The 70,344-nt window shown below is 53.6% G+C and overlaps 1 protein-coding gene across 1 annotated transcript; it reads left to right on the top strand.

Annotated features, from left to right (window-relative positions):
• Positions 1-24,671: 24,671 nt before the first annotated feature.
• Positions 24,672-53,314, top strand: AJAP1 (adherens junctions associated protein 1; the record flags this gene model as incomplete). Its single annotated transcript, XM_084220148.1, has 5 exons — positions 24,672-24,700; positions 40,734-41,413; positions 48,657-48,744; positions 51,460-51,702; positions 53,242-53,314. The coding sequence occupies 5 exons, from the start codon at positions 24,672-24,674 to the stop codon at positions 53,312-53,314; spliced, it is 1,113 nt and encodes a 370-aa protein (XP_084076274.1).
• Positions 53,315-70,344: the final 17,030 nt, after the last annotated feature.

Genomic DNA, 70,344 nt, shown 5'->3' with positions numbered 1-70,344 from the left:
AACGTCATCTCGCTCCCTCGGCCTCCCGTTGTGCCCCGGGAGTGACAATGACATGGCAATCAATGGCAATGATCTCCCAAGTAGCCTGGCTGATAAACATGCTCTCGAAGCCGCTACAAGCATGTCTGAGCTGCTCATTCTGAATAAATTGGGGTTGATGTACACACTGTGAGTCGTCTGTACTTCAAATTTATCCGCGCAGGTCCTGGTGCTTCCAAACCCCGGCTGCTGCGGGGATAATGGGGACACTGATGAGCTCCCTAAAGAGTGGCTGGTGGGATGAGAGGGAGCCAGCCAAGCACCCACCTCTGCAGCCACTCACCACTGGGGCTGCTGGGGTCGTGCCTCTGCTCCCTGCAGAGCAGGGTCAAAGACCTGGTACCTGTTAGCTGGGCTGCCAGGCTGCTTGCCCAGACAGCAAAGCTCTGATCCCAGGTGATCCACAGGCTGGGAACAGCTGCCACTGTCCCAGAGTGAGAGAGGGGCTCTGGAAGAGGAGCTGGGGTTGGGTTGTGACCAGTGGGTGACACTATGGATGTTTTGCAGTTTGCTTTATGTGTCTGTGGTTGGTGTGCAGCCTCCAGGTCCCCTCTGTCCTCGTCCTGTGCCTACTGCTGGCAGCTTTACACAAAAACATGGTGTTTGCACAAGCAGAACCCAGACTCCCTGCCCCCCGTCCCCCAGGGCCTCCCAGGCAGGTATCCATCATTGCCTTTGTTTGGTTGCCTTAATTGAGCTGGCTATTTATAGCTGATTATTGGAACCAGGTCGAACTCATCTCGGTGTGGTTTCCAGAAGGAGACAGCAGTGAGGAACTCTGAGTCCCTCTGTCCATCCTGGGCATTGTGTTTGTGCTTGGAGATGGAAAATGGGGGGGATGGACCAGGGGGGATGCACACAGGGGGATGGATCAGGGGGATGCACACAGGGGGATGGACCAGGGGGATGGACCAGGGGTGATGCACACAGGGGGATGGACCAGGGGGGATGGACCAGGGGAATGGACCAGGGGGATGGACCAGGGGGATGGACCAGGGGGGTGGACCAGGAGGGATGCACACAGGGGGATGGACCAGGGGAGATGCACACAGGGGGATGAACCAGGGGGATGGACCAGGGGAATGGACCAGGGGGATGGACCAGGGGGGATGCCCACAGGGGGATGCACACAGGACAAGATGGGATGCACAAGGAGGCATGCATGAGTGGGGTTGAACACAGGGGGATGCACAAGGGGGGATGCACACCTGCACACCTGCAGGACCACACTGCTCCTCTGCTCAGCACCACCACTGCCTTGCACCTGCCAAGGCCTCACAAGCCTCAGGTCAGCCTGGGATGTGCAGTGTCATTCTGCAGGAAATACCCACTTTGATCCCCAAAGTGGCTGCTGAGAGGGATTGCTGTGGAGTCCTCGGGATGCAAATCCCAAGCTGCATAACTGTGCTCCCAGTGAGATAACAAATGGCCACAGACAGCAGCTCTGGCTGGGCCTCCATGTACTTCAGCTGCCGTTTAACACAATCGTTTTCTTTACTGGCTATAAATATGTTGGAATACTCTGACCTCGTGAGCCAGCATTATTCTTGGAGGCAGAATTATTTCTTGCTCTGTGGCTCATCAGTTAGTGTTGGCCTTGAAGCTGCCTGGCCCTGTCAAGCACGTGAAGTCTGATTTTACACAGCAAATGAGACACTCACAGCAGGCCTTGGGGGAGGCAGAGCAGCAGGGCGCAGCACCCTTCCCATGCCAGCCCTCACCACTGCTCTCCAGGTGATTATCCAGGTGCCCACAGCGCTGCAGCCACAATGTCCAAGTCCCAAAACCCTTGGAGCTCATCCTCCCACGTGCAGCAGCCCTGACACCACGTGGACATTGCACATCCCCGTGTCCCCAGGGAGGCTGGAGCATCTCTTCCCATGGGTGCTGCTCATCCAGGGCAGGTGACAGCCTCACGTCCTCTGCCTGCTCCTGCCCACATCAGCACTGTGCTCTCCCTCCATCTGCAGCAATTTGTTTGCATGAATAATTTAAGGCTATAGTCTCCCATGACTTGCTCCTTGTGTTCACTGCTAATCCCAGCATTTTGTAAAAAACCTGTTTCTTATTAATAGCCAGTTTTACAGTCCCTCTCAACTGGTCACTTATTGGCAAACCCATTCCTGCTCTGCTGTTCTGGCGGTGACCTTGGCCCTTCACTCCTCTCTGCTGCTCTTCTCCATGAAATCCCACTGCTGGAGCAGTGCTAGAGCAGAAGGAATTTACTGGTTAAATAATTTATCTAGATTCAGTACAGAAAGTCTTTTGAGGAGATTCATCAGCTAATAAAGAAAATTGATCCTGGAAGCCAAAGTCAATATGGGGTTAGAGAAATGCTGCCACTTGCCATGGGCTCCCTTCCAGAAGCCTCTGCTGCCACATCTGGCTCACTCTCCACACACCTCCCCAGCACTGCCACCTCTCCCAGCTTGGATCAGATCTGCCTGCCCACCCACCAACCCTCAAGAAGCCTTTTCTGAAACCCTGTGCAAGCTGGCAAGCAAACACAACGAAATTAAGGAATGGAAGCATCCAGAAAACGCTCAGATTAGAGCACAGAAAGTGAGGTGGGAGTCGGTGCTGGGCCTGGGATGTGCAGGATGGAGACCCAGCACTTTTGGAGCAGCCCATGGAAGATGAAAAATAACCAAAGGAAAGCATGGGAGAAATGAACTTGGCAGCAGCGTGTGCCCATATGGCTGCTTTGTACTTCGTGTGTGCCTGCCCATATGTTGCACAAACGTGTGTTTGCTCGCCCCCGAGCACTTTGCACGCCAGCAGCAGCCTCAGCCCCAGCAAAATCCTCTTGTAGCAGACTGAGGAGCTTTAGGAATGCTCTCCTTCCCTCGGCTGCTCCTCAAAGCCATTTATCCAAATGCCTGTGACCGCCAGGGACAATCCCAGCCGTCTTTTCCCTGCCATGGCCTTTGCCCTCTGTGAGCTCTCCCCACAAAGCCTGGGCTGTGCAGGGCAGGCAGCACTGGGGGGCCTTGGTCAGTGGATTTGCCACGAGCTGGGTGAGGTTTGCTGGGAAGGAGCTGCTCTCACTGCCTTCAGTGCCTCGGCTGGAGCCGTGTTCCGATCAATAATTCAGGTGCCCTCGCAGTGGCCACCAGCAGATCCCTCCCTGTCTGCTTAATGGGAAATCATATTCTGGTGCTGAGCAGGCAGCTGTAACCCAGGGACATTCCTGGCATCCTGCCACAGCTGGGAAAGCCTGTGCTGCTCTGCTCCTGCAGCTGGGTGGGCAGCCAGGGGGCTCAGGGTGTGCCACCCTCTGATATCGACGAGACCAGACCCAAGGGTGAAGCTGACTGTGGAACTGGGAATGTCCAGGGAAAACCCCCATGGCATTGCAATCATTACAGCCAAACGGGCCCCTCCAGGTTCCAAGCCCACCCTCCAAGCATGATTTGAGCTGAAAATTCAGGCCCATTTCCTGGTACACATCATTCAAGAGAGGTGGAACAATCAATGGGAGATATTATCTGTGGCTCGCCTCTGCAGCCAAAAACGTCTCTTCTGTGAACACAAAGTCATTAGGAGTGTGATTAATGGGGTCTGAAGGCAGGAGCTGGAGTAGGGAGGCTGTCTGTGAGCTCTGCCCAGAGTGAGGGGTGCCCAGTGGCACAGCCACCTCTCCCAAATCCCAACGTGGAGCTCGCTCCAGGGGCCAGTGGAGGGCTGATGAATCTGCACCTCATCAGCTGCCCCAGAGGGATGGAATGCCTTGGTTTCCCAGCAGCTTTTCCTTTGCTTCAGAGAGGGAAAGAATTCCCAGTCACTGAAGGGGAGGGGAATACCCAGACCCCTCCATCAGCAGGATAAGTGACTCCAGACTTAGAGATAGAAACAATGACCAAAACCAATCTGGAGGAGCAGGAGCACTTGTGGGAGGACACAAAGAGGGGAGAGCTGACCACAGTGACCAGCAGGCAGATGCAGGGCTCTGCCCAAGGTCAGGGCAGGAGCCAGAGGTTTGCCTGTGCAGGGAGGTCCATCCTCCACCTACTGCCCTGAGGCTTGGTGGGACACAGCAGTGCTGAGCCACAAGAGCAGCCAGCAAGGGTGGGCAAGGTCAGGCAGGATTAGGGAAGCAAAAAGCCGTGAAGATTTTAGGAAGATGGTTCAAAGAGTGAGGGAATTAATTCTGGAGGTGCCATGGAATTGATGGCCCATAAAGTTAATGAGATATTGCCAAAGAAAGGGTAAACAATTAGGACTATTAGCTCCAAAGATAAACTAAGACCTATTGCCCTCAGAAACACTGAAACTAATTAAATTGAAAATTACAACATGGGAGTACAAAAACAAAAGCAAATAAATTGAGAGAAAGAATTAACTGGCTTAATATCATGATGATAATATTATTAGCAATAGGAAGTGGGGATTGTATGATTAAAGCTGTTTATTCTCAGGCTCTTTCTCTGGAAGCAGGCAGCCAGGGACACGGGGCAGGCAGGAGGGTCACACTGCTCTGGGGGTGCCTGGGGGTCCCGGCCCAGCACTCTGGACCCTTGTGGAGGGGATTTGCTCATCCTGGTGCCCTCCCCAGTGCCGTGCCCATGCTGTCCCTGCTGTGCCAGGCAGGAGGTCAGGCTCATCTGCCCACAGACCTTCCCGTGCCCTGGTGAGCAGAGCCCTCCAGGAGTGTCATTATCACTCCAATTACTGGTTCTGTTTAAAGGGATTAGAGCCAAATTAACTTTGCAGTTTGCCACCCAGAAATAATCCTGTTTTAAGTGGACAGATTCTCTTGCAACGTCCAAGGAGATGATGAATGGGCAAAGTGCTGCTCCAGTGGATTCTCAGCAGCAAAGGGGCTGCTGACCCTTCCTCGAGGGCGCCTCCAGAGTGAACAAAACTCATTTGGCACCTCCAGAGTGAATAAAACTTATTTCCTCAGAGCTGGTGAGGTGGGGGCTGATGCACTGGCCATGGTTACAGCAGCATCCCAGCAGGAGTGACAGGCTGAGGAAGAAAATTGCAGGCTGGGAGGAACAGGAGGAGGCTTTGGGCGGGATTTTGTGCACCTTGGAGAAAAAGGGGAAAAGAGGAAGCCACAGCCAGCCCTGTCCCAGTTCAGATTGCTACAAGGCTCCAGCTGATAAAACAGCCTTCATACATCTTTAGTGCTTTTGCCCATTTTGGTAAAGTGATCTGTCCTGCTGCATGCAAAACCAAGGCTTGGGTATGTGGGTCTCCTCTAGAAAAGGGTGTCTCCTGTAGAAAAGGGTGTCCTCTCTAGAAAAGGGTGTCTCCTCTAGAAAAGGGTGTCTCCTCTAGAAAAGGGTGTTCCCTCTGGAAATTATGCCTCCTCCCTTCCCAGGTTTGGGAGCCTCAGAGCAGGCTTTAAAGCCACACACAGGGCTGCTGAACCCCTCCCATGCTTTCGAAGCATGGAAATAAAGCCAAGAAAAGGCAGCCAAGACACTGGAAACTAGGAGAAAGCTGAGCAGCTTGTGAAGGCAGAAAGGGGCAAGTTTATGGTGTGGCTCTATCCAAACCCTCCACGGGTGCCCTGGGGCCACAGCAGTGTTGGCTGGGTCCCTTGTGCCCTGCTGGGCTGGGTGCAGCATCTCTGATATTTGTGATCCAGGGAGTGAGTGAGGGGCCTCTTTTTATGGTCTAATTTCTTCTGCTGAAGCAATTTCCACTTTCAGGCTGTTATTGCCATCCCCCCAGCCCTGCCACTGGTGGAATAGCAGTCGGGATGGGATGTGGGAGCCAGAGGCTCAGGCTGCACTGGGATAGACAAGAGACTTGCAAAGGGGAAGACAACCAAATATTTACCTGAGAGGGGTTGTGTATCACACCAGGACAGCCTACAAGGGTTGGTCAAACACTCAGTGACCTCCAGGAAAAAAACAAAAGTGATAGCATGTACCTGGGCTGGCGAGTTCATGGTCTGTTTATAACACCAGCTTCTCTACTTGTTGAGGAATCTGCAGCATCCTGCACTGTTTGACTTCTGTTTATTATTTCTTACACCATCTTTAATAAATGGAAGGAATTAGCAGCAATACATGTAATTTTCTATTTTACAGGCTAAAAAAAAGTTACTTCTTCATCCAATTAAATCAATATGGGAGGAATTCCAGGATTTTTTCTGCACAGGTGTTGGAGGGGTCTGACTACAAACCATCTGGCCCAATTCATTGTGATACAGCCATCAAAAAGGAGTTTGTTGGGAAGATCACCTGACTTAACAACACTTCCCCTCTAATTAAAAGCAGAGTATCAAGGGTTCTGGAGCTGGGATAGAAACTGTGAAGGCAAAGGAAGAGATTGCCTGGTTCTATATCAGAATACCACATGGGAAGGAGCTGGAAAGGTGCTAAGCAGGACCAGGACCATGCAGCATCCATGGGAACACAGCCCAGTGAGGGCTGTGCAGCTGGCTGTGGCTCCACAGTGAGAGCACCTCAGGGGAACCTGATGCCTTGTGAGGGCTGTCCTAGAACTAGACAGAGCTTAAAAATAAAGTTGGGATTTATTTATCAATAGATCTGCCTTGGGCAGCATGACCCAAAATGGCCACAGAAATGGAGAACTGGTCATGGGGGTCTCTCATTTTTATAAGTTCTGGTCCATTTGCATATTGGAGTTTATTGTCCAATTCCAGCTTTAGCCCATGAAATCCCATTTTTCTTGTTTCTCACTCTTGTGCTCTTGGGCCTGAGATTTGGATCATTTGTCCTTGGTCCCCAGCTAGAGAAGGAATTGTTTTGTCTCCCTGCTCTGCGAAGAGAGAGCTCACCATCCCCGAATATGAAGCCCAGAATTACACACTAAAGCAGCACAGAATCTGAAAAATAGAAAAAGTTTCCCTGTACAGGGAGGTCCATCCTCCACCTGCTGCCCTGAGGCTTGGTGGGACACAGCAGTGCTGAGGCATCAAGGTGACAGGGAAGTGATGGCCACAGTGGGGATGGCATTGGGCAGGGTTTGTTCTGGCACTGTCTGCTGAGGGATGAAGGGAATGAAGTGTGGCTGGGACAGTGATGACTCCCCTGGGCACCACCCAGGGCATGGGCTGGGCTCACAAACAGCCAGTGGGATGGCCTCAAAGCTGGCATGTCACAGCAGCTCTCCAGGGAGCTGTGACATTGGCAGAGCCCAGCAGCAGCGTGGAGGAGATCTCTGAGGACAGGAGGTGTGATGGATGCTGCCCATCAAGAGGCAGCCAGAGCTGAGCCCTGCTTGCCATCCAGTTGTCTGCTTTTAATGGATATAAATGGTTACCTTTAGCACTGAAAAAGCTGAATAGATACAAATATTACTGATAGCATGTGGGTGCACTGGGCCTCATTATCCTTGGGTAATCGAGGTTATGTGGAGCTCTTCTCCTGTATCTGTCACTGTCTCTCTCGGCAATGTGCTGAAGCAGGGAAACCTTGAGGACAAATTGCCCAGGGAGCTGGGGAAGGGCTGGGACCCAGATCCTCACTGGCCTCCCACTGTCATGCCACACAGCCCCAGCAGGCAGCCTCTGCTGGTACATGGCTTCAATTAAACCCCTGCAGCAGTCATGTATTTGGTGAGTTTTGTTTCTCTTGGTCTTCGTGGGTCGCTGGTGAGAAGCCAGCGATGTTACCCAGAGTAATTCCCAAATTTCTGCAGCAAGCACTGTGAACCACACTGTGTGTTCAGGGTTGGTGGCCCACAGGAGAGTTCCTTTTCCTCCCCCAGAACCCACGAGCTCCCCTTTGCTCCGTGCAAGTGCCGCTCTGCAGAGCTACAGCAACATCCCTTCTGCAAACAAACCCAGCTCTGAGGCTGCCCTTGGCGGGGAGTTTTGAGGGGTTTCTCAGCCTGGTGAAGCTGGGGAATCCCAGAAGCCACATGCAGCTCTTCCCACTCTTGATGGGAGTTATCTCCCAGCACACGTTGTGTGTTTTACAGCAGAATGTGTAATTCAACATTTGCAAGCGCTGAGCACTGAGCGCTCACGCTGAGAGGTGCCTTCCTGCAGGTACTGCTGCTAATGAAGCTGAGGCCGTAAAATATTCCTGGAAAGTGCTTACAAAAGGCTTTCAGATATGTCAAATTATGTTTTTCATGTTATCTCAAATTTGCCTTCTGTTTCTAAGGAATACTCAGACTCTCAGCTCCTCCCTGCTTTTCCCCCTGGTTCGGAGGAGGAGGAGGGAGGTGTGCTGTGTGCATAATCACAGAGCTCCTTGCCCAAACCTCTCAGAAAATATTCACAGAATCAATGGGTTGGAAGAGATCTTCAAGATCATTGAGTCCAACCCAGCTCCAACACCTCAGCTAAACCCTGGCACCCAGAGCCACATCCAGGCTTTGTCAAACATACCCAGGGATGGGGACTCCACCACCTCCCCGGGCAGAACATTCCAGAACTTTATCACCATTTCTGTAAAAACTTTTTCCTGATATCCAGCCTGTATTTCCCTTGGTGCAGCTTGAGGCTGTGTGCTCTGGTTCTGTCAGTTCCTGCAGACAGAGCCCAGCCCCAGCTGAGCACAGGCACCTTTCAGGAGCTGTGAGAGTGATGAGGGCACCCCTGAGTCTCCTTTTCTCCAGGCTGAGCACCCCCAGCTCCCTCAGTGGTTCCCACAGGGTTTGTGTTTCAAGCTCCTCACCAGCCTTGTTGCCCCCTCTGGACGTGATCAAACATCTCAACATCCTTCCCAAACTGAGGGGCCACAACTGGCCATGCTGAGCTGCATCTTGGCACTGAAACACTCAGACTCGTAAAGCTCTGACTCTGTTTACTTCTTGATTATGAGGAGGGGAAAAAGACAAGTGTCAAATACTTCTCCTCCCATTGGCTCCTTGGCAGAGGACAGGAGCAGCCCACAGAGGCCACATCATGCCCCCACCCAGCTGTGCCATCCCTGGCAGGACCCAGACATGCTGTGCGTGCCCAGACCATCACTGACTCTTCTCCCACCACTCCCAGGCTGTTGCAATGAACACCAAAACCAGCCTCCCAATAGAAAAGCAATGCCATTGTGGAGCTGATCCAAGCCCATCTCCTTGACTCCCTTTCTTCCATAGGCAGGAAACCCATTAATATGATGAAAACGACCTCAAATTGCTATTGCTGGTTTATTTAATCTGGCCGGGCTCCTTTCAATGCTCAGCCACCATCAGCAAAGACAAATTGCCTGTCTGATGTTTAAAGGTTTTGGGATGTAGGACAGCATTGATTTTGTGTGTCTGAAAAGGTGACGCTCCCTGGGCTTGCAGGGAGCGAGGGTTTGGTGACAGAGATCTGCTGTGCTGATCCTCCCACTTGTCCCATGTGTGTCACTGCCACACAGAGCCAGTGGCCACTGGGCACTGCAGAAAATTCAGGGAACAGAGTGGGAAGAGGAGGTGAAGTGATGGGGAAGAAGAAAAGCATCACATCCCTGAGCTCTGTGCTGTTGTCCACCCCGCTGCCTGCTGCCACATTTCTCCTCACAGAGAAAAGCAAGGCACAATTCTCCCCAAGAATATTTCTGGGTTTCACATTCTCTGAAGCTCAGAGAAAGGAAAAACAATTCTCATCATTGGCTGTGTCTGTGTTGTGCCAAAGTAGAATGCAAGATGGAGATTGTTTGCCCACAGTGATGGTGTTTCCTATCAGGACTAGGGGTGTGTGTGTGTGTTGGGACTGTTGGGTGACAGTCACGAGATTCAGAGCATTTGGAGCGCAGTGGAGTGCTTGGCAGACTCAGTTTAGATGTAATGTAATATAGTGTAATATAATATGGAATAATATAGTATAATAAAGTAATTAATTAGCCTTCTGATAAGATGGAATCAGATGCATCATTCTCTCCCCTCGTCAGGGGCAAAAATATCGCCATAGCTGCCCACCCTGCAGCTCTGCCAGGGGGTGGCTGGGACCCAGCATGGCACTGTGGGACCTCTCTGTGCCCGCTGCTCCTCCAGGCAGCCAAAAAGTCACCACTAAAAAGTCACCAGTGACTCCTCCAGGATGCACTGAGCAGATGGAGCACTTTGCCTCTCGCTGGGAAGCGTTAGTGACGGTCCTTGACTTCCAGGGACAAGCATTCCCAGTTCCAGGCAGTCACTGAGCCTGGCATTCCTGTTCTGGGCAGTCACTGAGCCTGGCATTCCCGTTCCGGGCAGTCACTGAGCCTGGCATTCCCAGTTCCAGGCAGTCACTGAGCCTGGCATTCCCGTTCCAGGCAGTCACTGAGCCTGGCATTCCTGTTCCAGGCAGTCACTGAGCCTGGCATTCCCGTTCCAGGCAGTCACTGAGCCTGGAGGGCAGCTGGGTTGCTGGGCTGGCACAGCAGCCACCTCCTGCTCTCCCACTGCTGGGGCATTCTTGACTTGGACCCTGCCAGGTGGGAAAGTCTCCATCCCTGCCAGGGAGTCACTGGGCCACCAGCCCCCAGGAGAGCCAAAACTGCCCTCCAGGACTGCCTGTCCCCTCTGAGAGCCCCCAGGCAGGGGCTTGTCACATTTACATTTTCTGAAAATTCCCTTTGCACAGGATTTTTCTCCTGGGAAGCTGAGAAGCCTCAGAGAAAAAGGAAAACAATACAATCTCATTTGCTTCTCCTGTGTTTTGCTCATGTGGAATGTGTGTGGAGATTGTTCACCCACAGGTGATTGTTCCATTGCACTCTGCTGGGAGTTGTTTTCACTCTTTGGACAATCAGTGCCAAGCTGTGTCGGGGCTCTGGAGAGAGTCACGAGTTTTCATTATTATCTTTTTAGCCTTCTGTAAGTATCCTTTCTGTATTCTTTAGAATAGTTTAACATTCTTTAATATGATACAATGTTATAAAATAACAAATTGGCCTTCTGGGAAGATGGAGTCAGATCCATCATTCCTCCCTGCCATGGGACACCCCACAGGGGCTGAGCACCCCGGCTGCCCCTCTGCAATCCTGTGCCTGTAAACCAGGGCAGTTCCACACCTCATACATCCTACATGCAAAATAAAACTGACTCCTTGCTCCTGCTTCCTCCCACAAATTCCTAGGAACAGCCCTCCAAGGGGAAGCTCCAAAGAAAGGAGTGATTAATTCTCGGTGGCACATTTAAACACCGTTTTTATTACAATTCAGCCTTTCACGCTCTTTGCCCTTTTCCGATTCATTCTTGCTCTTTTGAGGTGGAACGAGGCTGATGTTTTGCAGCTTCTGTTTTCAAGGGGAGTTTTTTAACTCCTGGTTTGCTGTTGTGGCTGTGCCAGGGATGAGAGCCTTTCCCAGAGGCTGCACCTGGGGTGCTCCTGAGGTGCAGTGGGTGCTCTGCTCTCCCAGCAGAGATGTGGGTGCAGTGGGACTCAGTGGGGCACTCTGGGGGGCAGTGGGGTGCAGAGGGGCTCAGTGGGGTGCAGTGGGGCACAGCCCAGCCTCCAGTCCCGCGATTCCACCACACAGTGCTCTGCGCCGTGGTGTTTTACAACACACAGCAACAAAACCTGAAATGTACTGGAAATAATTCTGCTATCAAATGCATTCAGCTCTGTTTGTTTGCTTTTAAATTAACATTGGGGATGAAATGATTCACTGAACTACAAAGAGATCCCTCGACTTGACAAGAGTCGCAGGCAGGATTCCTTCCACTTTCAGTTATCACAGGAAAAAACATTTCAACATCTTGTCTGCTCAGTGCAAGAAAAATAGTTCTGTGCTCTGTGCCTGGGAAACAAGGAGCTTATCAAAACAATCTCCAGCATCAGAGGGACGAGATGGCAGAGCCTCCAGTGAGGCACCTTTTCGCTCGCTGTGCACAGCCCTGGAGCTGCTGAAAGGAAGGACAGGGCTCTGAACAGCCCAGGGCCACTTTCATGGACTGCTGGTGACAAAGGGATGGATCCCACAGGAACCAGAGCAGGAGGAGCAGCCACTCTAAAAGGATGCTACAGCCTGGACCCAAAGAAATGGGGAAAAGGGAATGTTTCTCAGTGATTTTCCTGCAGAGGGAAGGAGGAAAGTATCCCAGAGATACAGGGAGAGGATAAGCAGCAGGCTCTGTGCCCCCTCACCCCAGATCCTTTGGAGGTCACTCATCCCTCTGCACTGTGCCCATCCTCTCAGCCAGAGCAAAACCGGATGGATTCAATGATCCTAAGAGGTCTTTTCCAACTTCAATGTTTCTCTGGTTCCAAGAAAAGCTCCTCCCTGATCCCTGCCTGGATGAGGACCCTGCCTGCAACCACAGCAGGGCATTCCAGGCTCCTCCAGGAGCCACTTGAGGTAGAGATTAGGAGCCATGGCAGAGCAAGCATGGATGGATAAGCCGGACTAGTCAAAGAGCACTTAAGCTTGGAGTCATAATTAGACAGGTCTGGTGGGGCCAGAGGGACAGGAGCCACGACCTTGAAGGTATCAGGGAAGAGGACTGGCAACAAGGAGGCAAAAGGGCTGCTTTACCTGCTCTGAAAAGTGATTTAAACTGCCTTGAACAACTTCATCGCCAAGAAGTTTTGGAGGATGTGCTGACCAACACCAGCAGTGGGCTGGCAGCAAGGCCAGGCTCTGCTGCACCCACCCCCAGCACCCACTACCAGGGATGGACACTCGGATCCCAAACAGCTCCTCAGAAGTCCCCATCAGCCTGCCAAGGAGCAGGAGCACCCAACAGCTCCCTTGGCAAGGCTGGCATCTGTGCAGCAAACATTTCTGGGTGGTTTAGGGCTGGGGAAAGATGGGTGACTCCAGGAAGGGACTGGGAAGGGTCTGCTTCTGGGAAAGGTAGATGGAACGATGGATGTCGAGGAAATGCTGCAGGAAAGCATCATAGAAAAAGTCATAAATATCCAAATCATTTTAGTGAGCAAATTCCTTTAATTTTGGTGCCATGAGAATAAACACAAAGCAAAGAAGCCTAAGAAATTAATCATTTCCCTCCTTGGGTTGCCCTTTATGAAGGAAATTCCAGTATCCAGGTCTCCAGCTGTGCAAGGACTTCCAAAAGTTCCCTGGTTTGCCAAGGCCTTTTTCCCACAAGACCAACACTTCTTCTGTGGGTGGGCTTTGGGGGAAAGCCAGAGTTTGGACAGATGCTGAGGCATGTGGAAGTATAGACTTAGGTTAGGTTTTATTTCTTTTTTTTAAAAAAGAATTTTTTTATTCCTTTTCAAGCTGGTTTGCTAATTCCAGTCTGAAAGCTTCCGACTTTTCCAGAGCCAACAAGGTCACCTGACAATCAAACTCCCGGATTCCATCAAGGCCCTTCCACCCAGCTAATGAAAACAAATGCTGCTGGGACAAGGGCCATCCTTCTTTCTGTCCTCTGGGGCCCTGAGAACGGGCTGGCTTGAGGCTTCTCTTTATAGATGTTGTGTTAACAAATGAGCCAAGTGATGTTCTGGCTGCTCCCAGGTACATCCAATGCCCAAAGCAAAATGGAGCTGGTCCTGCTCCTGGGTCACCAATGCTGACAGTGTCAGCCTCTGTGTCTGGTCCCTGGCACACAAAATTCATGTTCCTCTAAGAAGGTGCAAAGTAAAACCCATCAGAAGCTGTTTCCCACAGCAGGGGCAGGAGAGGGGCTCAGCAGCCAATTAATGATGGCTAATTGCCTCTTGCCTCCTGGCCCAGGCCCTCAGAGAGAGGGAGCTGACACTGCCTGGGGATGGCTGAGCTGCTGAGGGAAGGGGGGACTTAACCCCCTTTTATGAAGTCTGAGCCCCCAGCTTTGTTGTAAACCCAGTGTTTCAGGTGGTGAAATGCCTTTTAAAAGCAGCATTAAACCTCCCCAGATGTGACAGTGATCACAGGGGTCCCAGGATGAGGGAAGGGATGAGAAAGTTGATTTCATGTTCAGACGGCTTGATTTATTATTTTATTATATATATTATATTAAAAACTGTATTAAAAGAATAGAAGGAAGGATTTCATCAGAAGGCTGGCTAAGAATAGAAAAGGAATGAATGACAAAGGTTCAGACTGACTGAGACAGTCTGGACAGCTGGACTGTGCTTGGCCATTAATTAGAAACAACCACGTGAGACCAATCCCAGCTCCACCTGTTGCATCCCACAGCAGCAAAAAAATCACTGTTTGCATTTTGTTCCTGTTCTCAGCTTCTCAGGAGGAAAAATCCTAAGGAAAGGATTTTTCAGAAAATACCATGGCTACACCCAGACAGGTCCTGACTTGGGGAGAAGCCCAGAGAAGGCAGGCAGCAGGACAGGACAGCATGTTTGTGCCATAAGCCAGCCCTGAGGGAAGGCAAACATGACCTCATGGGGATCAGTTGGTTTGCAGCAGGACCTTGGCTGCAGCAGCTTCTATTTCCAGCAGCACTGAGCTCCCCTCACTTCTAAGGGCCTCCAGCCTGGAGGATGTCTTTTTTTCCCCTCAGTATTCAAGTGCTGGCACAGTCTCTGGCTGCTGGCCCTGCGGGTACCAGGGGATGAATGAGGGCAGTTGGAGCACAGGGGAAATAACAGCTTACTTTTATTGGGAGATAAAGAAATGGAGACAAGGCGGGAGTGGAGGAGGGCTTAAATAAAACTGTGCAGCTCAGGCTGGAGGCTGTGGAAAGCAGCAGGGAAGAGGCAGGAGATGCCATGGGCATCTCCAGGCTGGTGAGCAGATCCTGCCCATCTGTCTGTCTGCCTGTCTGTCTGTCTGCAGCCTCAGCCCATGCTGGCCAGCACCTCATAGCCTCTGGCACTGACTCCAGGAGCAAGTGGGCGTCCCTTTGGAGGCAAACCCAGGGAACCTGAGACCCCTGTAGTCCCTACTGCTTCCCTCCCCTCACTGCTGCTCACCCAGAAAAAAGCTGCAGCTGTGACACAAAAAAAATCCAAAACCAAAATAATTTTTTTAAAAATTAAACAAACAAACAAACAAACAAACAAACAAAACAACAAAAAAGTGTTAAGTGCTTTGTTTGTAGAATTGCCCTAATATTTAGGCTTTTCTCCCAAACTCATTTCATTTGTTATTCCATTTGTTATTCTTTCCTCCCTGCCTTGAAGCCAGAAGCAGGACCTGGGTGTGTGAGGGGCAGGAGGACAGGCAGAGGCTTTCCCTGGCAGCTCTGGGGACAGCGAGCCAGGCTCCCCAGAGCTGTCTCCTCTTCTCCATCCCCCCTGCCCCGTGGCTGTAGGGGCAAAGGAGCCCAGGATGGTCAGGGTGCTGCTGGAACACCTGGTGCCTTGGTGTTTTACACCTCTCTCTCTGGGGAGGGGGACTGAGGAGAAGCCGTGTCCCTTTGCCAGAGGACAGTGACCTGCCAAGGGACATCCCACAGTGAGAGCCAGGCAGGGCCACCCTCACCTCTGCTGGGAGCTGCAGCACCAGGGGTTTACCCTTGAGCTCTTGTTTTGCCGTTGTTCTCTGGAGCAAGACACCTTCTCTTCCCACAAACAAAGCCATAAATCCTGGAGCAAGCAGGCTTCACGGGGAGAAAAAGTGAAGCTGGGATGACAGCGCCAGGGAGTTGTGTGAGGAGGTAAATTACTTGAAATATTGCTGAAAACTTCCATGCCGTAAATATAGTTCTGATCCCAGCTAATCAATCACCACAATTATTCTATAAATAAGGGAAAGGTTGGCTGTGTGGTACGGGACTTTTTTCCACAGGCCTCTGGAGCAAATTTGTTAGCATCTTAAAATAAACTATTTGCTCCAGGTAGTTTGTTTGTTCTCTCCAGGCTGCATCATCCTCTCATTCATTTTTCATCACCTTTGGATTGGTCATTGGGAATCTTTTAGTGCCTTTTTTTCCCTGCCTAGCTCTCACAAAGGGATGCTGCAGGGAGGAGGTTTAAAAACCAGCCAGACAAAACACGTCCAGGTGGGTCTCAGCCCAGAGTTCTCCCCCCCAGCTCCTCCCAGTGCTCATGCTTAGGAAGCCTCTGTTTAATGTCTTTTCCACAGGGCTATAAACTCACAACAGGCCATTTTTTCCCTTTTATAGATCAGCATTACTAATTTATTGGCAGTTTACTATTTGGAAATGTTCTCATATAAATTAATGGGAAGGTGATATTACACCTGAGTCCCTGGGGGAGGAGGAAGCCAAACAAACACACAGTCCCGGTGCTCAAGGAATGGCAGCATGTTAAATCAGCCCTTTGCTCTGCAGAACCTGTTGTTCCAAGGGCAGAGCTTGGGCTCTGGCTGTGCCAGGGCTCCCACAGAGCCCATCCTGAGGAGCCAGCCCAGCTCCAGGGCACACAGGTTGGCATCCTGTGCTCTCCCCATAATCTGCTTCTCCCCAGCTCCCAGCACTGCCTGATCTCCCTTCCTAACTGTGCTTTCCACGGTGCTTTCCAGGTGTGCAGGCACTCCCAGCCTCTCCACCAGGGATTTAATTACACGCCAGAGGAAGAAGTACCCGGCTCAGCCAGCTCCAGCCACTGCTGTGAAACAGCAGCATCCAGGGCAATTGTGTCGGTGAAATGGGATAAAACCAGCTAAACCCAGACAAATCAGCACTGGGGAGGGGATGGGGAGCCAGCATACATGGTGGGGGGGGGATGAGGAGGGGTTTTTATTATCCATTTCATGCGCTTCAGGAGCAAAAATTGAACTTTTCTGCCCCAATAATACATCTCCTGCTTGATAGAAGGTTTCCCAGCCCCAGGTGCATCCCACTGCAAGCTTGGAGCTGGAGAAGAGCTGAGTTCTGTGGCTCTGGGGTGTCCTGCAGTGTCCCACACAGAGGGCAGGACGCAAAGCCACTCAGCTGGAGGGGAACACTGTGTTCATTGACACGCTCCTTTTATTTTATCAAACCATTGCTATTTATGAGGGAAGCTTATTGAGTTAAATCACTTCTCCTGCAGTAATATAAAAATGCTGTGGCTCAGGAATGCTGACAGACAGGAGAGCCAGGCTCACTTTTCTTGCTGAGCAGATGAGGAACAGGAATGATTATTTTGTATCGCTTTACGAAAGAGACCTTCTTGTAATATACCTGCTGTGCATTGATAAATAGCACCAGCAGATAATAAGGGCCTTGGGCAAGGAGCAAGGAAGAAAAAAGGCTTTCCAGCATGTGAACACAAATGCTTTAAATGTGAACTAAATTGGCCTGATCATTCCTCAGATTTGCAGAATTAAACCGTGCCCAATTGTCAACATCAGTGAGATTGATGAGACAAATACAGCCAAAGCAAAGGGAATCTGTAACAGCCCTGGCAGAGAGGCTCGCAGGGTTTGGGAGCCACACACTGTTCATGAAACCCAGTGCCATAATTTCATCCCACTCTGAGCCACCTCCCAGCAATGGGGAGCTGGGAAAGTTCACCAAACAGGAATGCAGGATGAGGACACTGCTGCTGGAGTTGGAGATAAGCCAAGCTCAGTGTCAGACCTCTGCTCTTACAAAATCCTCTTTGCATTTTGCAGGGCTCAGCCTGTGAGTGCTGTGCACCCCATCGAGGTGAAAACCCCAAAATTCAGCGCAGATAAAGGTCCTAGGAAGCAGAATAGGTTTCTTTATTTCACCCTCTGCAGCACCCAGGATGGGATTAGCTTTCCTTCCCCGTGAGGAGCCTGTGAGGGCTCCTCTCCTTCACAGGGCAAGGAGACCTTTGCTTCAGCTTCACTTCTCTGGTTGTTAATGTCTCCCAGCTGACAGCCACCGTGAAGGAGAGAAGCCTCACTTCAGCTTGCAGCAGCTCAGTGCAAAACCTGGGGAAACCATGGCAATGCTGAGGCCAGTGTCACCCTTCTAAAGCTGCCAAGGATTTCTCAGCAGAGGTAACAAAGGCAGGTACCTCTCCTGCTGGTGAAAGCACCGTTCCCAGGCTCCTGCAAGCGCTGTTTCTTAGGCTTCTGCTCATGACCCCAGCCAGTGCTCCTGGTCTCTCCATCCCCTGTCTCATCCACCTGGGCTCTCCAGGCTCTGCTTGGCCTCTCAGCTCCCTGCCTGACAGCCCACGGGCCAGAGATGAATCCAGCACTGCCTGTGCCTCCATCAAACCAAAGGCACAGTGCTCAGGGTGGGCAGCTGGATTCCTGCTGCCTGTGCTGAAGGTGATTAAGATGCTCACTCATCTGTCCTCAGGGTCCTGCTTCAGTCAGGGCTTTGTAGCCTGGCCAGGGAAGCCAGTGAGTGACAAATGATTGATTTGAGCTCATTCCTATCAGCCCTCACTCCTATCAGCCCTCACTCCTATCATCCATGCTGGAAGAGTGGCAGAGCTAGAGCAGATTCATCAACACAGTCCTGGACCTGCCCTCAGGATTCTTGTAGCTGTAGATATCTCACATGAGGATTGTGTCCTGGACTTGTGTTCAGCATTCTTGTACCTGGAAATATCTCACATGAGGAGTGTGTCCTGGACCTGTGTTCAGGATTCTTGTACCTGGAAATATCTCACATGAGGAGTGTCCTGGACTTGTGTTCAGGATTCTTGTGCCTGGAAATATCTCACATGAGGAGTGTCCTGGACTTGTGTTCAGGATTCTTGTACCTGGAGATATCTCACATGAGGAGTGTGTCCTGGACTTGTGTTCAGGATTCTTGTGCCTGGAGATATCTCACATGAGGATTGTGTCCCCATCCCACCCCACACACAGGCATGCTGAGCATCGTGGCGTCCCACACCACCCTCAGCTCAGCAAGGGGCTCATGAATTTGTTAAGCCAGAGCTAGAAATAAGAGGTGTAGGAGAACCTCAGGGCTGCTCCTGAATACCAAGAAGAAGAGGAAGCACTGAGCTCCCTGCTCAGCTCCAAGGACAAAGCATTCCCCAGCTCCATCCCCATCCAGTCCGCAGCATCCTGCAGGTGGCTCCTAAGGGACCTGCAGGCACTTTAGGGTGAGGACCAGCACCTGGGCAAGCTGTGGGGCTGTCAGGGATGGAGATTTGGGGGCTTTGGCTCGCTCTGGGGGTGGAGGAGGGGTATGGAGGGGGCAGGCATGTTCCTTGCCTTCATTAAGATCCGAGGCTTTAGCGCAGTTCTGCTGCCGGGCTGCTAAGTCAGGGCTTCACGCTTTCTAATTTTTTCTTTTGTCTTGCATACACACACGAGACAGATTTTGCTTCCACAAGGGATATTTATAGGACATATGTTGGAGCTTGAAGAAGCTGATTAGCCATGTTTAGCTTGAAAAAGGAAGAAACTGGATGAGAGCAGCCTGGCCAGACAAATACTACAGAAGATGTGAGCTTTGGGGAGCAGCTCTGCCAGAGACTGAGATGTGGAAGGTTATGGACTCAAACAATGCACCATTTCCAAAGCATCAGGTGCCAGGTGTGCAGCCCACAGCCAAAGGCAAGAAGGGAAAGTTTTGGGGGTGTGGCAGCTAAACTTCTGATTTGTGATGTTTTTGGGGTCCCCTGTCGTGGGGAGGAAAGATGAATTTGACTCCATGTTCATAGAAGATTAATTTATTATTTTATGATATTATATTAAAGACTACTATGCTAAAACTGCACTAAAGAATAGAGAAAGGATGCAGACAGAAGGCTTAACCAGATATTCCTTAAAAACTCTGACTCTTTCTTCAGAGTCCTACACAGCCTGACTGTGATTGGGCATTAAGTCAAAACAATTCACATGTTGGATAAACAATCTCCAACCACATTCCAAAGCAGCAAAACGCAGGAGAAGCAAATGAGATCATATTGTTTTCCTTTTTCTCTGAGGCTTCGCATCTTCCCAGAAGAAATCCTGGCAAAGGGATTTTTCCAGAAAATATGACAGTTACACTGATTTGCATCAGAGCAGCCCAGGTTCAGAGGGGGTGAGCACCCACCACTGGACAGTGACCACACCAAACCAATTTTGTTTGGCAACAAGCTGGGTTTGGAGCCAGATAAAGGAAAAGGCTGTTAAGAAGCAGATGCTATGAGGTGGGATAATGCTTTTTTATCAGGGCAGTTTCCTCCCTTTCCCAACCAGCTCAGGTGTAGCACTCTCCCTCCCTGGGGAAGGAAATCAGGACATTCACACATAGGCCTGAGGGGTTTCATCCCTGCTGAGGGGCCTTGAGAAGCAGCTGTCATGTCTTAAAAAGGGAAATAAATCATCAAAGACCCCTAAGGTCCCTGCAGAATTATTCCTGGGGCCTTCCACTGGAGGACCCACAACTTCCATCAGGGGAGGTACCTGGGCATTCCCACCTGAACCTAAGCCTGTATCAACACACTGAACTCTGGTGTTTGTGGGCTTTTCCCACCCCCAACAGATCAAGACTGACACCATCACTTGGAACAACAGACATCTAAATTGCAGCAATTCAGTCCTGCCTCTGGATCCCCAGGTGCTGAGATCTTCCTGCTATCTACTTTTATCCCTTCTTTCTCTCTCTTTCTTTTCCTTATGTATTCTCTTAAGTGATATCTCTATATTGCTATATTTTTATTAATAACAACCAAACCAGCTTCATATTCCCTTTCCACTGCAACCAAATTGTTTTAAAATAAACCTCTCATACATATAAACACATAAAACCACTGGTCATTTAGTGTCATTTCACTCCTATTTGCCCCAAGGGGCCTGTTAACAAGAACCTCAGCTCATTTTCAGCTCCCTCACTGGGAGTGTCTGAGACCACTGGGCTCCTGGAGCTGGGGATGTGAGGTGGGCTCTGCCTCCCCTCCTCGGGGAAGGACTGGAGGGACAGAGGCAGCACACCCCCCTGGAAAAATGAGCTGTGGCTGCAAAGCTGGCTGACCCCTCCAGGCAGGCAGTCTCCACAGCTGGGATGCTCTGGGGGTTTGGGTGACTCTTCTGGGCTTGCAGAATGGACCCACAAAATCCCATCCAGCTTTTCCCCACCTCAGCCCTCCCCTCCTGCTCTCCTGCCTCGTGATTCTCTTTCTGTGGGTCCAGCCTGCCAGGCTGGAGCTGTGCCTTGCTAGACAATCTTGTTTAGACCATTAGAGGAGTTTGGGGCTGTGGGGGATGCTTTCTGAAGGGAGTGCAAGTCTCAAGAGAGCTGCTCAGTGTATAAAATCCCCGGGGTGTTTTCCAGAATCCTATTCCCTGTCAGCACTGGTCTGAAAAACGAAAGGACGACGCTACAAGTAGACAGAAATTGCATTATCCTCCTCTGTGCTTCACAAGCTCCAAGTAACACTTCTGCTTCTCCCGTATGAAAAGGAAAATGGGTAATGACAACCTACTTCTACTGAAGAGACAATTTTCACTCCTCCTTGGCAAGTGTAGCTGGGACAGTGTCTTTCTCTCCACTCAGAGGCAAATTAACAGATTTTGCCTCAGAACACGGCGGATGAAGAACAGCTGGCAGCATTTCCCTGCTGTGGTTCACAGCACCCTTGGGGTGCCCACACCCGGCCCAGCTCACAGCAGGTGGGTGGGTGAACACACAGGGGCTGTAATGAACAAACTGGGAAGTGCAGACCCCATCGAAGGGAAAAAACCCTCTCTTCTCCCCAAACACAGCCTCTGTGCACCACAGCCCAGCAGCCAGCCCCAGCCAGCGCCTGCAGCTTGGCACCAGCATCAGGAACTTTGCTCTCTCTGCGCGCTGACTCTGAGAAGAACAAGTTAGACAAATGAATTCGCTAATGACTTCCTTCCCTCCTCCTTAAATGGGGGGATAATTCACGGTTCCTGCTCCCGCAGCGGGGCTGCTCCATCGCCTGCCCGCGGCAGGCTGAGAGGATGAGTGAGACAAAGGGGGCCAAGATTGCCGGGTGGCACCGCCCGCCTTTTCAACCACCGCAGAAACGCTGTGCTGGCGGCTTTAGGGAGGCACGGAGTGAGTGCTGCACGTGTGGCTGGGCTGGTGACAGGCAGGGCTCTCCAGAGGGCAGCAAGGATGCACACACTCTGCCCAGGTATCGCCTTCCCTGTGAGGTTTCTGCTCCGAGCATCCCAAACTAGCCCTGAACCCAAATAATTGCCTGTACAGAAAAGCTCTGCCTGCACACCTGCTTTGGTGCTGTCGAAAACCTCAGCTCTCCTTCGATCTCTTTTGTTTCTGGAAGCTTCTGGCTGGTGATGATGCAATGTGGAGTTGAGGCCAGAAGCTTAAGAAGAGGTTCAGGGCTGGAGGAAGGCTGGTGATGAGGGCATGGGGCCTTTCCATGGTTGCAGTCACTTGGCTGATCAAGGTGTATAGACTATGACAGATATTTATAGCAAAAAATTCAGAACCCCAACCCTGGCACTGCCAGGCCCCCCATGGTCCTCCCTGCAATTGTCCCTTAGCTCCACACACTTGGCACAAATGGGGAAATAATATTTTTTTAAGTGAGGCTCAGTTAAGAGGATTTGTTTGAGATACAAGATAGCTCCCATTAACGTTTGCTTGTTTGGGTTTATTTAAGCCTTAATTGAGTGTCTTTTACTTAACTGCGTTCCAGTATCTCTCTCAGCCTCTTAAGAAACAATCACATGCTCTTTCCTTCTTCTCTCTCAAGAATTTTCGTGTTAGTGAGCTGGGTTTAAAGGCTGATAAAGTCCATGGGCTTGCAATAAAGCTGAGCTTTCTTTCAAGTCCCTGCACATGCAGCCCCAGGAAGGTGTGCCCAGGTCAGCCCTGGGTTTCGTCACCTCTCTGTGCCAAAGCTGCCTTAATCAGCAGCTGTGAGCATTGTGATCATGGGAATTTTTTTGTCATGAACACTCTGAGGCTTGAGGCTCCTTCCCTCCCAGAGGCAGATTTGACAGAGGCACAGCCAGTTTGTAACTGGCCTCACTCCAGGAGGTGAGGAGGGGACAGTGGCACCACCGAGGGCGGGATTGACTGGTGGCTGTGAAGGAACTAAGCCCTGACCACCCAAAAAGACAAGGACGGTGCTCAGTGAAAACCAAAGACAGCCTGGGCGGTATTTAGGTACTTTTGTAGCCTTGGTTCTGTCTGGGCTGGGACGGGAGATCTCTTTTCTCCAGGCAGCTGCCACCTCCCAGCACAAGCTGGTCCACAGTTCAGCCCCTGACATTTCATCCTTCCCACATGAGGTTCCATCTGACCTGGAGCCCAGCTCCAAGGAAGGAACGTGAGGGTTTGGATCCTGGACTACAGCACCTCCAGCAGCAGCTGGAGCCCATCCAGCGGGAGCACACGTGAGCAGCAGGGGCTGGCAAGGTGTCCAAGGGACAGTGCTGACCTTCCATCCAGCTGTCCTGCTCGCAGGAAGATTTTCTCTCTGAGGAATAAGTTTCTCTGGAGGCAAAAAAGAAAGCCAGTGAGTCAGAAAGGCAGCAGAGATTCATCTTTACACAAGCCTTGCTTTCTGCTGTGACTGCTCAGAGCCAAGCAAGCCGTGGTCACTGGCGTGCCCCTTCCTTGCAGGTGGTTTGTCCCTGTGAAGGGACACCCCGGCAGCGCTGGCTATGTGCACAATGCTTCTGCTCCTCTCTCATAGCCAGGAGCAGCTTTGAAGAATCCATCCCCAAATGCATACAAAAACTTATTTTATTGCAGCAGCTGAACAGAAAAGCAGCTCTGCTTTTGAGAGACACACTTTTCTTACAGTACAGCAGGAATAATGTCGCTCCTTACTGGCAGCACCCCCGGAAAGAGAGAAAACGCATCAGGCTCTGATGAAACACCTCCCAAAATAACCAGCGCCTCTCCGGCACGCTCCCCTTTGTGCTCGGCTGTTTTTGGGCGAGCACGGAGCACGAAAGGCACTTCCAGCCGAAGGGAATTCGGTGTTGGCTGCGTATCTCTCTGTGCGGGGGCCCGAGGCGGCGGTGGCGGGTCCGCGCTCCCGCTGGCCCGGTATTATACCTGCGGGCCAGCTGTGCAGATCGGGATGGAAACTCTCCCAGGGTTGGCTCGAGAGCGGGATGCCCGCTCCGGGAGCAGGATGCCCGCTCTGCCGGCTGGTGGAGCCCGCTGCAGAAACAGCCGGGCCCGCTCACCGGGCAGCGGGCCGGGGCTCCCCGGGGCTGCCGAACTACGGGGGACCCCTCACCCTGCCCGCAAAGCACGGACTGAACCCGCACTCCCCTGCTGCCCGCGGGGCGGGGACGGGCTGTACGGGACACCGGGGCTCCGCCCGGCGGCACCGCGGTCCCGGGGTGCGGAGCCGCGGGGCCAGTGCCCACCGGCGGAGCCGGGGCTCCGCTCCCCGGGGCCGCCAACGAGCGACTGCTCGCGGGGTCCGGGGAAAGAAGCTCTCCAGCGGGGGAAACGGCTGCCGGAGCCGGCGTCCCGGGGAGGGACGGGCCGATCCCCGGCGGGGTCCCGGCACTGCCCGGCGATCCCCAGCGGAGACGGAGTCGCAAGCGGGTCTGAGTGCGGGTGCCGAGCCGGGTCCACCCCCGCTCGGCCGCGGCGCGGAGGGGCCGCGCTCCGCCCCCGCCTCCGCCCCGCGCAACTTCCCCGCGCCGCGGCCCCCCGCCCCCGCCCCGCGGGTGCGCGCAGAGACGCGCGCGCGCCCAGCCCCGCCGCGCCGCGCCGAGCCGAGCCGAGCCGAGCCTAGCCGAGCCGAGCCGAGCCGAGCCCCGGTGAACCGCACCGCGCCGAGCCGAGCCGCACCGAGACGCGCATGGGGCGCGCAGCCTCCGCGGGCGCGCAGCTGCCCCGCCGGCGCTGAGGGGCCGGAGCACCGGAGCACCGGAGCACCGGAGCACAGACCCCCGTGCTCGCCGCCGCCGCCGCCGGGCATGCCCGCCCCGCCGGCCGCCGCCTGCCCCGCCGCTGAGCGCCGCCGCGGGCGCGGGGCGGCGCGCCCGGATGGAGCGCTGAGGCGCTGAGCCCCGCCGGGCCGGGCCGGACCGGGCCGAGACGTGACGATGTGGATGCGACGGCTCCCGGGAAGCAGGTAGGACAGAGGAGCGATGGCCCCGCGGGCCAGCGCTTCGGGCATCCCGCCGCCGGGCGCGCTCGGAGAGCGGCGGAGTTAAACCATGAACTTGGAGTGGGGAGTGCGGAGAGGGCTGGGGAGCGGAGCGGGGTGCGGGATGGAGAGCGGTGTGTGAAGCGGAGAGGGAAGTGCACGGTGCAGCCGGCGGCTGCCGGCGCTCGGGGAGGCGGCCGGTCCGCGCTCCGCGCGGTGCCGGGCTCCCCCCACCCGGTTCCCCCGCCCCGCTCGCCCGCCCTGCCCAGGAGATGGATCCGCGGTCAGCGTCCCCTCGCCGGCTGCTCGCTGCCCTCTGGCCGCCCCGGCGGGGGCCGCTCGGGGGAAGGGGCTGGGGGGGCGTCCGTGGTGCGGGCAGATGGATGGATAGACGGATGGATGGATGGTTGGATAGACGGATAGATGGATGGATGTGTTTGGGAGATTAATCGAGAATTGCAAAGCAGAGGAGACGGAGGCAAAGTGTTACGTAACACATTTTCATTACCGCTGCGAAGTCATCTGAGCCGAAATCTTGTTATTTCCATGGTGCTGTGGCTGGAAAGCCCTGGCCCCGGCCCCTGCCTGTGTGCGGCCCCGGAGCCCCAGCAGTACCTGGGTTTGGGTGGTTTGAGCCCATCTCAGTGGCATCGAGTGAAAGCAGTAGCGGGTTAAACAAGTGAGACCCTAAGGAAAAGTGAATTCCACGGTCTTTTGTGTTCTCCCCAGCCCGGTGTTTTATTTGGAAAGCCCTGGGTTTGAACGGTTCTGTTGGGCAGGGGTCAAACCCCAAACCTCTCTCCTCCGAGCGGGACGGTGGATCCGGCACATCACCTGCTGCTGGGGAGAGGGGTCCCAGGGCGAGCAGTCCCGAGCGGCCACCCCACTCCCAGAGCTCGCAGAGGGCCCTGTGGCTGCTCCCTGGGGAGCAGGACTGCGTGGGCAGGGGAGCTGCGGGGTGAGCGGATGGTGGGTGTAGCCCCCACCCCTCGCAGCACCTCGGGGAGCCCATCAGCCCGCGCCGCCCCCCGCGCCCCTGCGCTCTGGCAGAACGTGGCTGCAGCTTGGGGGCACGGAGGGAGGCAGGCAGGGCCCCCCGAACGCACGGACAGCGAGTGGCGATGCGAGAAGCCTTTGTCCGCCCCCCGTGGGAATCGCTGGAGGCTTTGTCCCTCTGTCCGGGCTGTGGATGGAGTCCTGGAGGGTGAAACCCGAACTGAGGTTTTGTCTGTGCCGAGCAGCTGGGGGAGGCCCTTGGCCTCTCTCTTACACTCCCGTGCCGCGCCGCATATTCCAGAGGCACGTGGCGAGCTGGCTGCCAGTGCCCCCCTTCTTTGTCCCGCGCCTCTGGCTGGTGCACCCCGACAGCCCGGGCACACCAGCACCTTCACGCTGCCGCTGGAGATGTCTGTCTGTCCGTCCGTCAGCCGAGGATGCGCTGCTGCGTGTGGGAAGGACAGAGTCTGTGGTGATGTAGTGACCTTAGGAATTCCTCCCGGCGAAAGCACCCGAGGGTTTTCTCAGGGTGCCACGCGTTTGGATTTATTTCGTGTCAGGTGAAAGCCCAGCGGAGCTGGAGGGCCGTTTCCCAAGGCTGGCGCGGCAGAAGGCTGTAATCCTGGGAACAGAGGACGCCCTCTGCTTTGTTATTTTTGAGGAGAGTTTAGCAATGGAGACAAGAGCCCTCTGCTTGCTTCCCTCCTCGATTCACTCGCCTTGCGAATTTCTGTGCTGTGCATCCCGGATCCCCAGCACCAGGCTGTCCTTTCTGCCACCTCATCAGCTTCCAGTCCCTCCGTGTTTTATTTTTAATAAGAGATAACTTTACTGCTAACCTTGCCTGCTGCTCTCCCTTCTCTCTTACTCTAATTGCTTCTGGCTTTATTTCTGACATTTCCCATGTCATTTCTCCTCATTTTCTCGAAGACTACTAGAAAAATAGCTTCAGGAGAAGCAGTGGAGCTTTGCAGCGCCCGTTTCACCCCGCGCAGCCTGTGCCTGGAGCGGCTGCCTGCGGCGGGGAGATGGTACCGTGCTGCTCCTTTCAAGTCGGATCCCATTCGCCCGGGGCTGTGGCAGTGCCTGACTTCGCGGTGAGCTGCTCTGCTCTGCCGGGGAGGGCAGGACCTGTGCAATTGCGTTCTCAGAATTATTCGGTGAAGGGGAGCTGCCGCTCCCCGGTTCGGAGCGGGGCTGAGCGAGCAGCGCTGCCCTGAAAGTCCCTGCGAGGTCCCAGCGATGCTTCAGCCCCGCTCTGCTCTTGGCAGGTGTGGGTGTTGCGGGGCAAAATCTGTTCTTTTTGGGAGGTGGCAGTGGCTCTGTCACTCCCTGAGTGTGCACAGACATACGTGTGCATGCACACGCCTGCGTCAGTGCCTGCGCCCGCCTGCGAGGGCACGGCAGCTTTCTGCAGCGTGCCAGGCTTCCAGCGCTGCCGAGGACTTCCCCTCCATAGCTATGAATATAATGTTTTAAACAATATGCCACGGTTTTTACAGCGTTGAGCTCTGGAGTGATTTGCAGTAGGAGTAAAACCACCGTTTGCAATTTCTCGGCGATTGTATAAAGCAACTCATTAAAAGCATACATCCCTGCACACTGGCTCCGTGGAAACTTTATGGGCCTTGTAGTTACTGCCAAAGCAAACATTTTCCATGAATTTCACTCATCAGGTTCACACTGTCAAATGTAGATTCAGCCGCTCGTCAAAGATGCAAGCCTTGCAGTCTGGGAAGTAATGAGAGCAGTAAGCAGTGGGAGTTAATGGCCTCCACTGAGGAGTCCTTACTCATCCTGCATCCACACAGGGGCTGAGCTTGCTGCTCCCGGGTGGATTGATTGCCACAGAAATTCAGCTGGTGTCACTGGCTATGATACTTAACAGGCACAATAATGCTTGAATAAACTGCACTTTTATGCAGCGGTTTGTACCTCCGTGCTGGCAGCAATTTCCCAGATGAGGCGAGGGGAGAGGCGCGGGGCTCCGGCAGCCGCTTCCCAGGGCGTGAATAATTGTCCTAATAACACCAGAGTCGTTGTGGTGTCTCCAGTGGGTTGGGTGGCAGGTGGGAGTTGTCACGGTGCTGCTGCTTGCCCGGGGTGTTTGGGGGCTGCCCCGTGTGGCAGCTGCTGTGTCAGCCTTCGGCAGGCGGGACACGGGACGGGCAAGCTGCTCCCAGGGCTGGAGCACCACGGCTTGGCTCTGCCCTACATATTTGTCATCTGCTGGAAAGAAGGAGTTGCTAGTGCTCCTTCAGAGCCCAGCCTGAAACAGGGAAGGGCAGCCAAGCAGAGGACACAGATATCTAACCATGTTCCCACCTTCCCTCACCCAATCTGATCCTCAGGCTGTCCCAGCATGCCTTATTTACCTCAGTGTCTGTAGGTATGGATGGATACAGGCTCCCAAGGGCAGCTCCATAGGGGTGTGAATAAGCAACAGAACTTCCAGCAGGTCTGAGGTTTATTATGAAAATGTATGCATGCCTAAGCTTTTAAATATAGCTAATGGGAGAAGGACTGGGAGGAAAGATTACCAAGATTGCTGGAACCTCAGTGTGCTGAGCAGGAGGAGCAGGAGCTGCTCTGCTCTGGGTTGTGGTGCCTGTTGTTCTCCTTGAGGGCTGGTGGTGACCAGGTGGACAACAGCAGCTGAAGCCCAACAGAGTTTGGGTTTGATAGCAATACTCTTCTAGCAGGATAGTTCCTGGAGGCTGAGTGTGTTGGGTGGATCAGTGGATGGTGTGACTTTGTTGGCGCTTTCACCCCCTCTTTTAAAACTAAGAGGTTTTACTTCTGTTATTCCTTCAATCTTTCCTCCCTTCCATCTTCCTTCCCTCCCACATTGGGTGGTGCTGCTGGGAGGGGGGGTCCTGGCCCAGGCCAGCATCCCAGCAGTCACTGTGGGTTATGTGGGGCTGTTCCCAAATCTGTTGCTTGGCCCTTCTTTGCCTTGGCTCACTGTTTTCATCAGAGTGATTTTTTTCACTAAAAGAATGTTAAACTCTGGACCTGAAGTGAGTCCTTAAAAATGGAATTTGAGTAGATATGAATATTTCCTGTGGCTCTTCTTTACTGGGACTTGCACCTACAGACTTTGATAGCTTATATAATTTCCTGTGATGGAGATGTACTTCATCTAATTTCACTTGGAAATGCATTGATTAAATCAGAACTGCTGAGAGATTTAAACTGAGTCTCAGTGGCCTGAACTTAACCGTGGGAGGTTTACCTGCCTTCATCCTTCAACATTAATTTGGTTTTATGAGGATTCCTTGTGAAATGAGGTTTTGTCTGCTGCTGAATCTCTGCTGCTTTCTGGGTTTATCAGTTACTTTCTCTGGCCTCGGTGGCTCTGCAAGGCGAAGCTGCACTAAAGCCTCCGTTCAGTGCAGCACTGAGCTCCTTCACTGGGGACACAGTGAGGACTGATGGGCATTTTGGCTCCATCACCCCCCAGTGCTCCCAAAACTCTGCCCGAGCTGGAGGCAGAGCGCCCACACTGCCTGTGGTGTGGTGGCAGGGCTGGGTGCTGTGCAGTGGGTGCTCACATGGGGCCGGGGATGCTGGGTGTGATGCTCCAGGAGCAGGGTGGGGACCTGCCCCAGGTGCAGCTGTGTGGGAGTTTCCTCCCATTGGTGCTGAGAGATTTGGCATTTATGGTCCCAAGCAACACCGAGAAAAGGAGGAACAACCCAGCTTGGTTGGAGGTGGATGAGCAGCTCCATGGAGATGAGCAGGGGTGGGGTCAGCAGGCGCTGGGTGCCTGGGGCAGGGGGCCAAACACCCACTGGGACTCGCCTGAGGACATAGAGAAATAAATAAAGCCAGTCATTCACAAAGTGCTCATTTCCAACTCTGATCTGCAAAATGTCTCCTTGTGACTTGGAAATGATGTGTAGGCAGGAGATACGCTTTGACATGCGATGATTTTTGTTGAAGTTTGCTCTGAAGGTCTTTCTCAGCAGCTCCGCTTTCCTGGCAGTGCTGGAGCATCCCAGGGGCACTGTGTCCCCGCTGCCAGTGGCTGCTGTGTCCCCACAAGCCAGAGCCATTGGGAGCAGAAGCTGTTCCCTGGCAGAGCATCTCTGTGGGTATGGAAAGGACTCTTCAGCTCCTGCTGCAGAAGCTGGCAGGGAGGAGAAGCAGCGCCTTGGCTGCGGAGCTGCTCCAGACCCTGGCTGAAGCATCCATGGGATGAGGCTTAGCTGTGGTGAGGCAGGAGCGGTGAAGCTTTGCTGGCCTGGCTGCGATGCCAGCACTTCCAACTCCACTGACTTCCAAATAAAGGCTGAGCAGAAGCTGCTTCAAAAACAACACGCAGCCTGGGAGCGGCGAGGCGCGTCCTCCAAGAGGCAAGTCTGGATGATTGAGGTGGAAAAAACTGGAGCTCACCAGAGGGCATGTGCTCTAGCACAGGAAGAACGTGGAGATGGAGACGTGCTGGCACAGGGGTGACCGTGTGCCGCAGAACAACGGCAGCACAGCGCACACCACACGTGGGACCACACTGTGCCACACAGGAGAGCGGATTTGTGACTTTCAGCTACAGCTTGGTGAGAACTGATGGCTCCTGTCCATGGGGGTTTTGGCTGTGCCTCTTCTGCAGCATCCTGGGATGGTGAGGAGAAACTCCAGCTGTGTTTATTAGCCCCATAGATGGGGGATGTGGCTGTGTGATGCCAGCTGAGGAGCTGTGTAGAGCTGCTGGGGACTCGCTGCTCAGCAGCAGCGTTCGAGGCGCCGGTGAGAGCAAATGCCGCTAATTGATGTTGCCACTTGACTGCACGCCATTCAGGTTGAAGATGTGACAAGGTCGGGGCAGCCCAGGTTGTCCCCCCTGGGAATTGCCTGCCTAGCAAGCAGGAGCACACGTGGCTTCCTCAGGGACGCGTTCTGTAATTGCCTGAGTCCCGTGCGTGACCCCAGCCCTGCTCCCGGCGCCGGCGATAGCATCTCTGCTCCCTTTGCAGGACTCGAGTAATGAAGCATCAGTTAATTGACATGGACGAGGACATCCACTTAAGGACCCACCAGAACGTGGGTGATGAATGCCAGGAGATGAAGCCACACATCCCGCCGGGAGCGTGGTTGGCTCTGCCTCTTCCTGGCCAGAGCCAAAGCTTGGCTGAGTCCGCAGCGGCGGGGCGTTTATGTAGGGAAAGTGTGACCATTCCGGATGCTGGCAAGTGTTATTTTAGAAAGAGCTCCCAAAATGAATCAACCTTTTTTCTACAAGTATCTGTCATTCATGGGTTTTCTTTTGCGAAGTTTTTCACGGAAAGGATAAGGATGAGTTATTCATCTTCTTGTTTCTTGTCTTTGTAAGAGGCTCTACCTCAGCATCATCTGACGTGACACACTCAGGACTTACTCTGGGCTCCTGTCAAAGTGACATATTCTCTGGCAAAATCAATTTTGCTAATTTTGATGGATGAGGATGGAAGTAAAGCTGCTGGCACAGGTGCCTTTGAAGGCAGTTGAGATACTGAGGAATGCAGGAGGTCATCCCCTGCTGCCAACCCATTGGAGATAATGCTGCAAAAGTTTAATCTCTCTCGCAAAGGGGATTATTGTTTTTTTTTTTTAATGAGATGCAGAGCGCAGTGATCCCTGACACACTGGCAGTTGGGCTTCGAGGGGCTGTGCCCCCAATGGCACAGTGTTCTTGAGGTGCTGGAGGCAAATCCTCATTGTCACTTTGATCCATCAGGATTTTGCCATGGCTGCAGTGGGAGAGCCTGTGAGCTGCCTGGTTGCTGTATTGCACAGTGAGATGGCCATGGCAGAGAGAACGGCTCTTCTTCATGGAAAAGAAATTGCTTGGTGCTAAAAGGGATTTAGAACTTTCTGTGACAGGATCAAGAGTCTTTGCTCCGGAGTTCATTCCCGCTGCCTTTGCTTTCTATTTTAGCTTGGCTTTTTCATCATCTTTTTGGGCTGTTCTTTCTCCATGCTGCGTGTCACGCTGACCCTTCTCTGGCAGCGGGATGTCCCTGTGGTGGGGCTGGGCAGAGCCAGTGCTGTCTCAGGAGCCAGGGGGGCCGGGAGCTCCCCAGGACCACCAGCCAGAGCCTCAGCTGGGCAATGCAGTGCCCTGCACTGAGCTCCCAGCTTCTGGGCCTTGGCTTTCTCCAGGCTTCCCTACTGACGTTTCACACCTTCAAAGAGAGCTCTGCTGCTCCATTTTTTCCTATTGTATTTCTTGCTCCATAAAAGCCATCTGTTCCTCTTTCTGCTTTCAGAGTCTTCATTCCTCTCATCTTCTCCATTTCTGTTAGAGTTTATGGAGCTTTTGAAATTATTGGCGTGTTCCCTGTGTTCATTCCTGAGGATAGCTGCTGAGGTTTCCGGGCTGGCTGTGCATCTCTGGGCTGCCAGGGACTTCCCAGGAGAAAGACAGGTTTAGATTTCAGTCACTGCAGGGCGAATTGAGAGCAGCTCCATTCAGACACCATGGTGCTGGAGTGAAGATCTGAGTTAGATGGACTTCCCTGCGTGGACATCCAGCCTCCTCCATGGGGAAGGCTTGGCTGGGCCCTGTGCTGGTCATCCAGATGCTTCCAGTGGGTCAATGCTTGCCTTTGCTCCTGGGAAAGCTGAACACTTTGTGAGGTCATCATTAAAATCCCATGATGAGGTATTTTCTCCCTGGATGTGTTCCATGGTTGGAGGCATTTCCCATTGATATGGATACCACAGCGGGCTCTGATGCGCAGCTCCCAAGAAGACACATTGTGTTAAAAGACACCACAGACCTCTTCTAATTGTTTTGCTTTAAAGCTTGTTAAGCTGCTACTTTAGATGTATTGAGCCAACTTATTTTTTTTTTAGATCAAAGCGTTTCCTGCTTTCATTGTAATGACATGCTTGAGCACATTCATTTAGAAAATACGATCAGCGCTGGGTTATTTATCTGGAAAGCGCTGGGGTTGAAGGGCAGCATAAGCCACAGATTTGTGCCATGGTTTTCCTCACTGTAGGTCCTTCAGAGCCAAGGGCTGGGTTGACTCGGTTGCTATCTTTTGGAATCGCTTTGTGGATATGTATTCAGAGGAACAAAACCCCTCATAAGGCTTCAGCTCCAGTCTGGGATCTGGCAGGACTATTGCCATCCCGGTGGGAAGAGCCTCACTTCTGCCATCCCATCCCATCCCATCCCATCCCATCCCATCCCATCCCATCCCATCCCATCCCATCCCATCCCATCCCATCCCATCCCATCCCATCCCATCCCATCCCATCCCATCCCATCCCACAGCTCCAGACATTGCATCCTGCTTGGACACACCAATGCAGTCCTTTCATCCAAGGGGGAGGCCTGATCATCCTGCAGTTGATTGTACAGGAGGCAGATGTGTGGCAATGGAAGAATATTCATGAGCAAAGCAGGGAAAGCAGAAATTCCTTGGGTGGTGGCTGTGGGGAAGTGCACTGTCCTGCCTGTGCCTGTGTCCACAGCAGGGAGCCACTCAGCTCAGCCTCTGGCCTTATTTACTGTGGGCAGCATTAACTAACACCAGGGATGATCTCTAAGCTCTGGTTTTAACATTCTCCGATGTATGTGGCAGTCCTGTTCCCTCAGCAGACTGATTTTGGTACATGGGGGAATGCTTTCCACTGCTGTGATGGGGATGGGAGAGGGCAGCACTGTCTCATGTGCCAGGTCACCAACAGCTTGTAAAGTCTGGGCAGTAATTCTGTGGTGGCATGAGGAGCTCGAACAAATGAGGAGGCTTAGGGAGAAGCTAAAATGAGGGGGAAAGCCCTGATTTCCTTTAGTTTATGGGCTGTTTTTAATATGAGCAAGAGCAGAGCTTGAGACTACGGCTCTTCGACAAGATTTTGGTGGATCTGGAAATCTGAAACTTCCCAGCAAGTTGTGTCTGAGCTGGAGCTCTGGCTGCTGCCTGGTCCCCAGCGCTGCTGCGGAACTCGAGGGGGGGGACGAGTGGGGTAAGCTGGCGACAGGTGCCAGTTTGGGCTGGAAAGCAAGTGCTCACAAACCCCCTTTATCCAGGAGGGACAAAAGCCGAGTGTTATCGCTGCTGGGTTGATGAAACACCCCACTGTCCAGCCCTGCCACGCTAAATGCTCACAGTGTTTGCTGGCTGGGGCGGCCGGGCGGCGGTGGGGGGAGCGACGGCCGTGCTGAGGGGGATGCTCCAGCAGTGCCATCACTGTGTGTGCTGGGAGGGATGCTTTGGTGGTACTCACACTGTGTGTGCTGGGAGGGATGCTTTGGTGGTACTCACACTGTGTGTGCTGAGGGAGATGCTCCAGTGGTACCCAGGCTGTGTTGCTGGGGGAAGGTATTCCGGTGGTACTTGCCCCATGCCCACTGGAAAGGCTGCTCCAGGAGCACCCAGACTCTGCCTTGCCAGGAAGGATGCTCCAGCAGTACCCTGGGATGCAGGGCCTGAGCTTGCCACTGTGTTGACCCCTTTGGGAAGCACTCCAGGCAGTTCATCCCCTGGCTTGGCTGGAACCTGTCTCGCCACACTGGCAGATGAACCTGCAGCACTCTGAGTCTTCCCAGGGGAGCCAGACTAGGCTCAGAGCTGCTGCTGCCAGAGTGGTGGCAGGTAAATTACCAAGCACTGGTCTTGCACAGAAATTTTCGAGACATGTTTTTGTCTGAAGATGCATGCAAACTTCTGGGCTTTCCACCCTGGCACTTTTCAAATCCTGCCTGAAATAATCCCTGAAAACCAGAGAAAACTCTCTCAAGCAGATATCCTGCCCTCTCTAGAGCAAGCTAAGCCGGACAGACCATAATGGACAGTGTTGGCCAGCTCACTGTGTTAGCTCTCACACTCATCCTCAGGCTGGCTGGAGGCACTGGGCCTTTTGTCCTGTCAGTGTCTTTTAAAATATTTGAAAGTGGGAACTGAACTTGAAACTCAGGGTTAAGGCTGGCTCAACTTTAGAAGCAACTGGGCACAGCTCTTGCCTTCTCAGCAATGCCATGCAGGCTTGCTCTCTGCCTGCTCCTTTTTACTCTTCCCCACATTGCTCTGCCACATCCTGCCTCTTCCCATGCTCCGGGTGTGGGATGCACCGGAGAGTCCTGCGCTGGCGGGCTCCAGCACCAGCCCCAGGTGGCTGCACCGGGGCTTTGCCCTTCCTCTGCCTCTGGCGAAGGACGGGCCTGGAGGCGAGAGCAGCCGGGGCCGGCGCTGCGGAGCCAAAGCTGCGCGCTGACGGCGCTGGCAGGGGCTGCACCTCCCGCATCAGCACATTGGCTGATGGTACCGCTGGGTATTAATTATGCCTTCCGCACTCGCGGCTATTCAAATGGTAAAATTGTTTATTTGCAGCTGGGTGAGCTCAAGGCAGAGGCAGAAGAGCGAGTGGCTCCCCCCGCCACGGCCGCCCTGCTGCCCCCCTCTCACGACTCCCCAAGCACAGCCAGGGGTGGATCCAGCTGCCTCCATCCTGGCATTTCCATCCTGGGGGGACTCGTGGTTTCCCAGCCCCACCCAACCTCTTCCTGCCCCGTTTTCCCAGGGAAGTGGGTGTTTGCTGTCTGCCTGGCCACAGCAGCGTGGCGGGGAGGATTCAACCTATTTCACCCTCTGCTGATTTCCCTCCATGATAAATCCCATCCCCTCCGCTGCGGGAAGCGGCGTCAGTTTAATTACTTGTGGGGAGAAGGGGGCAGCGGAGGAACTTAGGACTTGTTTTAAATATCACTTTTATTAGTAGGTAATCCTGAAGCTCAGGACTGTAATATAGATAGGTAGTGATGTGGCACATTTAATTTACTTAGGTGCTACTGTGTGTCAGCCTTTGTGCCTTAAGTCCCAGTCCTGGCTTTAAAGAGCTTGGCAGCCATATTTTCACAAATTTATAATTATCTGGGAAGAGATTGGGGCTACAGATGGCACAGTGTGTTGTATGCTCCCAGTTCCCATTGGGTCTGGGATCAGAAAAACTCATCCTGTAGCAGAACATGGCTCAGAAGAGAGGTCTCCATGGTGTTGCTGATGCTTGGGGTGTGGGGTGGGATATGGTGGATGCCCTGTGGGAGTGGTCCACAAGGTCACCTGCTGATCCTGTGTCATAACTTGCCACATGCCTTTTGGCACTCATCCATGGGATGGTGCATCTCCCCTCCTCCCAGCCCTGGGGAGAGTCCCGGCCCAGCCCAGAGTGCAGAATGGCAGTGTTCCATTTCCATGGTGATGGTTGGTAGTGTGACAACAAAGGACAGTCTCTGCACTGCAGGGATCATCACACAGGACAGCGGGGTGGAGAGGAGAGCGGCTGCGGCAGTGGCTGCAGTCCCCACCTCAGCGAGGACACACAGCCGTGGGCCAAGTATCTGCCACTGAAGTTTTTCCCTCTTCTTCCTGCTCCAGTGTGAAAGTCACCCACTGGGATGCAGCGGCCTCGTTCTATTCCACATGGAGCCACTGAGTTCCTGCATGTACTCTCATAACCTGCCCTGCTCCCAATGCCTTTGTAGGACACGCAGCTGCGCTGCCAAGGATGCTTTTCCTAGAGCGTGGTGCCTCCTTTCCTGCCTTGTCTTGCCTGGGTCAAGGAAACATCACCCCAACTCTCTGACCATGGCTCCTGCTCCAGGCATTCACAGGAATATTTCTGTCCCTGCCTCGCTTGGTGTTTGGAGATATGAAATGCTCAGAGTTCGTAAATCACCCCAACAAGGACATAACCTTGATTCCCTGTGCAATACCGATAGATTACCTAACAGGAGGCATGAAATGGAAGAATGGCTCCATTTGTATAATTCTGCATTAAAAATCAGCCTATTCTACAGTTAATGCTCCTGTGAAGTGTCTCCACAGGCACGGGAGAAAGGGGCTGATGCTGGAGAGCAAAAAAGGACCTTATGAAAGGGACTGCACTCAAGTGAGCCTTTGAGGCTTTGGGGAAGTGGGTTAGTGCTGACGGGTGGTGTTTTGATGTTTGTCAGAGCCGTGATCCCAGTTAATTTTCAGACACATTAGCAGAGCCAGGGAGTTCTGGGAGCGCAGCGGGTGCACTGGATTAATCCCTGTCCTGTCTGCAGTATCAGGGTTGCCTGAGGTGCTGCCACCCCTGAGGGTTCCCAGGCTTGGGGCAGGGGTTGTTCTGTCCCACTCCATGCTGGATGCTCCTGCTTTCCCTCCCTGCATGTGGAGTTTGGTACCATGTGCACAGCAGTGCCAAGTTCCACAGCAGCCTCTTCCCCACTGCTGAGGACCATGGTGAGCTCACATCCTCCAGCACCCTTGAAATTAATCTCTTTCACATCAAGTGCCAACTGTCCTCCTCTTCAAAGCACACAGCTGCACCTGGAAAGATTCAGGAAGGAGTTTCATACAGGAGAGGACTCTGAAAGGTGCATTGGGCGGGGAGGCCGTGGTGGCTCCAGTGGAACATTCACTGTTCCATCACCTTTGGAGCTGGGATGGGCTTGGATTGGCTCAGGAAATAGTCCCGGAGTGCCTGATCCGTGCCATTAGCCCAGCAGTTTCCTTGAAATCTGCTCTCGTGCTTGTTGCAGGTGAATATTTCTAGGAGCTTCATTTCCTGTGTGTGAGTGTGGCCACCTCACCATCCATGGAGCCAGGGGAGTGGATTTGTGGCTGGTGGGAGCCAAGGCCTCGGATGAGGAGATCAAGGACAGGATTTCATTTTCTCAAATATATCCGCTCTGTGTTTCTTTATCTAACCCAGTTTCAGAGTTTTATTGAGTTTTTCCTGGAGTTTGAACAGTATTTTGGGATAACATTCCCATTCACCTCCAAGATGGGAAAAGAAGTAATGTGAAAATTGCCCACGCTCCTCAAATTTCTTTGCAAAATAGGCTGTGTGTGCTTGTAAGGAGTGAGGAAAGCCCTGATTCCCGAGTGAGGAGCGTAACCACAGCCCTGCTCCGTACATCCCTCTGGCCCACACGTCCCTCCAGCCAGGGCTGGCTCCGTGCCCCCAAACCAAGCCAGGTGGATGCTATGTGTGGGTCTGGATGATGTGTTCCCTTCCCTATGCCAGAGCCCCTCTCTGGGTGCAGTTAGGGAGCTGTCCCGTGCACTGGGAGCAGCTCAGGGTCCTCTGCCTCCGCTCTGCTGTCCCTGAGGAGCAGCTCGTGCCGTTAGAGAGGTGTTTGAGCTGTTTGATGTCTCGGCAAAGCAGGAACGCCCTCCCGGCCTCCGAGCAGCGGTGACTTTGTGCCGGCGCTCCCGAGAGGCGAGCGATGCTCTCCTGCCTGTTCGGGCGACAGGGAGGCGGAGGCGCGGGGACTCCCGGGGCGCTGTGCCGGGCCGGGCCGTGCTGTGCCAGCCGCAGCGGGCTCTCCTGGGACAGCCCAGGTTTTTCTGGGGCAAGGACAAGGTGGCAGGAGATCCGGGCGAGACGTATCCTCGCTCCGCTGTGTGCTCCTCGCGGTGTGCGTCCTCGCTCCGCTGTGTGACCGTGGGTGTCCTTCGGGACGTGTCGCTCCCGCTGCCGGCCTTGGCAGGGTGCTGGCGTGGGGCGGGGATGGGGGAGGCAGAGGGGGGCCGGGTGGTCCTGCCTCTGGCCGCGCCACACGCTGCCGCATCCATCCCCGCCGCCGCCGCGCCGGGCACATCACGCTGCGTTGCCAGGACAACGGCAACTCCTACACGCTGCTATTTATTCTGAAGGACACTTGCTCTTATCTGTTGTTGCAAAGCCCTCAGAAGATCGCATGCCACGCAAAATTCCTCCGAGGTAACCGGACTGGCTGCTTCTGTCCCTGAAGCCATCTCCTGGGGACATGCCAGCTGGTGTGGTGGCTAGGAGGACACTCCTGGGGTGACAGCCCCTTGGGGGGCATTGCTTGGTGGGATGTTGGTGGGAGGGTGACCCAAGCTGTCCTTGGGGCAGAGTGGGATCTGCCCCATTCTGGTGTCCCTTGCTGTGTCCATCCCCATGCCAGAGCAGCAGTGAGGGACACTGGTGTCCTGGGTGTCACCAGCGCTGCCTGGCCATGCTGGGACACAAATTTCCATCATGGCCCAGGGCAAGACAAGGGTTGGGTGGTGCCTCTGCCCACACATCCTCCTGATGCTGCTGTGAATGATGCAGCTGTGTCAGGCAGGTTCTGTAGGAGCAAGCCCCTGCAAGTTCACGCTGCCATCGCTGCAGCCTGAAATGTCACAAGGAGACAGAAGGAGATGGAAGCAGGGGGAATATCTGCTTTTCCTGTGAGCTGCCAATCCCAAGCACCAAGGAATGGCATTTTGTCTTTCAGAAGTTTCCAGGCAGTGGCAACGAGCACCAAGTTTGGGCTGGGCACATCTTCCTTGGCTCTGTTCAGCAGCTGTTCATAAAAGTTCAGAGTGTGAGCAATACAGAGAGCTGGGGAGGGGATGAGATCTGGAGGTGGGCACAGAGAGGTGGCACCTGAGGGGAGTGACATGTCAGGAGGTGCCCAGCAGCTTTCCTTCCTTGCAAGGAAACGTTTCAGGTGATGTCAGGGAGTTGGGCAGAGGCTGAAATCAAGCCTGACATGCTACAGGAGTGATCCTGAGCATTGCAAAGGTGAGTCTGTGCTTGATGATCCTGCTGGAGCATGAGCTTGTGGCTCCTCACCAGTGGAAGCACGGCATTTGCTACAGCACGTGGGGGACACTCTTCGTGCTGCCACCACTCAGTCGGCCTCTAAAAAAACCCACCACCACCACCACGGTTTGGGTGGTTTGTGGTTTTTTTGAAGCCTTGAAATCCTTCCTCCCCCAGCCTGAACTATTTTGGTTTCTGTTGTCTGTTTCTGGCTCTTCCCTTTCTCCTTCTGCGCTCTTTCCTTGCGTTGCCTTCTCCCTCCCCAAAATAAATGTTGTTACGCTTTGAAAAAATACCCAATTAGGAAAAAAGCAGAGATCCTCTGAGCAGAAAAAGCCTGTGCCTGGGAGTATCCAGGTCAGCTCCTTTAGCTTCGCTTGCTCACGCACAGAGGGAGTGTACAAATGCTTCTGTCAACCAGATGCACATTCTGTCGTGCTCCCAAGGACTGTGCGGGCGCTGCTGCAGAGGATTAGCCCGTTTAGCCATGTAAAGCTCTCATTAACTCCTGCTGAGTTCGACAAAAGTCTTTCTCCTGTAAAAGCTAAGTAAAATGGAGTAAAGATTTTTGGGTTTTGGTCTATTGATTTTTTTTTTTCCGGGGGGGGGTAAGTGGGGAGAAGGCAACAGAAATTTGCCTAGCAGAGATTTTCTTGCTGCTTTACATGAGGGGAGCAGAGCCTTGCTGTGGTGTCACTGGGGAAGGGAGAGGGCTGTGACATGACGTGATGTGACGGTGACATGAAAGCAAAATTCTAACTGCAGAAGCTGCCAGCAGCTCAGGGGTGTTCCAGCTGCTCTGTGGCAGAAAGGGCAGCAAAAGGGGCTGCTCCTCCTGCCCTCCCTGTGCTGCAGGGTGGTGTTCAGCCTGGGTGCTCCACGCTGTGGGAGGGGATGTGCTGTGCTCCGGGGGAGGGCGTGGGTGACTGCCATGGTGGGAGATGGGCTACACGTGCAAACTCCAGAGCCCACGGACTCGTCTGCTCCAGCCCTTTGAGGGATTCATCATTGCTGCCTGTGGGCTTGGGAAGCAAGGGATGGGCTCTCTGATACCTCTGCATCTTCGTGTCCCTGGAGTGAAAGCTTGTGCTGCTGGAGCTCCGCTGGCCCGTCTGCTTTGGATAATTCACCCAAAAGGGCTGAGTTGGGCAAAGCAGGCACTGGCCGCTCCTCCAGGGTGTTTCCTGATAAAACCCATCCTCAGGTCATTCCCATCATTCTCAAACCAACTGAAAAGTCGCAGTTGAGAATGGGGATCCTCAGCCTGCCATGTTGGTGGCGGCAGTTTTCGGGGGGAGGGGGTGGAGGATGCCCTATGATGCCATTTTGGGGGACTCTGGCCAGAGAACCAGGGAGGACAATGACACCCATGGCGCTAGGGATGTTATGGATGGCTGGGCCCAGAGATCTAGGGTGTGCCATACTGAGAGGGAGAACAAGGTTACCCCACTGCCCTTCTAACACGATCCCTGTCTATCCGCAGGTCAGGTTGCCCGCTCGGAAGCCATGCTTGGATTTTAATAGCCATGTTCCACCTAGCCATGGACCTTGCCAGCTGCCAGCCCCCAGCCACCGGCACCGGGGGGAAGCTCTCACCGCGGCCGGCGCTCCGGCACAGACTGTCCCGTGGCTCGCTGTGGGGCACGGCGAGCGGGGAGGAGCTGCAACGCCCCGGCCCCCCCTGGACCTGCGCCCCCGCGCCCCCTCTGCAGAGACCCCGCTCCCGCCGGCCGCCCCCCGCCGCCCCTCTGCCCGCCGGCCGCCCCCTGCGCCGGCCGCGCTCCCGGAGGGGCCGGCGGCACCTCCGCGGCCGCGGCTTCGCCCCTCGGGACGGGAGACCCACGGCGCTGCCCGAGGTCATCGTCTGGGGCCCCACGGGGGAGGAGGACTCCCTGGAGAGCAGCACGCTGCCCAGCGCCTTCGCCACCACCACCACCACCACCGCCGCCGCCGCCACCACCTCCGCCACCACTGCCGCCGCCGCTGTCACTTCTGCCACGGCCGCCACGCCGCCCCGGCTGCCTCCCAGCACCGCGGCTCCCGCGCCCGGCGGGGACGGGCCCCGCAGCAGCCCCGGTCGCTCCAGCACCGCCGAGCCGGCCGCCGGGCACAGCAGCGGAGGCAAGGATGCTCGCCCGCCGCGCGGGCTGGGAGACAGCACAGGTAGGGTCTGCCGGGGGACATCAGGAGGGCTGGCGGGTTCACCGCGGCACGAGTGTCCCGGGTGGCAGCGCTGCCTGGGACAGCAGTTAGTGTGACATTAAACAGGCGCTCGCAGGAGAACGGCGCCGCTGATTATCGCTTTTATCCGAGGCGTTTTCCAGCCACTTGCTGTGTTTTCCCATTACGGTCTCCATCCACAGCCCATCTCCCGTAATCGCGCTGAGCATCACGCTCGGCACAGCAATGCCTTCCCCCAGCGCTGGCTGCTGCGTGGACATGGATGGGAAAGCTGCTTCCCATTTATTGCAAATTATATTTGTTATTGCTGATATTAAACCGTGGGATACCGGTGGATAGTTTACAGAATTTACTCACTGTGCATCGACTGCTTTGAGCCCACTGCGATTTTCTAGTTGAAATGAAAAGGAATTTTACAGCCTAATCTTAATCCCAATTAATTTATCCAGCCTGCCCTGCTTGGCAAAAAGAGACGATGCAACCAGGATGTTGTTCCTGACTTAAAGGGGTTATTTATAGCCAAAAAATAACTCCCAGCCTACACACCTTTTACAAAACGCTGAAATGGGCTGGATAGATCAGCGAGGGAGTATTGATAAGGGCTGAGGCTTTTGCTGCTCACTGCATGATGAGAGCATCAGCCTGGTCTTCCCCCGCTGGGGTCAGTGCCTCTGGCCTCAGTGGCATCATCCAGTCCAGGAAGGTGGGGTCCCGTGGACTTGTTGCCATCAGCCAGCTGCAGGAGCCCCTCTGCCTACACCAGCTGTGGGAGGGTGGCTCCTGACATGTGCTGAGGCTCTGGGACTTACTGGAGTGGGCTGCCTTGTTTAGGCGAAGTTGAGCTGACAGCGATGCCACCCCCCTGCCAGTGCCACCACTGCTGTCCTGCGTGGCCGCAGAACAACGGGAGCTGCAGCCCCGGCAGCTCCCAGGGGGCCAACTGCTTTAATCTGCAGGCTTTAGCTCTCATTAGGGGCTTTCTCCATGATCGGAGTTTTTCTAATTAACTTCTCTTCAAGCAGTGAATGCGATGAACTTCTTCCCGGGTCTAAAGGCCCTGTTTGATCCCAGCTCATCCACCCTCAGTGGAAAAGCTCCTGAGGTCCAGATCCGCTTTTCCTTCCAGTGCTGGGGCTGAGCACCCAAGAGAGCTCTGAGTAAGCTCCCAGTGGGAGCTCCATGCCCCTGCCGTGCCTCGGGACAGCATTTTGAGAGCGAGCAGCCAGCTCTGTCTCAAAGCAGGGTCTGTGCCAGTTTTGCTGGTGCGGCGCCTGTGCGAAGCCGTGCAGCTTCCCAGCCCTGCTCCACTCTGTTATATAAGCTGTAGCGGCTGGAAGTGTTTGTTCTCTGCTGGGAAAAACATATGGCTACAAATGAGGATGAGGTAACTCGCCTGTATGGTTTATTTGCCTCGGTGAGCATTGCCAGTCCCTGCCCAGTGAGGAGCCTTGACGGGAGCCCGCGGTGGGTGCGGTGCTGCTCTCACTCCTTGTGGTACCTCAGCTGTCCCCAGCACATGCCTGGGGGGTCAGGGTGGAACCACCTGTGCGTGGCACCCACAGGAGCTGGCAGAGCTGTCCCAGTGCTCCTGGAGCCATGCAGATCCCCTGCACTCGATTCCATCAGAGCAGGTGGCTGCTGTTGTGCTGCTACCCCCATATCCCTCCTGTGCTGCATCCTCGTATCCCTCTGTGCTCTGCCTCTGGGTCCCTGGTGGTTGTGTGGGACCGTGGGGCCCTTGGGGTGCACACAGGGTGGTAAAAAGACCTACTTCACTCAGCAGAGGCAGCAGCGCTCGCTGAGATGAGCATTGGGAGCAGCTCTGCTCTGTCAGATCATCCTCTCGCCCCCCTTCCTCCTCGCTGAGGAGCGAGAGAAAAAAGCCAGAAACAATGCCTCCGTGAGTCGCTGACAGCAAAAACAAGCTTAAAAAAATTCCCCTGGAATTGGAATCACTCATCTCATCGGCAGGAGAGGCAGCAGAGGAATGATGGCAGGTAATGCTTGGGATGAGAGCACTGGCCCGGTGGGTGCTGCTGTGGGGCTTCAGGTGACCTGTGGCTCAGGTGTTCCTGTCCCCGTGCCACCCCTGCCGCGCAGCACAGCGCTGCTGGCATCAGCTGGGCGTGCAAGATGTTCACCCAGGCGTAGTTTATGCTTGTGCTTTTCAAAAATGTGCTTCCTTCTTCAGGGCTGTCATAATCGTTTTACTCTGGAGCAGGGAAAGAGAGGAATAATTAAAATTCCAGCATGCTGCAAGTGGGAAGGGCTGTGAGGAGCGTTCACCGGGCACTCTCCACGTGGGCTGGGCTCCTCCAGCAAGGCAGAGCATCCCCGGGTCCCGCAGCCTCAGCCAAAGCAGAGAAGAGTGGAATGAATCAGCGCTGTCAGTGCAAGGCAGGAATTGCACTCACTGGTTTGTCTGAGCCTCCTTTCAGGAGCTTTAGGATAAAGCCGTCTTTAATTAAACCTTTAAGTGCTTTATAAGGCAGAAAACTCCATGTGCTGTCTGCTGCTCTTAGTGGTGTTTGATGACCGGTCGCGGAGCATTTGGCACTGCAGTCTGTGAGCTTGTGGCAGAGCTGGTGCTCAGGGACACCCCTTCACCAGGGCTGGGGTTCTCCTGGAGGAAGGTGGGGGCCATGTGGGTGTTGGCAGCTGGATCTGAGCTGGTGGTGGCCCCAGGCCACCCCTCCCCACCTCCAGCCGGCAGTGTGTCAGGAATAAATAATAACAGAGGCGCTGCTTCCCGCTGGTGATGACCCTGCCTCCAGAAAGAGGGTGCAGTAGGGGGTTGCTGGAGGCGAGGAGATAGTAGATGCAAAAAGCTTCAAAGGAATTAATTAAAGATAAAATGTGTTTAAAAGAAAACTCTGGGCAGCGAGGACGGAGCTGCCTCTTTGATCCGCCGTGCCGAGGCGTGGGGTGGTGCTGCAGCTCAGGGACGGAGAGGAGGTGAAGGAGCTGGATGGTGTCTCCTGGGCTGGCACCACGGTTACCCTTCCTGGGAGCTGCCCAAAGGATCCCTTTTAGGCCGTGCAGTTCTCCTGAAGGGTGGAGGATGACAGGGTGGTGGAAGCCAGAAAGGAGCGTGGCTGTCAGCTGAGCTCTCCCTACGAGGGAGTCGGGACACTCCCTGGGATGCATGGATGGCGAATGTGCCCGTGCACATCCTCCCACGTGCCTCTCAGTGAGCCAGAAACTCTCCTCTGCTGCTCTCCAAGTATTTATTGCTCGGTGATATTTGCTGTAACACCTGAGAAGATAAGTCCCAGTCTCTTTAGCATAAACCTCCAGGATTTTCCTTCTTGGCAAAAACATTTTGCAGCAGCAGCAGCAGCAGCAGCAGGAAGATATTTTCTTTCTTTCATCAGTCCAGCTCAAAATACCAGGAAGTTGCCAGGAGCCTTGGTGGGTTTTTTTGCTGAAAAGCTGCATTTTCATCTCAGGATGACTAACACTCCCTGAGCTGGGTTTCAGAGAGATCACTGATTTACCAGGTGAAAAAGCAAGCAGCTTTGCTGACCTCAGCTTTGCCAGTCTCCATCCACAGCCCATCTCCCGTAATCACGCTGAGCATCACGCTTGGCACAGCAATGCCTTTCCCCAGCACTGGCTGCTGCGTGGACATGGATGGGAAAGCTGCTTCCCATTTATTGCAGATTATATTTGTTATTGCTGATATTAAACCGTGGGATACCGGTTGGGTATCCCAAGAAGGTGTTGGGAAGAGCAGAGCCGAGGCGGTTTGTGGTGTGGTGAATTGGGCAGCAGAGGAACTGGCAGTGTACTGTAACAAGGCTTTTCAAGAAGATTTCTGCTGTGTCTCCTCCCCTGTATCAGACCTTTGTGGCTTTTGTAAATTATTTTCCTTACAAGCTATTAACCAGCAGTAGGTTCATGTTACGGCCAAATCTGGCTGATCCCCCCTGGGAAAGGCCGGCGGTGGCAGCAGGGAGGCCACACCACGCTCCCGATTGAATTGTTCTGTCCACAAGCAGCTTTATCAGGGGATGAGGTTTTCGGGGCTCAGATGTGATTCCTGATGGCTGGGGAAGCCGTAAAGCCTCTTGAGTCCAGCAGCTTTGCCCCAGCTTCTCCACAATGCTCAGGAGGAGGCATTGGCATCCCGGTGCTCAGGGCATGTGAGAGCAGAGGAAGGGGACTTATGGCAGGACTGAGGATGGGATGCTGAGGAGGGGGAGATCCACACAGCACATGTGTGGGAAGAGACTGGGGGTAGCAATATCTGGCCTGTAAGAGTAACTCCAGTTTTCTCCCTTTCAAATGAAATAGAGCTGTTTTCTCCTTTTTCTAATTTTATGCAGCTTCAAGGCCTTGACGAGGGTCTTCAAAGAGTTGCAGCTCGTAGCTGTTTTTATTGGGAAAATGAAAAATACAGGCTCCCTAACCAGAGCTGTTGAAATAAAGGCCTTGGGGGATAGAGGTTCTCTTTGTTTTTAATTAAGAGCTTATATCTCCTGTTCGCTGCCATGGCGCGCTCCTGCAGTAGCAAGACATTAGTCTCGAATGGATTTTCTCATGGAATTAATTCCATTGATGCAGAGCTGTCCGGGAGCCGTTTCAAAAGGTGCCCAGAAAGGCCAAACCTCAGCACTTTCATCTCAGCAGCAAATATATGGTCTTTAAAATAACAGATAAAAAAAAATAAAAGCCCTGGCACTGGCTTGCTCTGAGAAGATTGGGGTTTTGCCCAGGATGTGGGGAATCGGCAGCTGGGTTGTGCTGCCTTGCTGGGATTCTGTGGCCCCTCTCCCCCCACCTTGGGGGATTTAGAGGTCCCAGTGAGAGGGGAGTGCACACGGACGGCACGAGAGTGGAAAAACCCAGAGATATTTCAGCATTTCCGAGGGTTCAGAGAGCGCCTTTGAAGAGCTTTCCCTCCTGGCAGGCGGCATGCGGAATTCTGCTGCACTAGCAGAAGCGCAGAGGCTTGGACACACTTTCGGCTCCATTAAATACTTCTCCTGTAATTACCCTCCAGTTAAATGGTCACTGCGTCAAATTGCCTGGTAAAAGCCTTGGCAGGGGGAGCCCTCGCAGGGCTGAGGCGCTGGCAGGTGAGAGGGGCCGGCGCCGGGTGTCCCTCCCCGCGCTCCCGCCGCTGCCCTCCCTGCAGCTCCCCTGTTTCCACGGTTAATAACGTGTAATTACATGGCCACCGGGTTCCGTGACCCGCTGGGATCGGAGCTTTTGCCAAGGAGATGAGCAAACAAAACCCAGGCGCTGTAATCCCTGCTCCCGGGGTCTCTCTCTGGGGGCACAGGCTCTCAGGGGGAGTTATGCCTGTGCCAGGCAGCTTGTTACACTGGACGAGGAGGATTTTGCCCTATGAGCTATTGATTTTATCTCCCAAGTCCCCTTCCTCCATCCAGTTGGGCTTTGAGGGCTGTGTCTAAAATACTGCTTTGCCCTTGGCATCATCTCTGTCCACCTCACTTCACCCGCCAGGGTACTTTATGTCCCTTACAGGACATTGCCCTCTCAGAGGATGCCCCACACATTAACCCCACCTCTCACAGACTGGATATTTGCTTGATCTTGCTCCATATGGCTTTACATGCTTTGAGGGTCTAATAGAAAGGATTTTATATATTTGTAAATTAAGAATAAAGACCTGGTTTATTGCAGCAGGTATTGCTGTAGGGCTTCCCAGGGAACCATCACGGGCCACCTGTTGGGTGCCTTCCCTCTGTCCATCACCAGCATTGAGACAAAGGTCTCCCATCCCCTTCAAATCCCCCTGGCTTCTGCAGAATTTATACATGATGTGAAGGAACTTTGCTGTGCCGGTACATATGGCATCTTATGTGTGTGATGGAGTCTAAAATTATCCAGCCTTTCTTAAAATCCATGTGTCCTGCTCCAAGGAGCTGCCATCCTTCCCAGCGCTCAGCCACCTGCAATCTGTTCTGCCTGTGCCTTTCCCATTACGTAAATGCAAGGATTAATTGCATCGTTAGGTTCTCCCGCGGCCCTGCCACCACTGCCTCAGCTCCCAGTGTTGCAGAAGGTCTCGTCCCCGACTCCGCTTCTGTTTTCAAAGGAATCGGGCACTGGGCTGGTTTGATTTTATTTTTAGAGTCTTTCCTTTTATCTTTCTCAGCAGCGTCCCACTGGGAGCTGCTCCAAGGCTGCCGAGCAGGATGTGGCCGGGCTGGCTGCTGCCAGGGTGGGCGTCATTCCTGACCTGCCACACGTGGGCACGAGCTGCCACCACCCTCCTCGGGCCCGTGGGGACATGCTCCCGTCGTCACCACCCTCTGGGAACTCCAAAGTCTTTCTCTGGGCCTCACCTTCAGGAGGTGGGGTGCCAGTGGGAGGTGGGGAGCCTCCCAGTGTGGGATTTTCCCTGTGAATTCCCCTGGGAAGTGAAACCCAGAGGTGGAGCAGCCAAGGAGTGAGCTGGAATTGGCTGCTGCCCACCCTGCCAGCACGGGGGCCACGAGTGAGTCCTTCCCCAGGAGCTGTGGCTGCCCCAGTGCTGCCCAGTGGCCCCCAGGCACCCCCAGCTCCAGCTGAGCCGTGGCCCCGGCACTGACACCGTCCTTGCCACAGACACATACAGATATATATATAAAACTGTTTATTTTCCTGTCATTCTAAGACTTATTTATTTATTAAAACTACCATCCATCAGGAGCTGCAACATCTGTTTGTGAAAAATAGCACATCCTTGGGCTGCAGCCAGGAAAAATCATTTCATTATGAAATTGCAACTGTAAGGCAGCACAAAATCACAAACATAGTGTACAGCGAGCTGCTTTTGTTTCCAAACTGCTCATTAGGAATGATCCACGAGCCAAAATGATACCCCATGGAAGGTGAAGAGGGGGAAATGAGCCCACCCGACCTGCGAGGCGAGCAGCCGTCAGTGCTGTAATTATTCTCCCTGGTGAATCCCGCACCCGGTGCAAGGCTGTGCTCGTCTCCCTTTCCGTCCCAGAGGGGAGACGTCTTCACTTCTCTTCCGTTCTTCGTGCCTAATTCGGGCTGACAAGGAACATACTTGAGAGGATAGGAAATGAGGAGCCTGGCTTACAGATTATTTGTGTAAGGCAGGAGAGAGGATTGCGGCACCGCTGCCGGGGGCTGTGTGTGGCCTCGTGCTGGGAGGGGGTGGTGGGGGGCTGTGTGGGGAGGGGGGGCTCTGCCAGGGTCCCCTCAGCTCCCATCCCCACTGTCTCTTTTCTTCTGTCTGCAGGTCTGGCTGTTCATCAGATAATCACTATTACCGTGTCCCTCATCATGGTCATAGCTGCGCTGATAACAACTCTTGTCTTAAAAAATTGGTAAGGCCCCTCCTGCTCTGCTTGGCTTTGGGGGTGGTGTGGGATGGGGACAGGGTGGGGATGGAGGTGCCCATCCCGCTGCAGGTGCCAAAGCCCGTGGCACCTGCCAGGATTGCAGGAGAAAATGGGGGGTTTACAGCAAAACCTCCAAAGGAGGTTGGTGCATCCGGGTTCGGCTGCACCCTCGCAGCTTCCTCACCTCACACCACCGGGCCAGTGGCTTTGGGGACCAGCATGTGCCCAGGTTGGGTGGACAAGTCTCATGGGACAGGTGCACATTGCTGTTCTGGGGCTGAGTGCCTCAGCACAGTGCCACCTGGAGAGGTCAGAGCCGTGTCTTGAGCCACAGCGGGTGTTCCCAGGATCTGTCCAGTGCCAGCAGCTCCTCCACTGCCTTCCCTAAGGACCTTCGAGGCTGCTCCTAAAATCCCCAGCCTGGCTTGACAAGAAGTATCTGCACCTCCTGCCCTTCCCTGTGACCCCAGGGACAGAAGGGCACCTTCGAAGTCCCTCAGGTGCCATGGTTTGAAGCATGCCCCAACCCCCAGGGCACTGCTGTGCTCCTCCAGCTTCATTTGCTCCGGTTTGTTCTCTCAGTGTGGCTTGGGCGTATGGCAAAATAGGTTAGCTTTCGCTCCAGGCACTCCTCACTTTACCTATTTTCCCAGGGAAACTGGCCTACTTTGAGGTCAGCGTTGCTGGCGTAGCGACACGGCTGCAGCACGGGGCTGGGGGAGCGTGGCTGGTGGCTCTCCCCTCCAGCCTGGCCAAGCTCTGCGTGGGTGCTGCAGCAAATCAATTTCTGCAGCCAGGAGGCAATTACAACACCAGGTTGATGAGGAGCCTGCTGGCTAGCTGGGATAAGAGGAGAAGCCCTTTGCAGGGCTATGGGGGCATCTTCATCTTGGCAAAGCCGTAATGCTGAGCAGCAGCCGACTGAAAGCACCGAGGTTCTGTCCCCACAGCTGAACTTGCTTTGGGGAGTAGCCAGTGAGGCTCCCTACTTTATCTCCAGTGGGGTTTAATTCACTGAACTTCCCTGGTTGCCGCAGTGTTTCGGTGAAGGAGCAGGGAGAATAGTTTATAAAACACTTGTGGGATTTGTCTCCAGTCGCAGCAGTGAGCGGTACGAGTCATTGATCCGGCTGACCACAGCTTGGCAGAACAGCTCAGTAACTGCTGCTGGAGCCAAAGAGGGGGAAAAAATAAATCCAGTGATCAGTGTAGAATAGAAATGCTTTACAGTAAGTGAAATTGAGAAATCACCAGAGAAAATCCTCAGCAGGAGAGTCTGGGCAGCACCCAGGTGTGTCCAAGGTGAAGAAACATTACCTGGGTGTTTGCTCAACTCTACCCAATCTGCCTCGGTTCACTGGGTGACCCCAGGCCACGTTCAGGTGCTCCATGGCAGGGCTGACCCGCACCACACGCTCTGGCCTTGTCCCCAGCAGGGACACAGTCGCTGTCCCCATCCTTTGGCTGGCGTTTGTCTCCCTCGAGCAGGACGGGTGAGCGATGGCTGCGTGCCAAGCCAGCGTCCTCCTTGTCACTGCTCCTCCTGCACACGTGCTGTGGGGAGACAGCAGTTGGTTTAGGGCTGTCTCTTTCAGTTGCATCAAGCTAAGCGGAGCCAGCAGCCAGATGCTGTCGCCCTGGCCAGCACTGCTCCCAGCAGAGCCCCACGCTCCTGTCCCCAAGGGTGCCCCTGCACAGACAGTGCCAGCATCCCCAGCTCCCACCACCCTCGGAGCTGCCACCTCCCAAAACTCCAGCATTCTGCAAGGCGCTGTCAATCTCATCTGGAAAAAGTGGCATCTTAATTAAATCAGTGTCTAGACCCTGAAATAGGACCAGGCTGATTGAGGGCGGCTCCTGTGAGCCGGGGTTCTCCTCATCTCTGACGTACTGAGGCAGAAGTGTTGTGCAGCCACGAGATCCTTATGAAGCCTCCAGAGCTGGAGGAGCCCCCGGAGAGCAGGGCTGCCCTGCCAGCCATCCCTCTGCTGTGTCACACCAGGTCCTGAGCTCATTTATCCTGAGAAGCTCCAACCTGTTGGTGTCTCCCAAATGGAAAGGGTTGCACTTCATTGTTCTCACCTACATATTTTCACTTAAGAAAAGGCTTTTGCTTCCTGCAGGTACAAAAGTGTGACTCATTAAGTCATTCCTCTGATGGGAAAAAGCTTGTGTCTAAAATGTAAATTTGGTTCTTATAAAAAAGCACTGAGCCAAATGACTGCTTGTGGCTGATCTTTCCAATTCGGAATTGGAATTTCTGAATTCTAATACAGTATGGAACAATCTGTAATGACTGGGCAATCAGGTGAGTTCCCTTGCCAAGTTTCAGGGATACAGTGCCTCCCATCCCCTCTGCTTTGGCCTCTCAGGCCATAACAGACTAATAAAAATGATGGAGGGAAACTTCACACAGAGAGACAGTGGGATGGGACAAGAGGAATGGTTTTCAACTAAAGGGAAGACTTAGATTAGATCTTAGGGGAAATTTCTTCCCTGTGAGAGTGGCAAGGCCATAGCACAGGCTGCCCAGAGAAGCTGTGGCTGCCCCATCCCTGGAAGAGCCCAAGGCCAGGTTGAACAGGGCTTGGAACACCCCAGTCTAGTGGAAGGCATCTCTGCCCATGGAACTGGAGGGTTTTTAAGGTCCCTTCCAACCCAGACCACCCCATGACTGATTCTCTCTCCCCACCTGCCCAGCTGTGCGCAGAGCGGGCGCCCCCGGCGCAACAGCCACCAACGCAAGCTGGACCAGCAGGAGGAGAGCTGCCAGAACCTGACTGACTTCGCCCCCGCCCGCGTGCCCAGCGCCCTCGACATCTTCACGGCCTACAACGAGACGCTGCAGTGCTCCCACGAGTGCGTGCGGACGCCCGTGCCCGTCTACGCCGAGGACACGTTGCACTCGCCCGGGGATTATAAAACCACCTTCAATGGAAACAGGTGAGGCGGGCGCCGTGGTTTCCTGGTGTGGGGGCAGCACCCTCCCGCTGGGGTGATGGGGCTCTGGTTGTCGCTGACATATTTTCTGAAAAATCGCTTTGCCAGGGTTTTTTCTCCTGAGAAGCTGAGAGGCCTCAAAAACGAAATGTAAACAATGATTATCTGATTGCTTAGAATGTGGTGTGGAGGTTGCTTACCAACAGGTGCATCTTTGATTGGTCTTGTGTGGATTGTTTTTACTTAATGACCAATCACAGGTCCAGCTGTGTCAATACTCTGGTCAGTCACAAGATTTTATTCTCATTCTTGTCTAGCTTTCTATCTGTATCCTTTCTCTATTTCTTTAAGTATAGCATTTTTAATATAATCTGTATCATAAAATAACAAATCAGCCTTCTAAAACATGGAGTCAAGATCCTCATCTCTTCCCTTGTCAAGGTTGCCTGCAAATTCCACAAGGGGTGATGCTCCAGGAGCATTTGGCAGAGCCTCCTGCCTCTGGGGTGCTCACCCACTCATAGTTCATAGCTCAATCACCCCCAGTTCTGGGGGTGCTGTGGGTGGGTGCCTCAGCAGCCCCTGGCCCTGCAGGGCTGGGCGAGCTCAGCACCACGCACAGTGTTCATTTCCCAGCTGCTGCCGCTCCTGCCAGCGCATAAAATGCCACTGGATCCATTTTTCCAGCGCCTGTGCTGTCTCCTCAGTGGCATCGGCAAAGCTGCCGGGCTGCAAACAAGCAGGTGATTAATGGGGGAGCAGGCAGCGAGAGCCAAATGAACCGTTTGGCTGCTGCAAAACAACGGCACAGCGCTAACAAGGAGCGTCGTTTGCAGCCAAGGGATGTGTCCGTGCTCTGCCAGCCCCTTGCCTGCCCGGGCGGGATCAGGAGCAGTGGGGTTGGGAGCGATGTTTCCCACACCACAGGCTGTCTCCAGAGTGCTTTCACTGGGTGCTGGTGTGGTTTCACCATATGGTAAATGTGTGTCCCCATCAAAGGTAGAGGGGAAGCCAGGCAGAGAGTTTTGAGGGAGGAAATGAGCAGCTGATGCTCCAGACAGCCTTGAGGAACCACGACATGTGCGGCAGCCACAGCCCAGATCTGCCTGCCCCAAGGACAGGCCTGGAGCCAACAATTTAATGCCTTTCAGCCAGCATTGATGCCTTTTCAATCAGCATCTCTTGCGTGTGTGCGGGGTTCTGCTCGTCTGCATTTTCCAGGGTTTCTTCTCATCTCGGGAGGTGGAGAACTGGCAGGGAGTGTCACACCATTTTGTTGGGTGTCCACAAGCCTTGGTTTGAGATGAACTCCAGCCAGGTGACAGAGTGCCTGTGTTATGGCTAGCAGAGATCACGGCTTTTTCACCATCCAGGCATGCTTTCTGGGACCCTCTAACCCAGGCACTTCCAGGCAGCCCCGTGAACCCACTCAAAGCATCACTCTAGGGAGATGAAAACCAGCTGAGTGCAGCAGGCCGCCCCGGCTTGCGCCGTGTGTGTTACGTACCAGCGTGTACAAGCCCCTCTTTCTGCTCACTGCAGACCCTCTTCTTCTGACCGGCATCTTATTCCCGTGGCCTTTGTGTCTGAGAAATGGTTTGAAATCTCCTGCTGACTGGCCGAAGCCTGTTTGACTTCTGGGGGCAGGGCAGACGCCAGCGGGCTGTTTCCTGGTACGTACCGCGCTCCCTGCGTCCATCCCGCACCCATCCTGTGCCCCTGCTGTGCCCATCACACCCTGCCTGTGCCATCCTCCCACCTGCACTTCCCTCAGTGTCACTGGACATGTTCCATGCCATGGATGGGGCACTGGGAGCCAAACAAGGCTCCCTTTTCCAGGGAGGTTAATTGCAGACTGGCCAACACTAACAGGGAGGGACTGGGATGGACAAGGACTCAAAAGCAAAGGGTCCCTGGGGCAGCCTTGAAGTTCAGCCTGATCCTATGGTTCCAGCCCACCTCTGAAACCTCAGAAAGCCACAGTAATTTCCATGCTGGGAAATGGCCTGATCTGTAATTAACCTCTGGTGGCATGATGGACAGCCCGCCTCGTCGGAGCATGCACGCTCCGCCAGTATCTGAAAGCTCATTTGGTGATGGTTGCTGTCATGAACACTTCCATGCTCACTGCAAGGGTGCTGGGGTCCCCCTCCTCCTCCTCCTCCTCCTCCTCCTCCTCCTCCTCCTTCTCCTGCTGCTCTGCAATGCCAACCCTTCGAGCACAGTCCCCAGCAGCTGGTCACACCTGGGGTGTTGCTGAAGGAGTGCAGTGATGTTCTGGTTGCAACAGTACAATCTTTGGGGATTTCCTTCTCTTTTGTTGAGTTGGCCTGATCTGTTTTCACCTCCTTGTGCCACTTTTGAAGATGGCAGAGCTGATAGCAGTGGCTGATCTGTGTGTGCCAGCTCGCCCTGGGCAGCGGTGCCCACTTGAGCCATGTGCTCAGGTGAATTAATTGCTCTGTCCCAAGTCTCTGCTGTAATGAATCATATATTCAGTGTAAATGAAATTTCCAGCCTTCCCTGGCTGCAGCTCACTTGGAATAGCCTGTTTAACATTATGCACAGCTATTGAACACAGAAATATAATTAGATTAGAATGGAAGGGAATAAAAAGTTAATGATCTTGGCCGTGCTGGGGCTGTGGTGTCTAGACAGGGCAGGTGAGGTGTGTGCCAGCACAGTGGGGCAGAGAGCAGGGATTCACCTGGCATGGCCCCACTGCCCCCCCAGAGCTTCTTCTGGCTGCAGCAGCTTCTCTGGTGAAGGTGAGAGGCTGTCACTCCCCATCCACTGATATGCTCATGTTTTTTCTTTGACTGTTGTTATGGCCATTGTCTCAGGAGACAGAGGGCAAAGGAACCCAGGCAGGGGCTGGTGCCAGAAGAGAGGGCAGCAGGAGGATGAGCATGGAGGATCTGCAGGGAACACCAGCCTCAGCAATAACCACTGGGCCTTTTCCACCCTCAGTTTTGTAGTTTGGGTCATCCTTCCATTGGCTTATAGTGAATTTAAAAGAAATAACAGATAAAACAAGCCAGCTACACTCAATGCCATCTACAGCTCTCCATGGTGGAGGGAAGGAAGAAGCAGCTTGGGATCCCACTGCTCCTGCCCCAGGTCCTGTGAAACCCCAGGGCAAAGACTGTGGCCTGGTCACCTCCATAGATTTCTTTAAATAGCCTGAAGCCATTCCATTACGCCTTATTAAATCCTTGAAATTCTCATTGATCCGTTTTCATGGAATCCATAAAACGCACATTGACGCGCTCTGGAAAAATCTATCGGGCTCGTACCTGGAGCATTAGCTCTGTAATGGCACTTCAATTACAGATGCAATTCTGGAAGCTGCTGTTTGGTTTCATTAGGGATAACAAAATGAGATTGATCCCAAACCTGTTCTACCTGTTCTCTGCATGTTTACTCTGCACAGGTGTGTTTGCACCAGGGTGTTTCTGGGACACGCTTGCATAATGGTGTGTCCCAGCTGAAACCAGGTGCTGGTGGGAAATCCCTCAGGTGAAATGAGCATTCCAAGTTTCATGTGTCACTGTGTAAGGTGCAGATGGCATGGAGATGAGCTCCCTGCCAGGCTGTCCCTGCCACCGTGGCTGCCTTGTGCTGTCACCAGCTGCCAAGTGCCAGAGGAGCAGTGGGATGGAGGGAAGCAGAGGAGTGGGGGCATGGAGGATGCCTCTCCAGCTCTTGTTTCTAGGGGAAAGGCTGGTGGAAAAGGAGATGCAGCTGCTTGGGCTGCACCGCTTCCGGGGGAATGAGTATTTCCTGGCTGGCATCCACAGCTGCAGCAAGGTCACCTGAAGGGGACAGTTGCTGTTGACCCACTGCACCACAGCAGAGGAGAAGGATAATCTGGAGCATGTGCAGCTTTTTGGCTGGAGGGGCTACATGCAGCTTTCTCCTCACAGCCCCTTTCTCCTAGTGTTTTACACATTTTAATTGGCAGCACGTCACAGCTCTGAGCTGTCTCATTGGCACATTAGTGCTCCTGATGGTGTGGGGCCAGAGCTGGAAGCACAAGGCAGGTGGCATGTCCCAGGACAGGGCTGGCAGGACAGAGGTGCTACAGATGTTTTGTTGAGATGGCCACTGGAAGCCAAGTTGGAATTTAATGTGAACTTCACATCTGACAGTCTGTGAGCCTGGTGTGAGGACTGACCACCTGGCACCCTGGCCTTGGGTGATGCCAGCAGCATCATCAGGCTGGGCTGAGCAGTTGAGGCAGCAGATATAAGGAACAGCAGTGCTGAACATCTCCAGCCCAGAGAGCTGCAGGCAGTGCCATGGTTTTCTCAGAAAGCTTAGTAAAACTCATCCAGGTACACAGGGAGCAGATGTTGAAGCTATTTCCTGGGGTCAGATTCCTCCTGTGCCAGCAGGAGCCACGGGGAGGGTTCCTGTGCTGCAGGCGTGGTCCCTGCCAGGGCACCATTCCTCCCCACAGCAGGCGATGCTGCCCGTGGCAAGCAGCTGGTGGAGCTTTCCAGCAGATTGCCTGTGCTGGCTTCTGGGCCCCACTGGAGCACCAGCTCCTTGGTAGATGTCACACCTCAGCGGATGTCACACCTCAGCAGCAGCAGCTGCTCCTGCAGGCAGAGAAGTCAGTCTGTCTGCAGCAGCCTGGTGTGGCAGTGCAGCCTCAGTGCGGCCCTGGGCTGGGTAGGTGAGGAGTGGAGCAGTCAGTGGAAGCTCTCAGGAGTTACCTGAAGGGAGGGATGAAAATTTCTCTTGCCTGGTGCCAGTGGTGCTGGAGGAGCACGCAGACAGATGCAGGAGCACCACCGCTCTGCAGACCAGCTCAGCACACGTGCCAAAGACTTGAGTGGCTTTGTCCAGGCACCACAGCCCAGGATGGCTGGTTTGGCTTGATTTCATCCTGGCTTTGGGGCTTTCTGAAATGAAGTTTGAGATTCTGCATTATTCTTGTCCTTAATCCCGCTCTCTTTGACTGAAAAACCCCATGGAATGGGATTATACAAAAATCTGTAAGGTTGATCAAGCGCTGACCTACTTTGCACAAAGAGGCTATTTGGGATACAATACCAATTGTACACCCTGCTGTTGTGCATTAACCAGTGCCCACCAGGAGCCACTGGGCACCTCTGGCAGGGAGGGGACAGTTTGGGGCCAGCAGCTGTGCTGGTTTGGTGACACCAGCCTGACCCTGCCCTGGCACAGGGCGGTGAGAGCTGACAGTGCTGTGTGTTAAAGCCACGCTCGAACACGGCAGCAGCTGCTGCTGGCCCCGTTCTGCCTAACAACAGCAAATGGTTTGTGTTAACATTAACAGATAATGAGTCATCATAAAAGATCCCAGCTTGTCTTTGGAGGAGTAGCAGCAGTCCCAGCACAGCCCCAGCACAGGAGATTAAGGACTCTGGAAAATCTGTCTCGCTAATTAAGACTTCAGGGTTGTTCTTGGAGATGGCGTATTGGGCATCTTGCTTAAAAATAGTGGGTTTTTAGAGAAAGAATCCTGGAACAAAAAGCACACCACATTCTGGATGCTGATCCCAGACAGGCAGAGGGTACAGGTTAGGGATGTGTGGGTTAGGAATGTGCATCCTGAGCATGGCTGTACAGGGTGTAGGTACCTGCTGGCAGCTGTCTTTGGCACACCCAGCTGTGCTACAGCTCATTAAATGTCACGGACATGTTGAGCAAGTGGCCACAGGCCAATGATGGGGAGTGATTGTCTTCACACTGAGGGTCCAAGATTGCATAGGAAGACATCTTCCACTAGATGGTAAATAAATAGCCTAAGGACTTTGATAGGATCTCTGGTTTGGTGCTTAACCAATTCCCTATTGATTCTTTAGATTTAACTTTAGAAAATCTTGTTAGTGCTTGTCATCATCTGCTCGTCTGCCAGAGCACTTGCTGCTTGAGGCCCGAGTGTGAGAAGCTGCAGAATGTGGGGATGATCTGGAGTAAATCCCACTCTGGAAAAGGCCCTGAGGAGAGAGAAGCAGTGGTCCCAGTCCCCAGCACAGACCAGAAGCTGCAGAGGAGGAGGAGGAGGTCACTGATACCCTGCTCCCCCAGAAATCCCACAGCTCCACAGCCAAGGGGGAAGGAGGAGGAAACCTCTAGGCTGTGAGAGATCATCCAAGCAATGATGCAAGACTTGGTGCAAATTCCCTGTCGTGACTTAATCTTTCTTTTTCTTCTCATCCTCAACAGGATTCCATTGGTGAACCTGTAAAAAATATAAAAAAATAATGGGTTACCTGTACCTACCATTTCTGTTTACCAGTAGGAGACTCAAAGAGCAGCGTTCTATGGGCCAAATATATTTTTATAAAAATGAACACGCCTATAGGTAACTGCGTTGTCAAGGAGCACGTTTTTGGGAGGAGAGAAAGGAAAGTGTGCGAGTAAAGAATCCCGTGGAGGAGGAGGAGGAGGAGGAGGAGAAGGAGGAGGAACCAGCAAGGGATGGAAAGGGAAGGATGAGCGCCTGGAGCCCGGCCATGGACGGTGACTCTGAACCTGTGCCAATAATTACCATTATGTGCCATGAACTGATGCAAAGACTTTGCAAAGAGCTGAGACAATAACGCCTGGAAATGTTGTGGAGGACAAGTGGGGCATCTCTTCTGGTGGGGTCATCCATTCCGGTCCATACGCGTACATACATACGGTATATGTAGAGAGAAAATATATATATATATACACACACAAACACTTTTTGTACTGTAGCAATTTTTGAAGATCTTAAATACTCATTTTTAAAGAAGATGTCATGGGCTAAAAGTCTCATTTCTTTAACACGCATCATGCAAACTGGGTGATCTGATGTTTTCTACTTTGGCAGCTTGCCTGTCAACCTATATGTGTATATATAGGTAGACATATATACATATATATACGTGTGTGTGTGTATGTATAGACATATATATGTATGTATACATATATATATAATATTTTGGTTCTTTTTGGAAATGCTTTTCCAGCAACGTGACCGTGGTGGGAGACAGCTGGGGCTGTGCTGCCGGCGGGAAGCAGAAGAAAAGCTTCCCAAAACCATCCAGAGCACAGCTCAAGGCGGTGCTGAAGGTATTTCCAGGCTTCTGTATCCCGATGCACCATCAAGATTGATGGGAAGAAGCTGGAAATCCTGGGCCTGTCCCGTTTCCACAGTGCTGTGATTTCTGCTGTGCTAGGCATGACACCTCGGGGCTGGATGGGGCAGATTTTAGGGGTGGACTTCCAAAAGATGGGCCTCTCTTGGCACAGAAGAAAAATTTTAGGAATGGGGTGTGGGAAGGTTTTTGGAAATTGGCTTCTGAATTGGCCACAGCACCAAAGTTTACTCAGCCCTGTGTGAGAAACCAGAGGAAGGAGCTCATGTCCTCCTCCCCCAGCCTGGGGCTGTGGGATTGAGAGAGCCTCTTCCTTTGTTCTCCTGGTCTTGGCTGGCTCTGCTGCGGCAGGAGAAGACACAGCCAGCTGTCCACAATCCTGGAGATCTCTTAATAGTGTTTAAAGGGAATTTTTGCCAGGGAAGCACGATTCTGCAGGCTCCAGTTTGGTGTGTTGCTCTAGAAACACGTCCACACCCATCCAGCTCCTGCTGGGGTGGGTGGTGTTTGTGGGTGCTGACCCTAAACCCTCTGTCCAAGTCTTTCCATGGAGTCAGGTGCTGCCATGCTGTGCTGCACATCAGACACTGGGATGGGTCTCACTTGGGTCCCTTCAATGTTAAAAGTGTGGAAACGACAGCAGAGATCAGACCAAAGTCCTCCAGTTCTTTTTGTAAACTGCCCTTGGTAAATACTAGTGGTTTTTTAGAATTGTCCAGATCCACGTTTCTACTCCCCCACTGATTACTCAGCTCCTTTTCTTTATGATAATGAACGTGCAGTTTAAAAACAACAAAAAAAAAAGTAGAACCCTGTGGTGTTGCGCATAGCCACGCGTGCGGTCTCTTGTTCCCGTGTCCTTTTCTGTCCTTTTCCAATGGAATTGCACAGTCTGGATTATTTGTCCTGAATTTTTGGACGCTGCCTCAGACAGAAGTCTTCCTTGCCAGCCCTGACAATTACCTGCAGACTTGAGCCAACCATGCCCTGGGCAGAGCAGTGTCTCCTGGGTGGCTCATGTCCTGCTCTCCAGAGCATTGGATGCCTCCAGGGAGAAGAGGAGACAGTGTCTTGCTGGAGTAGCGGCCCCCAAAGATTTTGCTGTCCCTGGGGAACGTGGGGGGTGTCTGTCCTTGGGAAGCGTGGAGTCTGAGCAAGTGCTCCAGGGTCATCTCAGTGTCCTGGGGCTTTCCTTTGACGCTGGTGTCAGTGGTGCAGCCCCTGCCCACAGGTTCTCCTCCCTTTTGTGACTCCATCCACGCCAGCTTTGAGCCGTGTTCCTTGTGCTTCTCCCCTTAATCTTCCTATTTATTTCATTCCCACAGGTATTCCAGTGTAATCACGGTAGCAGTATGACAAGAAATATATCTCAGCTCCTTCATTGCAGGGCATCTGAAGCAGCATTCTGTGTTTCTGCATGGATGGAACCTGCTGCCCGCAGGGAAGTTGTCAGGCAGAGCTGGGAGATGCCAGGGCAGCACGGGCAGCGCTGGTGCAAGCAGTGGTGATGATGGCAGTGGTCATGGAGGGGCACCTGGCTCACAGGAAATTTCCTGTGGAGCTGGGGAAGAGGAAGGGAAAACGTGTGTGTATGTGTGTGTGTGTGTGTGTGAGAGAGAGAGAGAGAGGGAAGGTGAATCACTGCAACCCTGAGGATGGGCACAAGTTTCAGAGGGCAGGATTTGCATGAGCTTCCCCCCAAGTCTGCAGCAGGACATGTCCTGGTCTCCCCAGAGCTGAGCAGTGAACCAGGGAACAAAAGTAGATGCACAATCTTCCCTTATTTATAAGGACCAACAGCACTTGCACTTTATCAGAGGAAGCCTCCCCCCATCCATGCTGGGCCACTGCGGTGGAGGGAGAGGAGGAGGAGGAAGGGCTGGGATGGAGCTGCTGATGCAGTGATGGACGAGGCAGAATCCAGGCGTCCCAAGGTCTTGCACAGTGAAGAGAAATGAACTGTGTTGATCTCATTCCCTTCTATTGATGAAAGCCGAAAAACAAGAAAGAAATGAGAACAGAAAGTCCCATTTCCATGGTGTAGTCCATTGAGGAGATCTTCCCACTGTGGAAAGGCAGGGAAGCATGGTGTTCTCAGACACGCTCCTGTGGGAGCTTTGTCATGTTTCAGGCACATCGTCTCACCCCAAGGTCCTGGAAGCTTGAAAAAAGAAAAGTTTTGCTCCTTGCTTTGCTGTAAGCCCTCAGCCCACTGCTGCTTGTTTGTTTTCAGTTCATTTTCCAGATTCCTTAGCCCCTGAACAGTCCCTGAGAAACACACCATGGCAGCCAAGAGGCTGCCACATTCCCCAGACACGTCATGGGGTGTCTGTGTGTCACTTGTGGCTCTTAGGGGAGAAAGTGGTGTGGCACAAGCCACCCATGGCAAGGAGAGGTTGGCTCTCCTTGGGCTCTGCAGCAAGCCCAGGCTTCCCAGGGCTGTCTGGGACTCTCCTCCCTCCATATCCCTTGCAAACCCTGAGCAGGAGCCACAGGATGTGCCACTCCCACCGGGCCAGGGGTCGGTGCCACTGCTGCCACCAGCACCGGTGGGCTTTGTCCTGCACCAAGCTGAGCAGGTTTGGGGCTCCAGCTCTGAGCTCCTACATCATGGCACCAACAGGTAGGGCAGGCAGGGTTTGGTCCTCAATCCCCTGACCTTTGGAAGCCAGGTGCCCCCGAGGGCAGATTCACCCCGGGGTGAGCCGCTCCTGGGCAGCCGCCTGTCTCTCCAGATCCGATCGTTTACCTTCACTCTGTCTTCCCAGCTGGAGAAAGGGCGGCCGGTGGTGGTGGCAGGAGCCACGCTCCAGGGAACACCAGTGCTCCATGGGACACCGTGGAGTCCAGGGCACCGAGCCTGCCAGGAGGTCACCCTAGCGATGGCAGAGCTGGCGCGGGGACGGATTTCAGGTTACCTCTTCTCCACTGGCAGCTTGTTGCGAAGGAAGGTAGTTCAGCTGAAACGGTAGTTAAATAGTAGATATTCTACACATAATATATATTTTGTAAAAAAAAAAGTTAAAAAAAAATAAAATAGAACAAAAAAATATATCTATCCTATCTCAGCCCACCCATTTCAGGATGAATGTGGTTGGAATTTTCGTTCAACCAGATATTAAATCTGTACGCGATTTTTTCAAAACCAGCAAGAAATCCCTTGCCATTTCCAAGTCTGTGGGTTTGGTCTCCCGAGCTCATCTAACGCTTCTCACACATTTTTAAGAATTACTCTCAGCATTTCTAGGTACATTTTTAATAGTGTCACGAGTGAAGATAATATTTACTTTGAAAAAAGTATATGTTGCACAAAAATGTACACTAAGGGCACAGATTTCTGACCCAGATTCTTCTATTTTAGGTTCCAAGGGGTTTATTTTTTTGTTTGATAGGACATGTACAGTGAAGTTTACACTTTATTTTTATTTTGCCAAAACCCGTTTTCTAACATGAGACAGTTTTACTTTGTAACCGGTTTTACATCACTGAGTACTTCTTTCTTTTCCTGGGAAAATCCTGCACCAGGAGGCACCCGGTGGAAGCGCCGTCGCCTTTTGGCACTGTGGCTGCCCCACCCGCCCACAGCGCGAGCCGGGGCAGCGCCAAAAGGACCTTTTCTTCCTGAGCGGTTTTTAATTTGTCTCTGTCCGTGGAAGCCGTGTATTTGGAAGCACTGTAAATGCCACCCTGTCCCCTTGCCCTCTGTATATTTAGTACTCTGATGTTGCTATTAAAACTGATATGAGAACCGCGCAGCCGCTGGTGACTGGGTTCCTCCGCGTGCGGCTGCGGTCCCTGGGGAGGGGACGGGGTTGGGTTGGTGTCCAGGGGGATCCATGTCTCCCTGGGGAAATCCCCCTGTTCCCAACTGTGCACACCTCAGGTGAGCAGCAGGGAAATAGCCCTGCCTTCGTCCTGGGAACAGGGTCTTGTGCATCCCCTTGGAGTCCCTGCCGCAGCAGTGCCACCTCCACGCCCTGTGGCACAGGCAGGAGGGTGCCAGGTCCCCAGGCTCACCCAGTGTCCCCGAGGGCTTTGTGGGGACCCTGTGTGCTTTGGCACAGCTGCTTGGGAGAGGGAAGCCATTGAATAGGACTGTTGGGGAGTTAATAAGGCATCACTAAAGATGCCTGAAACAAACAGCTCTGCTGTGGAATCGCTTCATCCAGCTACATCTTTTACCCAAGGAGGAGTCCTGGCTGTGAGCAGGTAAGTGGTGCCTCTGGTTTGCACATTGGGTGTGGAGCAGGTGGTGATGGGTCACACTCAGGGCTGGCCCTGCTGTGCTGCTCAAAAGATGGACAGACAGATGGACAGATGGATGTGGGGACTGGGCAGCACAAGGAAGGCTCTTGCCAGGCAGCAGGGACAGCTCCCCTAGCCTCCACAGCATCCCCCTTCCCCAGGGCACTGTGGGACAGCGTGGCTGTCATCCTCACAATGCCATCTGACCTGGAAAGGAGGAAAATCCTTCCCTGGTGTCCATGCTGGCTTTGAAGAGGGGTGGCCTGAGATGACAGAGACCAGCACAGCCACCTGCCACTTGCATTCCCAGGCTGTGGCAGCAGCCTTCCTGCAGTGCCAGCACCCTCCACAACTCCCCGTGCCAGACCAGAGATGATGCCCAGCCCCAGCCCGGCCAAATCTCCAAAAGCTCCATTCTGCAGGAAAATATATAGAAAAATGGGGAGGGACAAAGTGAGCTGCTCTTCATTTTAGGGCCAAATTGCCAGCTTAAATCACCGAGACAATGTGTACAAGCGAACAGGATGCGAATGGCCTCAGAGCTGCATATATCAGCCGGAGAACTCTGTTCATTTCCAGATGCAAGTGGGATTTCAGGGCATGAAATACAGTGTTAGGTTCTCATTCCTTTCCCTGCTATTTATCACAGCCGGAAACGTACTCACCAGCCTGAGCTGTTCCAAGTGACGCTGCTGGGAGCGTGGAGGAGAAATATTGTGCTGAGCTGTGGGAGAGGGATTGGGGTGGGACGAGGCAAGCAGCCAAAGGGAAGAACCAGCATTCCTACTCCCTCCAGCACCCACTGCCCCAGCATGGAGCCGGGAGCATCCCCTCCTGCTGCTCGTCCTGCCCTGCAGAGAGGGCCAGGGCACGGCCACCACACACCATGCCCTGGGTTAAACGGTGCCACGAGTGGTCCCCAGGGCTGGAGGGGCTGTGACAGGGTCACTGTCCCCTTGTCAGCACTGGAGACTGCCAGCTCATGTCCCTTCCAGCGCGGCTCGGCGGGGCGAGGCAGGAAAATGAGGCTGGAAACAAAACACCACACACTGGTGCCGCAGCACACAGTTCTGATAAAAAGTAGGACTAAGCATTATCCAAGTTTAATTATTATAATTATACCGGGGCGAAGTAATTGCTGGGGATATTTTAAGCTTCAATCAACATGCTATTTTGAAAACCGAAGCCTTGATTTACCCAGGGCGAGGTGGTAACCACCAACAGGCACCCGTGCTGCTGGCAGCCAGAGGAGCCCACCCGGAAGGTTTGTGAGCTGCTTGGAGCGTCTTGTCTTAAAACAGGGATTTGGGAAGGTGATGGGGGGTGAGACAAGCAGTGGGAAGGTGGAAAGGGGTCCCCCATGTCCCACAAAGCATTGCCTAGAAGCCTGGATGCAGCAACAGGATGGGCTGCAGGAGACGCATCAGCTTCAGGAAGAGGAGCCTTACAGGATAGGCAACCCCAGCTCGGCAGTGGCTCTGAGGAAGATTGGCTGGGGCTGGATGATGTAGTGATGCTGAAATCATTTAAGCTTGTTATGGTGGTTTCTATGGCTCTCTGGCTGGATGTAACAAATTGTCTGCATCATTTTCCAGATGGATCATTCTTAAATCATCCAGGACAGGCTTCAGGGCTCTGCACTGAAGCAGCGGAAGGCACTTTGGTTCAATAAATGCTGGAACGGATCTGTATCAAGTGCTATTTCTTATTAAAAGTGTAAGTACATCATCCCAACTATGGGTCTCACAGCCAAGTTCTCCACGCTCTGCACCCCTCTGAGTGCCCTTAGGTCCCCAAGGGGGTGGGGGACAGGAATGAGGGGCCACATGTGGGTGCCTGTGGTGGCAGTCAGAGTGGCTCAGCGGCAGAGCAGAGGGAACACTGATGGATAAGGTTGCCCAGCAGCTCATCCCTACTCCCTGTTTCCCCCTCCCCAGGCAGGGGTACCAGCCAGCAGCACATGCCCAGCTCCTGGCGGATGGCGCAGCCCAAGCAAGGCTGAACAAAACCTCTTATTAAAATTGGAATTAGCTGACCCCTTACTATTATTAGCTGACCCCTCTCTGTGAGGAGAGCTGCAGCCACAATCCCTCGGTAAGTTCTGCTGCAGAACAGAGGGTTTATCCCTGCTGCCCTCTCTGAAGCAGCCCGTGGTGCCCCGTGGCACAGTGAGCTGCCGACGTGCCCGGCTCCATCACCGCTCTTGGCTGCACCTGCTGAGCCCGGTGAATGACAGGAGCTGAGAGAGCAGTTTGTTACTGCCAGGTAATTTGGGCTAATGAGCAGTTCAAGGCAGCAGAGATGAGTTATGGCAAGAGGGCTTGGCGAGGAAGGGCCCTGAGGGTGCAGCAGTGGAGGAGCCTGCATGGCACATGCTGGCACAGCCCGTGGTGGGTTCAGTCTGTGGTGGGGCTTGTCCATGGTGGGCTCAGTCCAGAGTGGGCTCAGCCTAAAATCTCCCTCAGCCCACCTGGGATGGGCAGGGAGGCAGCTGCTCATGACTTGTGCTGTGGACTGGCTTTCCACTGGGACTTCTCCCAAGGACTCAGGATGCAGTCCCCAGGTTTCAAATGCCAAGCTTGTATTGGATCTAATCTTGGGTATTTCTGAGGCTGGCAGGGACTGAGCCCCAGGGCTGTGGGACCTGCTTGGTGCTGCCAGCAGTGACATGTCTTTATGTGTTTAATAAATGTAGCAGAATGAAATCCCCATTGTTCCTGCTCATCTTCCGAGCATGATTTTAACTGAAAACTGACATTTATCTTAGTTCCTTGTCAGGCCAAAACAAGGACAGACTTTCTTGGGGGGTTTATTATCTTTCCCTTGCAAATTTTCAAGCGTGAATAAGTGCTGTGACTGGCGCAGAGGACGGAGGCGGGAGCTGGTGGCGGGTGTCCTGGGAGCCAGCTCCTCACCTCTGCCACAGCAGGATGAGAGCAGGAGGGGCAGGAGCCCTGGTGGCACTTGTGGGCAAGGTGACATCGCAGTGTGACGCCCCATGTGACATCCAGGTCACAGAGCACAGCAGGGCATCCCTCAAGCAGCAATGCCAGGGGAAACACATCCACCTCTGCAGGCGAGCGTGTCCTCCCAGGTGTATTTATTGACCTGCCAGAGGGCTCTGAGGTGGCTGACCGCACTTTCCCCCTGCAGCAATTGATTCCAGTCGGCTTAGATCAGGGAACAGTTGATTTCTCTGCCTGATATTCACTCTGGCCTTCAATAACACCGTGTTTAGGAATAGATCCCAGGATTCACTGGCAGGAGCACATCGCCTGATGTGTCCGATGGACAGCACTAACAGGTGTGGCCACGTGTGGCCTTGAGGGCTTAGTTTCCCACAAAAAGCCACGGTTAAGTAGCACCAATTCAGCCTCTGGCTGCCAGTGAGTGTTCCCAAGCTCTCTGCTAACCCAGAAGACTGCTCTGCTTGTGGTGACATGGGGCCAGCCCTGCCTGAAAGCTGGGATCCAGCTCGATCCTTTCCTCTGCATCTCCTCTCTCCAGCCCTGCAGGCTCTGTGACTGGGGTGATCAGGGCTGGCCCATTCCTGGGCTACACTGTGAGGGACACAGTGCCTTTGGTCACAGCCAGGCTCAATGTGGGCACTCCGAGTGCAGCAACCCAGCCCAGGGCTGGCTGCCCAGGGGTCCTGAGTGCTTGCAGGCACAGCAGCCACCCAGCACCTTTCCAATTACCAGCCCATCCGTCCCTTCTTAAAAGCCCAGCCAGTACTCTGCCCTTGCACTATAGAAAGCACAGCTTGACATTTGTTTTTCCCTATCTGTTCTTCATCCCTGTTTTCCTTCTCATCGCTCCAGCCTCCACGATGATGTCCCAACCAGCAGCTCGGCCCAGAGCAGTGAATTGCAGCCAGCACCATTTGTGAAATGGCTCTGTGAAGCCATGGGAAGAGCCATATCCATGTAACAGTCCATAAAGCTGTCCATTGGAGCAGTTAGCCATGCTCAGCCCCTGGGAGACAAAAAGCCCCACAATCACCAATTTGCTTTCAATCAGCCCTAAGAGCCTCTTGGCCAAAGCCATTCTGCATCCATGGATGCTGTTAATGTTTGGGCTGGTGTACTTGCCCTGGCATTCTCCCAGGGGTTAAGGAGATAGGAACCCTCAAAACTGTCCCTCCTGGGGCAGACACTGGCAGGCTGAAGCTTTGCTGTGGCTGCGTGTCCCACATCACCTGGGCAGAAGCTGGCTCAGTGTCCCTTGTCCCAGAAGCTGGTTCAGTGTCCCTTGTCCCAGAAGTTGGCTCAGTGTCCAGCATTTTTCCAAGTCCAGCAGAGAGCGTGGCTGAAAACCAGGTGCCAGGACTAATGGTTTAAATGCCAATAAACCCCTTTCCCTGAGTGTTGGCAGGTTTTAGAATTGTCTGGCTTGGACAACTGACTCCCAAAGGCACTGAGGTCACCTCTCCTTGAGCAGAGGGGAGGGCAGAGCAGGGCTGTGCACACATCCCAGAGCTGGCTCTGCCTGTGAGAGAACTCTGAGGCAGGATGGGAAAAGAAGCAGCACAAGAAAACTCCCTCCAGAGCCAGGGAGACTGGGAGTGGGTGAGAAGCCCCTCTCCCAGCGAGGAGACAGCCTGCTGGCAGGGACAAAGGCAGTGGCAGCTGAGTGACACTGAGCTGCAGCTGCCAAAGCCCGAGCATCCTATCCCCAGGGGGCTGGGAAGAGACTGGACAGTGCAGCCTCACTGGTGGCAACCAGCCAAATGCCCTGGGCACATGGACAGAGCAGACAAAGCAGGGGGACGAGAGCCCCCCAAGCCACTGGAGACCACCAAGGGTTGCTGGGCCCCACTGAATGGGTTTGGAGCTGTTTGGTGGCCAAGAACTGCCCTCAGTCCTGCCAGAGAGGCATGAAGTGTCAGCTCACGGAGTGCCAGCCTGGCTTGCAAAGAGGCGAAAGAAAAGGGGAAGTGAAGGTTCCCAAGCTCCATGAAATTCCTTCCCAGGGTCCAGCTGCAGCCCCATGTGAGGGAGCCAAGAGGGGGAATGCAGCATCACCCACGGGGGCAGGGCTAGTGCTGCAATTCCCAGGGAAGTGAGGACACTGAGGCTGTGTTTTCAAGGTGAAAAGGATGAGAAAAGGGAAAGGGGTAGGAGAAAGAAAGAAGATGAGGCAGTGGTAGGATGCAGCAGGAATGGTACCAAATGGGCACTTCTCAACTTGAGGAAAGCTTGGGAGAGCCATTAAAGCCAGAGATCAGTGAAGGGGGAAATTGAAATGTTAGGGGCTGGAACGGAAAATTAGGCTCAGATAATGGCCCTGGGGTTTAAAGCACCCTCCAATAATCTGTGGTGAGGAGCTGTTAAACGCTCCCACTGGAGATGTCTCTGTATCTAGCTGCCCTGGTAAGCAAAATCCCCGGAGCTGTGTGACTAGGCATGGGGTCACAAGGTCCTGCCAGCTCCCTGGCATTGCTGATCAGTGCTATGGATAGCAGGGTAAATCCCAGAGATGAGGGAGAGGCTGGAAATGCTCAGGCAAAGCAGCAGCAGTGAGACACAAAGGACTGGATTTCCACAGCCCTTTCCAAAAATGCCACAGAAAGAGTCAGGACTGCTCTGGACCTGTCCCCTCTTGCCACGGTACTGCCGAGGAGATGGGACTTGTGGCACCCACAGGCAGCCCCACACTCAGAGCTGGGGCAGCAGCAGGATGAGGGTGCCTGGGAAGTCCTGCAGTTGGACTGGGGAGGAGGGATGGCTCTTTGCAATTAGGCAGAGTCAAATGCCTTTGATCTAAAACGGATTTGGACTGGAGTAGGATGTGCTTGTCCACCCCTGTGCGTGTTGGCTGCCAGGAGGGCTTGGCATGGCTGGCCTCCCTCTCCCAGCAGCACTTCCAGCCAGCCAGCCCGGGCTGGGGCTGTTCCAGCAGCACCCTTGGAGCAAAAGGAGCCATGGAACAACCTGGTTTAGTGGGGGGTGTCCCTGCCCATGGCAAGGGGTTGGAACGAGGTGAACTTCGAGGTCCCTCCCAACCCAAACCAGTCTGTGATCCTGTGATTCTGTGATCCTGTGATTCTGTGATTCTGTGATTCTGTGATTCTGAATCCTCCCTGCAGCTGTACAGGGCTGACATCCTCTGTCAGCACTCCCAAACACAAGTGCCCAACGCTCCACATCAAACTCAAGTGCACATGGAGCACGGACACAAGCACAGGAAGCTTCTGCAGGCCCTCTCCCTGCTCACATGTGTCACCCTGTTCCCCTTAAGTTCTCCTAAGCCTTCTGATGTTCAACATTCTTGTAATGAAGTTTCTCACACACTTTTATGTAAATAATTCTTGTTTTACATTCTTTTCTGGAGGAGGAGAAATTTGATGGACTGTTGGTTTGTCCGGCGTCATTGGAAAGGTGGCAATTTCATCCTCCAACCCACTGTCACTTTTGAAAGTCTACAAATGTCAGAAAATAAACTTGGAGTACCTTGGAGGTTCCAGTGTGCGTGTCGTTTATTTCGTGTCCTATAGAGACACACATGGACTGTGGGAAGCTGAGGGAATCCTGAACAGGGCACAGTTGGATGTGCCAGAGCTCTTAAAGTCAGCTCCTCTCACAGCCAGGCAACTGCCTGTGGGGCAGGAGCCTTCCAGGCTTGGTTAGGCCAGGGCAGAGGTTATTTAAGAGCCAGTGCTGCCTGGGGCTCAGCCCCTGCTTGTCCTTTCTGAGGGCCCAGTGGCAGCTCATCCCTAGCAGGGATGTGGCAGTCAGGGGGAATTGCTCCTGTTTCCCAGCTGGCATCACACATGTTCCCTTCCAGCCTTTCCCCTCGTGGTGATAAGCCTGGTTTAGGGAGAAGTGCTAATCTGGCAGTTGCTATGAGACCCACTTGATGTCTTTGATGCAGCGTGGAGGCAGGTGAATCATTAGGAGGAAAATCAGGTTTTCTGGCGCAGCTTGAGGAGATGCAGAAGTTTCCCAGTGCTCGGTAAGATGCAAACACTGAGATCCCAGCAGCTGGGACAGGTCTAGCCTGGAGAAGGTGGGAACATCAGCTTCTTCCTGCCATAATCTCTTCTCTTCGTGACTTTCCAAACTGCCAGTCTCCAGCTGCTGGGTACTTATAGAACAACATTTCCCAGAGTGGGTTTGAGGATGGGTGAGCTGAGGATGTGCTTTGCTCTGATCCTGGCACCCTCTCTGCCAGCTGAGCCTGCTCCTGGGCTGCACCATGGGGCTCCCAGTGCTTGTGGCTCAGTTCAGACAGAGAGAGCAGGGAATGACATCTGGGAGAGCTGAGAATGCTGCCAGGAGAGCCAGTGCCACTGCAG

This window comes from Fringilla coelebs, assembly GCF_963513975.1.
Source record: "Fringilla coelebs genome assembly, chromosome: 22".
Taxonomy (NCBI): Eukaryota; Metazoa; Chordata; class Aves; order Passeriformes; family Fringillidae; genus Fringilla; species Fringilla coelebs.
This window is presented reverse-complemented; position numbering and strand designations above follow the sequence as displayed.